The sequence below is a fragment of the Pelecanus crispus genome, chromosome 10, assembly GCF_030463565.1.
Source record: "Pelecanus crispus isolate bPelCri1 chromosome 10, bPelCri1.pri, whole genome shotgun sequence".
Taxonomy (NCBI): domain Eukaryota; kingdom Metazoa; phylum Chordata; class Aves; order Pelecaniformes; family Pelecanidae; genus Pelecanus; species Pelecanus crispus.
The window spans coordinates 43,259,636-43,327,351 of NC_134652.1; positions in this window are offsets into that span (position 1 = coordinate 43,259,636).

Consider the following 67,716-nt stretch of genomic DNA (forward strand, 5'->3'; position numbering starts at 1 on the left):
TGCCTCGTACGTCGGGGCATAGGCAGCACAGGTGAGACCGCAGCCCCAGTATCTGTGGTGCCGTGGAAGCGGCGGCAGTGGGGGCACAGGGCTGGCTATAGTTTTGGGGGGTGGCCTCTTTGGCGTGGGAGAAATCCCCGGACGTTCGCAAGCCCCGTGCCGGGTTCGGGCAAAAAACGCCGCCGAGCGTGCCTCGTACGTCGGGGCATAGGTAGCACAGGTGAGACCGCAGCCCCAGTCTTAGTGGTGCCATGAAAGAGGCGGCAGTGGGTGCACAGGGCTGGCCACAGCTTTGGGGGGTGGCCTCTTTGGCGTGGGAGAAATCCCCAGACGTTCGCAAGCCCCGTGTCCGGTTCGGGCAAAAAACGCCGCCGAGCGTGCCTCATACGTAGGGGCATAGGTAACACAGGTGAGACTGCAGCCCCAGTCTCTGTGGTGCCGTGGAAGCGGCGGCAGTGGGTGCACAGCGCTGGCCACAGCTTCGGGGGTGGCCTCTTTGGTGTGGGAGAAATCCCCGGACGTTCGCAAGCCCCGTGCCGGGTTCGGGCAAAAAACGCCGCCGAGCGTGCCTCGTACGTCGGGGCATAGGTAGCACAGGTGAGACCGCAGCCCCAGTCTTAGTGGTGCCATGAAAGCGGCGGCAGTGGGTGCACAGGGCTGGCCACAGCTTTGGGGGGTGGCCTCTTTGGCGTGGGAGAAATCCCCGGACGTTCGCAAGCCCCGTGCCGGGTTCGGGCAAAAAACGCCGCCGAGCGTGCCTCATACGTCGGGGCATAGGTAGCACAGGTGAGACCGCAGCCCCAGTCTCTGTGGTGCCATGGAAGCGGCGGCAGTGGGGGCCGAGGGCTGGCTATAGTTTTGGGGGCTGGGATCTTTGGCATGGGAGAAATCCCCGGACGTTCGCAAGCCCCGTGCCGGGTTCGGGCAAAAAACGCCGCCGAGCGTGCCTCGTACGTTGGGGCATAGGCAGCACAGGTGCAACCGCAGCCCCAGTCTCTGTGGTGCCGTGGAAGCGGCGGCAGTGGGTGCACAGGGCTGGCTATAGTTTTGGGGGGTGGCCTCTTTGGTGTGGGAGAAATCCCCGGACGTTCGCAAGCCCCGTGCCGGGTTTGGGCAAAAAACGCCGCCGAGCGTGCCTCGTACGTCGGGGCATAGGCAGCACAGGTGCGACCGCAGCCCCAGTCTCTGTGGTGCCGTGGAAGCGGCGGCAGTGGGTGCACAGCGCTGGCCACAGCTTTGGGGGGTGGCCTCTTTGGTGTGGGAGAAATCCCCGGACGTTCGCAAGCCCCGTGCCGGGTTCGGGCAAAAAACGCCGCCGAGTGTGCCTCATACGTCGGGGCATAGGTAGCACAGGTGAGACCGCAGCCCCAGTCTCTGTGGTGCCATGGAAGCGGCGGCAGTGGGGGCCGAGGGCTGGCTATAGTTTTGGGGTCTGGGCTCTTTGCTGTGGGAGAAATCCCCGGACGTTCGCAAGCCCCGTGCCGGGTTCGGGCAAAAAACGCCGCCGAGCGTGCCTCATACGTCGGGGCATAGGTAGCACAGGTGCAACCGCAGCCCCAGTCTCTGTGGTGCCGTGGAAGCGGCGGCAGTGGGGGCCGAGGGCTGGCTATAGTTTTGGGGGGTGGCCTCTTTGGCGTGGGAGAAATCCCCGGACGTTCGCAAGCCCCGTGCCGGGTTTGGGCAAAAAACGCCGCCGAGCGTGCCTCGTACGTCGGGGCATAGGCAGCACAGGTGCGACCGCAGCCCCAGTCTCTGTGGTGCCGTGGAAGCGGCGGCAGTGGGTGCACAGCGCTGGCCACCGCTTTGGGGGGTGGCCTCTTTGGTGTGGGAGAAATCCCTGGACGTTCGCAAGCCCCGTGCCGGGTTCGGGCAAAAAACGCCGCCGAGTGTGCCTCATACGTCGGGGCATAGGTAGCACAGGTGAGACCGCAGCCCCAGTCTCTTTGGTGGCATGGAAGCGGCGGCAGTGGGGGCCGAGGGCTGGCCACAGCTTTGGGGGGTGGCCTCTTTGGTGTGGGAGAAATCCCCGGACGTTCGCAAGCCCCGTGCCGGGTTCGGGCAAAAAACGCCGCCGAGCGTGCCTCGTACGTCGGGGCATAGGCAGCACAGGTGTGACCGCAGCCCCAGTCTCTGTGGTGCCGTGGAAGCGGCGGCAGTGGGTGCACAGGGCTGGCCACAGCTTTGGGGGCTGGGCTCTTTGGTGTGGGAGAAATCCCCGGACGTTCGCAAGCCCCGTGCCGGGTTCGGGCAAAAAACGCCGCCGAGCGTGCCTCGTACGTCGGGGCATAGGCAGCACAGGTGCGACCGCAGCCCCAGTCTCTGTGGTGCCGTGGAAGCGGCGGCAGTGTGGGCACAGGGCTGGCTATAGTTTTGGGGGCTGGGCTCTTTGGCGTGGGAGAAATACCCGGACGTTCGCAAGCCCCGTGCCGGGTTCGGGCAAAAAACGCCGCCGAGCGTGCCTCATACGTCGGGGCATAGGTAGCACAGGTGAGACCGCAGCCCCAGTCTCTGTGGTGCCGTGGAAGCGGCGGCAGTGGGGGCCGAGGGCTGGCTATAGTTTTGGGGGGTGGCCTCTTTGGCGTGGGAGAAATCCCCGGACGTTCGCAAGCCCCGTGCCGGGTTCGGGCAAAAAACGCCGCCGAGCGTGCCTCGTACGTCGGGGCATAGGCAGCACAGGTGCGACCGCAGCCCCAGGCTCTGTGGTGCCGTGGAAGCGGCGGCAGTGGGGGCCGAGGGCTGGCTATAGTTTTGGGGGGTGGCCTCTTTGGCGTGGGAGAAATCCCCGGACGTTCGCAAGCCCCGTGCCGGGTTCGGGCAAAAAACGCCGCCGAGCGTGCCTCATATGTCGGGGCATAGGTAGCACAGGTGAGACCGCAGCCCCAGTCTCTGTGGTGCCGTGGAAGCGGCGGCAGTGGGTGCACAGGGCTGGCTATAGTTTTGGGGGCTGGGCTCTTTGGTGTGGGAGAAATCCCCGGACGTTCGCAAGCCCCGTGCCGGGTTCGGGCAAAAAACGCCGCCGAGTGTGCCTCATACGTCGGGGCATAGGTAGCACAGGTGAGACCGCAGCCCCAGTCTCTGTGGTGCCGTGGAAGCGGCGGCAGTGGGGGCCGAGGGTGGCTGTAGTTTTGGGGGGTGGCCTCTTTGGCGTGGGAGAAATCCCCGGACGTTCGCAAGCCCCGTGCCGGGTTCGGGCAAAAAACGCCGCCGAGCGTGCCTCGTACGTCGGGGCATAGGTAGCACAGGTGAGACCGCAGCCCCAGTCTTAGTGGTGCCGTGGAAGCGGCGGCAGTGGGTGCACAGGGCTGGCCACAGCTTTGGGGGCTGGGCTCTTTGGTGTGGGAGAAATCCCCGGACGTTCGCAAGCCCCGTGCCCGGTTCGGGCAAAAAACGCTGCCGAGCGTGCCTCGTACGTCGGGGCATAGGCAGCACAGGTGAGACCGCAGCCCCAGTCTCTGTGGTGCCGTGGAAGCGGCGGCAGTGGGTGCACAGGGCTGGCCACAGCTTTGGGGGCTGGGCTCTTTGGTGTGGGAGAAATCCCCGGACGTTCGCAAGCCCCGTGCCGGGTTCGGGCAAAAAACGCCACCGAGCGTGCCTCGTACGTCGGGGCATAGGTAGCACAGGTGAGACCGCAGCCCCAGTCTCTGTGGTGCCATGGAAGCAGCGGCAGTGGGTGCACAGGGATGGCCACAGCTTTGGGGGCTGGGGTCTTTGGTGTGGGAGAAATCCCCGGACGTTCGCAAGCCCCGTGCTGGGTTCGGGCAAAAAACGCCGCCGAGCGTGCCTCGTACGTCGGGGCATAGGCAGCACAGGTGCGACCGCAGCCCCAGTCTCTGTGGTGCCGTGGAAGCGGCGGCAGTGGGTGCACAGGGCTGGCCACAGCTTTGGGGGCTGGGCTCTTTGGTGTGGGAGAAATCCCCGGACGTTCGCAAGCCCCGTGCCGGTTTCGGGCAAAAAACGCCGCCGAGCGTGCCTCGTACGTCGGGGCATAGGTAGCACAGGTGAGACCGCAGCCCCAGTCTTAGTGGTGCCATGAAAGCGGCGGCAGTGGGTGCACAGGGCTGGCCACAGCTTTGGGGGGTGGCCTCTTTGGCGTGGGAGAAATCCCCAGACGTTCGCAAGCCCCGTGTCCGGTTCGGGCAAAAAACGCCGCCGAGCGTGCCTCATACGTCGGGGCATAGGTAACACAGGTGAGACCGCAGCCCCAGTCTCTGTGGTGCCGTGGAAGCGGCGGCAGTGGGTGCACAGCGCTGGCCACAGCTTCGGGGGTGGCCTCTTTGGTGTGGGAGAAATCCCCGGACGTTCGCAAGCCCCGTGCCGGGTTCGGGCAAAAAACGCCGCCGAGCGTGCCTCGTACGTCGGGGCATAGGTAGCACAGGTGAGACCGCAGCCCCAGTCTTAGTGGTGCCATGAAAGCGGCGGCAGTGGGTGCACAGGGCTGGCCACAGCTTTGGGGGGTGGCCTCTTTGGCGTGGGAGAAATCCCCGGACGTTCGCAAGCCCCGTGCCGGGTTCGGGCAAAAAACGCCGCCGAGCGTGCCTCGTACGTCGGGGCATAGGTAGCACAGGTGAGACCGCAGCCCCAGTCTCTGTGGTGGCATGGAAGCGGCGGCAGTGGGGGCCGAGGGCTGGCTATAGTTTTGGGGGCTGGGATCTTTGGCGTGGGAGAAATCCCCGGACGTTCGCAAGCCCCGTGCCGGGTTCGGGCAAAAAACGCCACCGAGCGTGCCTCGTACGTCGGGGCATAGGCAGCACAGGTGCAACCGCAGCCCCAGTCTCTGTGGTGCCGTGGAAGCGGCGGCAGTGGGTGCACAGGGCTGCCTATAGTTTTGGGGGCTGGGCTCTTTGGTGTGGGAGAAATCCCCGGACGTTCGCAAGCCCCGTGCCGGGTTCGGGCAAAAAACGCCGCCGAGCGTGCCTCATACGTCGGGGCATAGGTAGCACAGGTGAGACCGCAGCCCCAGTCTCTGTGGTGGCATGGAAGCGGCGGCAGTGGGGGCCGAGGGCTGGCCACAGCTTTGGGGGGTGGCCTCTTTGGTGTGGGAGAAATCCCCGGACGTTCGCAAGCCCCGTGCCGGGTTCGGGCAAAAAACGCCGCCGAGCGTGCCTCGTACGTCGGGGCATAGGCAGCACAGGTGTGACCGCAGCCCCAGTCTCTGTGGTGCCGTGGAAGCGGCGGCAGTGGGTGCACAGGGCTGGCCACAGCTTTGGGGGGTGGCCTCTTTGGTGTGGGAGAAATCCCCGGACGTTCGCAAGCCCCGTGCCGGGTTCGGGCAAAAAACGCCGCCGAGTGTGCGTCATACGTCGGGGCATAGGTAGCACAGGTGAGACCGCAGCCCCAGTCTCTGTGGTGGCATGGAAGCGGCGGCAGTGGGGGCCGAGGGCTGGCCACAGCTTTGGGGGGTGGCCTCTTTGGTGTGGGAGAAATCCCCGGACGTTCGCAAGCCCCGTGCCGGGTTCGGGCAAAAAACGCCGCCAAGCGTGCCTCGTACGTCGGGGCATAGGCAGCACAGGTGTGACCGCAGCCCCAGTCTCTGTGGTGCCGTGGAAGCGGCGGCAGTGGGTGCACAGGGCTGGCAACAGCTTTGGGGGGTGGCCTCTTTGGCGTGGGAGAAATCCCCGGATGTTCGCAAGCCCCGTGCCGGGTTCGGGCAAAAAACGCCGCCGAGCGTGCCTCGTACGTCGGGGCATAGGCAGCACAGGTGAGACCGCAGCCCCAGTCTATGTGGTGGCATGGAAGCGGCGGCAGTGGGGGCCGAGGGCTGGCTATAGTTTTGGGGGCTGGGATCTTTGGCGTGGGAGAAATCCCCGGACGTTCGCAAGCCCCGTGCCGGGTTCGGGCAAAAAACGCCACCGAGCGTGCCTCGTACGTCGGGGCATAGGCAGCACAGGTGCAACCGCAGCCCCAGTCTCTGTGGTGCCGTGGAAGCGGCGGCAGTGGGTGCACAGGGCTGCCTATAGTTTTGGGGGCTGGGCTCTTTGGTGTGGGAGAAATCCCCGGACGTTCGCAAGCCCCGTGCCGGGTTCGGGCAAAAAACGCCGCCGAGCGTGCCTCATACGTCGGGGCATAGGTAGCACAGGTGAGACCGCAGCCCCAGTCTCTGTGGTGGCATGGAAGCGGCGGCAGTGGGGGCCGAGGGCTTGCCACAGCTTTGGGGGGTGGGCTCTTTGGTGTGGGAGAAATCCCCGGACGTTCGCAAGCCCCGTGCCGGGTTCGGGCAAAAAACGCCGCCGAGCGTGCCTCGTACGTCGGGGCATAGGCAGCACAGGTGTGACCGCAGCCCCAGTCTCTGTGGTGCCGTGGAAGCGGCGGCAGTGGGTGCACAGGGCTGGCCACAGCTTTGGGGGCTGGCCTCTTTGGTGTGGGAGAAATCCCCGGACGTTCGCAAGCCCCGTGCCGGGTTCGGGCAAAAAACGCCGCCGAGCGTGCCTCGTACGTCGGGGCATAGGTAGCACAGGTGAGACCGCAGCCCCAGTCTCTGTGGTGCCATGGAAGCAGCGGCAGTGGGTGCACAGGGATGGCCACAGCTTTGGGGGCTGGGCTCTTTGGTGTGGGAGAAATCCCCGGACGTTCGCAAGCCCCGTGCTGGGTTCGGGCAAAAAACGCCGCCGAGCGTGCCTCGTACGTCGGGGCATAGGCAGCACAGGTGCGACCGCAGCCCCAGTCTCTGTGGTGCCGTGGAAGCGGCGGCAGTGGGTGCACAGGGCTGGCCACAGCTTTGGGGGCTGGGCTCTTTGGTGTGGGAGAAATCCCCGGACGTTCGCAAGCCCCGTGCCGGTTTCGGGCAAAAAACGCCGCCGAGCGTGCCTCGTACGTCGGGGCATAGGTAGCACAGGTGAGACCGCAGCCCCAGTCTTAGTGGTGCCATGAAAGCGGCGGCAGTGGGTGCACAGGGCTGGCCACAGCTTTGGGGGGTGGCCTCTTTGGCGTGGGAGAAATCCCCAGACGTTCGCAAGCCCCGTGTCCGGTTCGGGCAAAAAACGCCGCCGAGCGTGCCTCATACGTCGGGGCATAGGTAACACAGGTGAGACCGCAGCCCCAGTCTCTGTGGTGCCGTGGAAGCGGCGGCAGTGGGTGCACAGCGCTGGCCACAGCTTCGGGGGTGGCCTCTTTGGTGTGGGAGAAATCCCCGGACGTTCGCAAGCCCCGTGCCGGGTTCGGGCAAAAAACGCCGCCGAGCGTGCCTCGTACGTCGGGGCATAGGTAGCACAGGTGAGACCGCAGCCCCAGTCTTAGTGGTGCCATGAAAGCGGCGGTAGTGGGTGCACAGGGCTGGCCACAGCTTTGGGGGGTGGCCTCTTTGGCGTGGGAGAAATCCCCGGACGTTCGCAAGCCCCGTGCCGGGTTCGGGCAAAAAACGCCGCCGAGCGTGCCTCATACGTCGGGGCATAGGTAGCACAGGTGAGACCGCAGCCCCAGTCTCTGTGGTGGCATGGAAGCGGCGGCAGTGGGGGCCGAGGGCTGGCTATAGTTTTGGGGGCTGGGATCTTTGGCGTGGGAGAAATCCCCGGACGTTCGCAAGCCCCGTGCCGGGTTCGGGCAAAAAACGCCACCGAGCGTGCCTCGTACGTCGGGGCATAGGCAGCACAGGTGCAACCGCAGCCCCAGTCTCTGTGGTGCCGTGGAAGCGGCGGCAGTGGGTGCACAGGGCTGCCTATAGTTTTGGGGGCTGGGCTCTTTGGTGTGGGAGAAATCCCCGGACGTTCGCAAGCCCCGTGCCGGGTTCGGGCAAAAAACGCCGCCGAGCGTGCCTCATACGTCGGGGCATAGGTAGCACAGGTGAGACCGCAGCCCCAGTCTCTGTGGTGGCATGGAAGCGGCGGCAGTGGGGGCCGAGGGCTGGCCACAGCTTTGGGGGGTGGCCTCTTTGGTGTGGGAGAAATCCCCGGACGTTCGCAAGCCCCGTGCCGGGTTCGGGCAAAAAACGCCGCCGAGCGTGCCTCGTACGTCGGGGCATAGGCAGCACAGGTGTGACCGCAGCCCCAGTCTCTGTGGTGCCGTGGAAGCGGCGGCAGTGGGTGCACAGGGCTGGCCACAGCTTTGGGGGGTGGCCTCTTTGGTGTGGGAGAAATCCCCGGACGTTCGCAAGCCCCGTGCCGGGTTCGGGCAAAAAACGCCGCCGAGTGTGCCTCATACGTCGGGGCATAGGTAGCACAGGTGAGACCGCAGCCCCAGTCTCTGTGGTGGCATGGAAGCGGCGGCAGTGGGGGCCGAGGGCTGGCCACAGCTTTGGGGGGTGGCCTCTTTGGTGTGGGAGAAATCCCCGGACGTTCGCAAGCCCCGTGCCGGGTTCGGGCAAAAAACGCCGCCGAGCGTGCCTCGTACGTCGGGGCATAGGCAGCACAGGTGTGACCGCAGCCCCAGTCTCTGTGGTGCCGTGGAAGCGGCGGCAGTGGGTGCACAGGGCTGGCCACAGCTTTGGGGGGTGGCCTCTTTGGCGTGGGAGAAATCCCCGGACGTTCACAAGCCCCGTGCCGGGTTCGGGCAAAAAACGCCGCCGAGCGTGCCTCGTACGTCGGGGCATAGGCAGCACAGGTGAGACCGCAGCCCCAGTCTATGTGGTGGCATGGAAGCGGCGGCAGTGGGGGCCGAGGGCTGGCTATAGTTTTGGGGGCTGGGATCTTTGGCGTGGGAGAAATCCCCGGACGTTCGCAAGCCCCGTGCCGGGTTCGGGCAAAAAACGCCACCGAGCGTGCCTCGTACGTCGGGGCATAGGCAGCACAGGTGCAACCGCAGCCCCAGTCTCTGTGGTGCCGTGGAAGCGGCGGCAGTGGGTGCACAGGGCTGCCTATAGTTTTGGGGGCTGGGCTCTTTGGTGTGGGAGAAATCCCCGGACGTTCGCAAGCCCCGTGCCGGGTTCGGGCAAAAAACGCCGCCGAGCGTGCCTCATACGTCGGGGCATAGGTAGCACAGGTGAGACCGCAGCCCCAGTCTCTGTGGTGGCATGGAAGCGGCGGCAGTGGGGGCCGAGGGCTTGCCACAGCTTTGGGGGGTGGGCTCTTTGGTGTGGGAGAAATCCCCGGACGTTCGCAAGCCCCGTGCCGGGTTCGGGCAAAAAACGCCGCCGAGCGTGCCTCGTACGTCGGGGCATAGGCAGCACAGGTGTGACCGCAGCCCCAGTCTCTGTGGTGCCGTGGAAGCGGCGGCAGTGGTTGCACAGGGCTGGCCACAGCTTTGGGGGCTGGCCTCTTTGGTGTGGGAGAAATCCCCGGACGTTCGCAAGCCCCGTGCCGGGTTCGGGCAAAAAACGCCGCCGAGTGTGCCTCATACGTCGGGGCATAGGTAGCACAGGTGAGACCGCAGCCCCAGTCTCTGTGGTGGCATGGAAGCGGCGGCAGTGGGGACCGAGGGCTGGCCACAGCTTTGGGGGGTGGCCTCTTTGGTGTGGGAGAAATCCCCGGACGTTCGCAAGCCCCGTGCCGGGTTCGGGCAAAAAACGCCGCCGAGCGTGCCTCGTACGTCGGGGCATAGGCAGCACAGGTGTGACCGCAGCCCCAGTCTCTGTGGTGCCGTGGAAGCGGCGGCAGTGGGTGCACAGGGCTGGCCACAGCTTTGGGGGGTGGCCTCTTTGGCGTGGGAGAAATCCCCGGATGTTCGCAAGCCCCGTGCCGGGTTCGGGCAAAAAACGCCGCCGAGCGTGCCTCGTACGTCGGGGCATAGGCAGCACAGGTGAGACCGCAGCCCCAGTCTATGTGGTGCCGTGGAAGCGGCGGCAGTGGGTGCACAGGGCTGGCCACAGCTTTGGGGGCTGGGCTCTTTGGTGTGGGAGAAATCCCCGGACGTTCGCAAGCCCCGTGCCGGGTTCGGGCAAAAAACGCCGCCGAGCGTGCCTCGTACGTCGGGGCATAGGCAGCACAGGTGCGACCGCAGCCCCAGTCTCTGTGGTGCCGTGGAAGCGGCGGCAGTGGGGGCACAGGGCTGGCTATAGTTTTGGGGGGTGGCCTCTTTGGCGTGGGAGAAATCCCCGGACGTTCGCAAGCCCCGTGCCCGGTTCGGGCAAAAAACGCCGCCGAGCGTGCCTCATACGTCGGGGCATAGGTAGCACAGGTGAGACCGCAGCCCCAGTCTCTGTGGTGCCGTGGAAGCGGCGGCAGTGGGGGCCGAGGGCTGGCTATAGTTTTGGGGGGTGGCCTCTTTGGCGTGGGAGAAATCCCCGGATGTTCGCAAGCCCCGTGCCGGGTTCGGGCAAAAAACGCCGCCGAGCGTTCCTCGTACGTCGGGGCATAGGCAGCACAGGTGCGACCGCAGCCCCAGCCTCTGTGGTGCCGTGGAAGCGGCGGCAGTGGGGGCCGAGGGCTGGCTATAGTTTTGGGGGGTGGCCTCTTTGGCGTGGGAGAAATCCCCGGACGTTCGCAAGCCCCGTGCCGGGTTCGGGCAAAAAACTCCGCCGAGCGTGCCTCATATGTCGGGGCATAGGTAGCACAGGTGAGACCGCAGCCCCAGCCTCTGTGGTGCCGTGGAAGCGGCGGCAGTGGGGGCACAGGGCTGGCTATAGTTTTGGGGGGTGGCCTCTTTGGCGTGGGAGAAATCCCCGGACGTTCGCAAGCCCCGTGCTGGGTTCGGGCAAAAAATGCGGCCGAGCGTGCCTCGTACGTCGGGGCATAGGCAGCACAGGTGCAACCGCAGCCCCAGTCTCTGTGGTGCAGTGGAAGCGGCGGCAGTGGGTGCACAGGGCTGCCTATATTTTTGGGGGCTGGGCTCTTTGGTGTGGGAGAAATCCCCGGACGTTCGCAAGCCCCGTGCCGGGTTCGGGCAAAAAACGCCGCCGAGCGTGCCTCATACGTCGGGGCATAGGTAGCACAGGTGAGACCGCAGCCCCAGTCTCTGTGGTGCCGTGGAAGCCGCGGCAGTGGGGGCCGAGGGTGGCTGTAGTTTTGGGGGGTGGCCTCTTTGGCGTGGGAGAAATCCCCGGACGTTCGCAAGCCCCGTGCCGGGTTCGGGCAAAAAACGCCGCCGAGCGTGCCTCGTACGTCGGGGCATAGGTAGCACAGGTGAGACCGCAGCCCCAGCCTCTGTGGTGCCGTGGAAGCGGCGGCAGTGGGTGCACAGGGCTGGCCACAGCTTTGGGGGCTGGGCTCTTTGGTGTGGGAGAAATCCCCGGACGTTCGCAAGCCCCGTGCCGGGTTCGGGCAAAAAACGCTGCCGAGCTTGCCTCGTACGTCGGGGCATAGGCAGCACAGGTGAGACCGCAGCCCCAGTCTCTGTGGTGCCGTGGAAGCGGCGGCAGTGGGTGCACAGGGCTGGCCACAGCTTTGGGGGCTGGGCTCTTTGGTGTGGGAGAAATCCCCGGACGTTCGCAAGCCCCGTGCCGGGTTCGGGCAAAAAACGCCGCCGAGCGTGCCTCGTACGTCGGGGCATAGGCAGCACAGGTGAGACCGCAGCCCCAGTATCTGTGGTGCCGTGGAAGCGGCGGCAGTGGGGGCACAGGGCTGGCTATAGTTTTGGGGGGTGGCCTCTTTGGCGTGGGAGAAATCCCCGGACGTTCGCAAGCCCCGTGCCGGGTTCGGGCAAAAAACGCCGCCGAGTGTGCCTCATACGTCGGGGCATAGGTAGCACAGGTGAGACCGCAGCCCCAGTCTCTGTGGTGCCGTGGAAGCGGCGGCAGTGGGGGCCGAGGGTGGCTGTAGTTTTGGGGGGTGGCCTCTTTGGCGTGGGAGAAATCCCCGGACGTTCGCAAGCCCCGTGCCGGGTTCGGGCAAAAAACGCCGCCGAGCGTGCCTCGTACGTCGGGGCATAGGTAGCACAGGTGAGACCGCAGCCCCAGCCTCTGTGGTGCCGTGGAAGCGGCGGCAGTGGGTGCACAGGGCTGGCCACAGCTTTGGGGGCTGGGCTCTTTGGTGTGGGAGAAATCCCCGGACGTTCGCAAGCCCCGTGCCGGGTTCGGGCAAAAAACGCTGCCGAGCTTGCCTCGTACGTCGGGGCATAGGCAGCACAGGTGAGACCGCAGCCCCAGTCTCTGTGGTGCCGTGGAAGCGGCGGCAGTGGGTGCACAGGGCTGGCCACAGCTTTGGGGGCTGGGCTCTTTGGTGTGGGAGAAATCCCCGGACGTTCGCAAGCCCCGTGCCGGGTTCGGGCAAAAAACGCCGCCGAGCGTGCCTCGTACGTCGGGGCATAGGCAGCACAGGTGAGACCGCAGCCCCAGTCTCTGTGGTGCCGTGGAAGCGGCGGCAGTGGGGGCCGAGGGCTGGCTATAGTTTTGGGGGGTGGCCTCTTTGGCGTGGGAGAAATCCCCGGACGTTCGCAAGCCCCGTGCCGGGTTCGGGCAAAAAACGCCGCCGAGCGTGCCTCATACGTCGGGGCATAGGTAGCACAGGTGAGACCGCAGCCCCAGTCTCTGTGGTGCCATGGAAGCGGCGGCAGTGGGGGCCGAGGGCTGGCTATAGTTTTGGGGGCTGGGATCTTTGGCGTGGGAGAAATCCCCGGACGTTCGCAAGCCCCGTGCCGGGTTCGGGCAAAAAACGCCACCGAGCGTGCCTCATACGTCGGGGCATAGGCAGCACAGGTGCAACCGCAGCCCCAGTCTCTGTGGTGCCGTGGAAGCGGCGGCAGTGGGTGCACAGGGCTGCCTATAGTTTTGGGGGCTGGGCTCTTTGGTGTGGGAGAAATCCCCGGACGTTCGCAAGCCCCGTGCCGGGTTCGGGCAAAAAACGCCGCCGAGCGTGCCTCATACGTCGGGGCATAGGCAGCACAGGTGAGACCGCAGCCCCAGTCTCTGTGGTGCCGTGGAAGCGGCGGCAGTGGGGGCCGAGGGCTGGCTATAGTTTTGGGGGGTGGCCTCTTTGGCGTGGGAGAAATCCCCGGACGTTCGCAAGCCCCGTGCCGGGTTTGGGCAAAAAACGCCGCCGAGCGTGCCTCGTACGTCGGGGCATAGGCAGCACAGGTGCGACCGCAGCCCCAGTCTCTGTGGTGCCGTGGAAGCGGCGGCAGTGGGTGCACAGGGCTGGCCACAGCTTTGGGGGGTGGCCTCTTTGGTGTGGGAGAAATCCCCGGACGTTCGCAAGCCCCGTGCCGGGTTCGGGCAAAAAACGCCGCCGAGCGTGCCTCGTACGTCGGGGCATAGGTATCACAGGTGAGACCGCAGCCCCAGTCTCTGTGGTGGCATGGAAGCGGCGGCAGTGGGGGCCGAGGGGTGGCCACAGCTTTGGGGGGTGGCCTCTTTGGTGTGGGAGAAATCCCCGGACGTTCGCAAGCCCCGTGCCGGGTTCGGGCAAAAAACGCCGCCGAGCGTGCCTCGTACGTCGGGGCATAGGCAGCACAGGTGTGACCGCAGCCCCAGTCTCTGTGGTGCCGTGGAAGCGGCGGCAGTGGGTGCACAGGGCTGGCCACAGCTTTGGGGGGTGGCCTCTTTGGTGTGGGAGAAATCCCCGGACGTTCGCAAGCCCCGTGCCGGGTTCGGGCAAAAAACGCCGCCGAGCGTTCCTCGTACGTCGGGGCATAGGCAGCACAGGTGAGACCGCAGCCCCAGTCTCTGTGGTGCCGTGGAAGCGGCGGCAGTGGGTGCACAGGGCTGGCCACAGCTTTGGGGGCTGGGCTCTTTGGTGTGGGAGAAATCCCCGGACGTTCGCAAGCCCCGTGCCGGGTTCGGGCAAAAAACGCCGCCGAGCGTGCCTCGTACGTCGGGGCATAGGCAGCACAGGTGCGACCGCAGCCCCAGTCTCTGTGGTGCCGTGGAAGCGGCGGCAGTGGGGGCACAGGGCTGGCTATAGTTTTGGGGGGTGGCCTCTTTGGCGTGGGAGAAATCCCCGGACGTTCGCAAGCCCCGTGCCCGGTTCGGGCAAAAAACGCCGCCGAGCGTGCCTCGTACGTCGGGGCATAGGCAGCACAGGTGAGACCGCAGCCCCAGTCTATGTGGTGCCGTGGAAGCGGGGGCAGTGGGTGCACAGGGCTGGCCACAGCTTTGGGGGCTGGGCTCTTTGGTGTGGGAGAAATCCCCGGACGTTCGCAAGCCCCGTGCCGGGTTCGGGCAGAAAACGCCGCCGAGCGTGCCTCATACGTCGGGGCATAGGTAGCACAGGTGAGACCGCAGCCCCAGTCTCTGTGGTGCCGTGGAAGCGGCGGCAGTGGGGGCCGAGGGCTGGCTGTAGTTTTGGGGGGTGGCCTCTTTGGCGTGGGAGAAATCCCCGGACGTTCGCAAGCCCCGTGCCGGGTTCGGGCAAAAAACGCCGCCGAGCGTGCCTCGTACGTCGGGGCATAGGTAGCACAGGTGAGACCGCAGCCCCAGTCTCTGTGGTGCCGTGGAAGCGGCGGCAGTGGGTGCACAGGGCTGGCCACAGCTTTGGGGGCTGGGCTCTTTGGTGTGGGAGAAATCCCCGGACGTTCGCAAGCCCCGTGCCGGGTTCGGGCAAAAAACGCCGCCGAGCGTGCCTCGTACGTCGGGGCATAGGCAGCACAGGTGCAACCGCAGCCCCAGTCTCTGTGGTGCCGTGGAAGCGGCGGCAGTGGGGGCCAAGGGCTGGCTATAGTTTTGGGGGCTGGGCTCTTTGGCGTGGGAGAAATCCCCGGACGTTCGCAAGCCCCGTGCCGGGTTCGGGCAAAAAACGCCGCCGAGCGTGCCTCATACGTCGGGGCATAGGCAGCACAGGTGCGACCGCAGCCCCAGTCTCTGTGGTGCCGTGGAAGCGGCGGCAGTGGGGGCACAGGGCTGGCTATAGTTTTGGGGGGTGGCCTCTTTGGCGTGGGAGAAATCCCCGGACGTTCGCAAGCCCCGTGCCGGGTTCGGGCAAAAAACGCCGCCGAGCGTGCCTCGTATGTCGGGGCATAGGCAGCACAGGTGCGACCGCAGCCCCAGTCTCTGTGGTGCCGTGGAAGCGGCGGCAGTGGGTGCACAGCGCTGGCCACAGCTTTGGGGGGTGGCCTCTTTGGTGTGGGAGAAATCCCCGGACGTTCGCAAGCCCCGTGTCCGGTTCGGGCAAAAAACGCCGCCGAGCGTGCCTCATACGTCGGGGCATAGGTAGCACAGGTGAGACCGCAGCCCCAGTCTCTGTGGTGCCGTGGAAGCGGCGGCAGTCGGTGCACAGGGCTGGCTATAGTTTTGGGGGCTGGGCTCTTTGGTGTGGGAGAAATCCCCGGACGTTCGCAAGCCCCGTGCCGGGTTCGGGCAAAAAACGCCGCCGAGCGTGCCTCGTACGTCGGGGCATAGGTAGCACAGGTGAGACCGCAGCCCCAGTCTTAGTGGTGCCATGAAAGAGGCGGCAGTGGGTGCACAGGGCTGGCCACAGCTTTGGGGGGTGGCCTCTTTGGCGTGGGAGAAATCCCCAGACGTTCGCAAGCCCCGTGTCCGGTTCGGGCAAAAAACGCCGCCGAGCGTGCCTCATACGTAGGGGCATAGGTAACACAGGTGAGACCGCAGCCCCAGTCTCTGTGGTGCCGTGGAAGCGGCGGCAGTGGGTGCACAGCGCTGGCCACAGCTTCGGGGGTGGCCTCTTTGGTGTGGGAGAAATCCCCGGACGTTCGCAAGCCCCGTGCCGGGTTCGGGCAAAAAACGCCGCCGAGCGTGCCTCGTACGTCGGGGCATAGGTAGCACAGGTGAGACCGCAGCCCCAGTCTTAGTGGTGCCATGGAAGCGGCGGCAGTGGGTGCACAGGGCTGGCCACAGCTTTGGGGGGTGGCCTCTTTGGCGTGGGAGAAATCCCCGGACGTTCGCAAGCCCCGTGCCGGGTTCAGGCAAAAAACGCCGCCGAGCGTGCCTCATACGTCGGGGCATAGGTAGCACAGGTGAGACCGCAGCCCCAGTCTCTGTGGTGCCATGGAAGCGGCGGCAGTGGGGGCCGAGGGCTGGCTATAGTTTTGGGGGCTGGGATCTTTGGCATGGGAGAAATCCCCGGACGTTCGCAAGCCCCGTGCCGGGTTCGGGCAAAAAACGCCACCGAGCGTGCCTCGTACGTCGGGGCATAGGCAGCACAGGTGCAACCGCAGCCCCAGTCTCTGTGGTGCCGTGGAAGCGGCGGCAGTGGGTGCACAGGGCTGCCTATAGTTTTGGGGGCTGGGCTCTTTGGTGTGGGAGAAATCCCCGGACGTTCGCAAGCCCCGTGCCGGGTTCGGGCAAAAAACGCCGCCGAGCGTGCCTCATACGTCGGGGCATAGGTAGCACAGGTGAGACCGCAGCCCCAGGCTCTGTGGTGCCGTGGAAGCGGCGGCAGTGGGGGCCGAGGGCTGGCTATAGTTTTGGGGGGTGGCCTCTTTGGCGTGGGAGAAATCCCCGGACGTTCGCAAGCCCCGTGCCGGGTTTGGGCAAAAAACGCCGCCGAGCGTGCCTCGTACGTCGGGGCATAGGCAGCACAGGTGCGACCGCAGCCCCAGTCTCTGTGGTGCCGTGGAAGCGGCGGCAGTGGGTGCACAGGGCTGGCCACAGCTTTGGGGGGTGGCCTCTTTGGTGTGGGAGAAATCCCCGGACGTTCGCAAGCCCCGTGCCGGGTTCGGGCAAAAAACGCCGCCGAGCGTTCCTCGTACGTCGGGGCATAGGCAGCACAGGTGAGACCGCAGCCCCAGTCTCTGTGGTGCCGTGGAAGCGGCGGCAGTGGGTGCACAGGGCTGGCCACAGCTTTGGGGGCTGGGCTCTTTGGTGTGGGAGAAATCCCCGGACGTTCGCAAGCCCCGTGCCGGGTTCGGGCAAAAAACGCCGCCGAGCGTTCCTCGTACGTCGGGGCATAGGCAGCACAGGTGAGACCGCAGCCCCAGTCTCTGTGGTGCCGTGGAAGCGGCGGCAGTGGGGGCACAGGGCTGGCTATAGTTTTGGGGGGTGGCCTCTTTGGCGTGGGAGAAATCCCCGGACGTTCGCAAGCCCCGTGCCCGGTTCGGGCAAAAAACGCCGCCGAGCGTGCCTCATACGTCGGGGCATAGGTAGCACAGGTGAGACCGCAGCCCCAGTCTCTGTGGTGCCGTGGAAGCGGCGGCAGTGGGGGCCGAGGGCTGGCTATAGTTTTGGGGGGTGGCCTCTTTGGCGTGGGAGAAATCCCCGGACGTTCGCAAGCCCCGTGCCGGGTTCGGGCAAAAAACGCCGCCGAGCGTGCCTCGTACGTCGGGGCATAGGCAGCACAGGTGAGACCGCAGCCCCAGTCTATGTGGTGCCGTGGAAGCGGGGGCAGTGGGTGCACAGGGCTGGCCACAGCTTTGGGGGCTGGGCTCTTTAGCGTGGGAGAAATCCCCGGACGTTCGCAAGCCCCGTGCCGGGTTCGGGCAAAAAACGCCGCCGAGCGTGCCTCATACGTCGGGGCATAGGTAGCACAGGTGAGACCGCAGCCCCAGTCTCTGTGGTGCCGTGGAAGCGGCGGCAGTGGGGGCCGAGGGCTGGCTGTAGTTTTGGGGGGTGGCCTCTTTGGCGTGGGAGAAATCCCCGGACGTTCGCAAGCCCCGTGCCGGGTTCGGGCAAAAAACGCCGCCGAGCGTGCCTCGTACGTCGGGGCATAGGTAGCACAGGTGAGACCGCAGCCCCAGTCTCTGTGGTGCCGTGGAAGCGGCGGCAGTGGGTGCACAGGGCTGGCCACAGCTTTGGGGGCTGGGCTCTTTGGTGTGGGAGAAATCCCCGGACGTTCGCAAGCTCCGTGCCGGGTTCGGGCAAAAAACGCCGCCGAGCGTGCCTCGTACGTCGGGGCATAGGTAGCACAGGTGAGACCGCAGCCCCAGTCTTAGTGGTGCCATGAAAGCGGCGGCAGTGGGTGCACAGGGCTGGCCACAGCTTTGGGGGGTGGCCTCTTTGGCGTGGGAGAAATCCCCGGACGTTCGCAAGCCCCGTGCCGGGTTCGGGCAAAAAACGCCGCCGAGCGTGCCTCATACGTCGGGGCATAGGTAGCACAGGTGAGACCGCAGCCCCAGTCTCTGTGGTGCCGTGGAAGCGGCGGCAGTGGGGGCCGAGGGCTGGCTATAGTTTTGGGGGGTGGCCTCTTTGGCGTGGGAGAAATCCCCGGACGTTCGCAAGCCCCGTGCCGGGTTCGGGCAAAAAACGCCGCCGAGCGTGCCTCGTACGTCGGGGCATAGGTAGCACAGGTGCAACCGCAGCCCCAGCCTCTGTGGTGCCGTGGAAGCGGCGGCAGTGGGGGCACAGGGTTGGCTATAGTTTTGGGGGGTGGCCTCTTTGGCGTGGGAGAAATCCCCGGACGTTCGCAAGCCCCGTGCCGGGTTCGGGCAAAAAACGCCGCCGAGCGTGCCTCATGCGTCGGGGCATAGGTAGCACAGGTGAGACCGCAGCCCCAGTCTCTGTGGTGCCGTGGAAGCGGCGGCAGTGGGGGCACAGGGCTGGCTATAGTTTTGGGGGGTGGCCTCTTTGGCGTGGGAGAAATCCCCGGACGTTCGCAAGCCCCGTGCTGGGTTTGGGCAAAAAACGCCGCCGAGCGTGCCTCGTACGTCGGGGCATAGGCAGCACAGGTGCAACCGCAGCCCCAGTCTCTGTGGTGCCGTGGAAGCGGCGGCAGTGGGTGCACAGGGCTGCCTATAGTTTTGGGGGGTGGCCTCTTTGGCGTGGGAGAAATCCCCGGACGTTTGCAAGCCCCGTGCCGGGTTCGGGCAAAAAACGCCGCCGAGTGTGCCTCATACGTCGGGGCATAGGTAGCACAGGTGAGACCGCAGCCCCAGTCTCTGTGGTGCCGTGGAAGCGGCGGCAGTGGGGGCCGAGGGCTGGCTGTACTTTTGGGGGGTGGCCTCTTTGGCGTGGGAGAAATCCCCGGACGTTCGCAAGCCCCGTGCCTGGTTCGGGCAAAAAACGCCGCCGAGCGTGCCTCGTACGTCGGGGCATAGGTAGCACAGGTGAGACCGCAGCCCCAGTCTCTGTGGTGCCGTGGAAGCGGCGGCAGTGGGTGCACAGGGCTGGCCACAGCTTTGGGGGCTGAGCTCTTTGGTGTGGGAGAAATCCCCGGACGTTCGCAAGGCCCGTGCCGGGTTCGGGCAAAAAACGCTGCCGAGCTTGCCTCGTACGTCGGGGCATAGGCAGCACAGGTGAGACCGCAGCCCCAGTCTCTGTGGTGCCGTGGAAGCGGCGGCAGTGGGTGCACAGGGCTGGCCACAGCTTTGGGGGCTGGGCTCTTTGGTGTGGGAGAAATCCCCGGACGTTCGCAAGCCCCGTGCCGGGTTTGGGCAAAAAGCGCCGCCGAGCGTGCCTCGTACGTCGGGGCATAGGCAGCACAGGTGAGACTGCAGCCCCAGTCTCTGTGGTGCCGTGGAAGCGGCGGCAGTGGGGGCCAAGGGCTGGCTATAGTTTTGGGGGGTGGGCTCTTTGGCGTGGGAGAAATCCCCGGACGTTCGCAAGCCCCGTGCCCGGTTCGGGCAAAAAACGCCGCCGAGCGTGCCTCATACGTCGGGGCATAGGTAACACAGGTGAGACCGCAGCCCCAGTCTCTGTGGTGCCGTGGAAGCGGCGGCAGTGGGGGCACAGGGCTGGCTATAGTTTTGGGGGGTGGCCTCTTTGGCGTGGGAGAAATCCCCGGACGTTCGCAAGCCCCGTGCCGGGTTCGGGCAAAAAACGCCGCCGAGCGTGCCTCATACGTCGGGGCATAGGTAGCACAGGTGAGACCGCAGCCCCAGTCTCTGTGGTGCCGTGGAAGCGGCGGCAGTGGGTGCACAGGGCTGGCCACAGCTTTGGGGGGTGGCCTCTTTGGCGTGGGAGAAATCCCCGGACGTTCGCAAGCCCCGTGCCGGGTTCGGGCAAAAAACGCCGCCGAGCGTGCCTCGTACGTCGGGGCATAGGCAGCACAGGTGCGACCGCAGCCCCAGTCTCTGTGGTGCCGTGGAAGCGGCGGCAGTGGGTGCACAGCGCTGGCCACAGCTTTGGGGGGTGGCCTCTTTGGTGTGGGAGAAATCCCCGGACGTTCGCAAGCCCCGTGTCCGGTTCGGGCAAAAAATGCCGCCGAGCGTGCCTCATACGTCGGGGCATAGGTAGCACAGGTGAGACCGCAGCCCCAGTCTCTGTGGTGCCGTGGAAGCGGCGGCAGTGGGTGCACAGCGCTGGCCACAGCTTCGGGGGTGGCCTCTTTGGTGTGGGAGAAATCCCCGGACGTTCGCAAGCCCCGTGCCGGGTTCGGGCAAAAAACGCCGCCGAGCGTGCCTCGTACGTCGGGGCATAGGTAGCACAGGTGAGACCGCAGCCCCAGTCTTAGTGGTGCCATGAAAGCGGCGGCAGTGGGTGCACAGGGCTGGCCACAGCTTTGGGGGGTGGCCTCTTTGGCGTGGGAGAAATCCCCGGACGTTCGCAAGCCCCGTGCCGGGTTCGGGCAAAAAACGCCGCCGAGCGTGCCTCATACGTCGGGGCATAGGTAGCACAGGTGAGACCGCAGCCCCAGTCTCTGTGGTGCCGTGGAAGCGGCGGCAGTGGGGGCCGAGGGCTGGCTATAGTTTTGGGGGGTGGCCTCTTTGGCGTGGGAGAAATCCCCGGACGTTCGCAAGCCCCGTGCCGGGTTCGGGCAAAAAACGCCGCCGAGCGTGCCTCGTACGTCGGGGCATAGGCAGCACAGGTGCGACCGCAGCCCCAGTCTCTGTGGTGCCGTGGAAGCGGCGGCAGTGGGTGCACAGCGCTGGCCACAGCTTTGGGGGCTGGCCTCTTTGGTGTGGGAGAAATCCCCGGACGTTCGCAAGCCCCGTGCCAGGTTCGGGCAAAAAACGCCGCCGAGTGCGCCTCATATACGTCGGGGCATAGGTAGCACAGGTGAGACCGCAGCCCCAGTCTCTGTGGTGGCATGGAAGCGGCGGCAGTGGGGGCCGAGGGCTGGCCACAGCTTTGGGGGGTGGCCTCTTTGGTGTGGGAGAAATCCCCGGACGTTCGCAAGCCCCGTGCCGGGTTCGGGCAAAAAACGCCGCCGAGCGTGCCTCGTACGTCGGGGCATAGGCAGCACAGGTGTGACCGCAGCCCCAGTCTCTGTGGTGCCGTGGAAGCGGCGGCAGTGGGTGCACAGGGCTGGCCACAGCTTTGGGGGGTGGCCTCTTTGGTGTGGGAGAAATCCCCGGACGTTCGCAAGCCCCGTGCCGGGTTCGGGCAAAAAAACGCCGCCGAGCGTGCCTCGTACGTCGGGGCATAGGCAGCACAGGTGCGACCGCAGCCCCAGTCTCTGTGGTGCCGTGGAAGCGGCGGCAGTGGGGGGCACAGGGCTGGCTATAGTTTTGGGGGCTGGGATCTTTGGCGTGGGAGAAATCCCCGGACGTTCGCAAGCCCCGTGCCGGGTTCGGGCAAAAAACGCCGCCGAGCGTGCCTCGTACGTCGGGGCATAGGCAGCACAGGTGAGACCGCAGCCCCAGTCTCTGTGGTGCCGTGGAAGCGGCGGCAGTGGGTGCACAGGGCTGGCCACAGCTTTGGGGGGTGGCCTCTTTGGTGTGGGAGAAATCCCCGGACGTTCGCAAGCCCCGTGCCGGGTTCGGGCAAAAAACGCCGCCGAGCGTGCCTTATACGTCGGGGCATAGGCAGCACAGGTGAGACCGCAGCCCCAGTCTATGTGGTGCCGTGGAAGCGGCGGCAGTGGGTGCACAGGGCTGGCCACAGCTTTGGGGGCTGGGCTCTTTGGTGTGGGAGAAATCCCCGGACGTTCGCAAGCCCCGTGCCGGGTTCAGGCAAAAAACGCCGCCGAGCGTGCCTCGTACGTCGGGGCATAGGCAGCACAGGTGCGACCGCAGCCCCAGCCTCTGTGGTGCCGTGGAAGCGGCGGCAGTGGGGGCACAGGGTTGGCTATAGTTTTGGGGGGTGGCCTCTTTGGCGTGGGAGAAATCCCCGGACGTTCGCAAGCCCCGTGCCGGGTTCGGGCAAAAAACGCCGCCGAGCGTGCCTCATGCGTCGGGGCATAGGTAGCACAGGTGAGACCGCAGCCCCAGTCTCTGTGGTGCCGTGGAAGCGGCGGCAGTGGGGGCCGAGGGCTGGCTATAGTTTTGGGGGGTGGCCTCTTTGGCGTGGGAGAAATCCCCGGACGTTCGCAAGCCCCCGTGCTGGGTTTGGGCAAAAAACGCCGCCGAGCGTGCCTCGTACGTCGGGGCATAGGCAGCACAGGTGAGACCGCAGCCCCAGCCTCTGTGGTGCCGTGGAAGCGGCGGCAGTGGGTGCACAGGGCTGCCTATAGTTTTGGGGGGTGGCCTCTTTGGCGTGGGAGAAATCCCCGGACGTTCGCAAGCCCCGTGCTGGGTTCGGGCAAAAAACGCCGCCGAGCGTGCCTCGTACGTCGGGGCATAGGCAGCACAGGTGCAAACCGCAGCCCCAGTCTCTGTGGTGCCGTGGAAGCGGCGGCAGTGGGTGCACAGGGCTGCCTATAGTTTTGGGGGCTGGGCTCTTTGGTGTGTGAGAAATCCCCGGACGTTCGCAAGCCCCCGTGCCGGGTTCGGGCAAAAAACGCCGCCGAGTGTGCCTCATACGTCGGGGCATAGGTAGCACAGGTGAGACCGCAGCCCCAGTCTCTGTGGTGCCGTGGAAGCGGCGGCAGTGGGGGCCGAGGGCTGGCTGTACTTTTGGGGGGTGGCCTCTTTGGCGTGGGAGAAATCCCCGGACGTTCGCAAGCCCCGTGCCTGGTTCGGGCAAAAAACGCCGCCGAGCGTGCCTCGTACGTCGGGGCATAGGTAGCACAGGTGAGACCGCAGCCCCAGTCTCTGTGGTGCCGTGGAAGCGGCGGCAGTGGGTGCACAGGGCTGGCCACAGCTTTGGGGGCTGGGCTCTTTGGTGTGGGAGAAATCCCCGGACGTTCGCAAGCCCCGTGCCGGGTTCGGGCAAAAAACGCTGCCGAGCGTGCCTCGTACGTCGGGGCATAGGCAGCACAGGTGAGACCGCAGCCCCAGTCTCTGTGGTGCCGTGGAAGCGGCGGCAGTGGGGGCCAAGGGCTGGCTGTACTTTTGGGGGGTGGCCTCTTTGGCGTGGGAGAAATCCCCGGACGTTCGCAAGCCCCCGTGACTGGTTCGGGCAAAAAACGCCGCCGAGCGTGCCTCGTACGTCGGGGCATAGGTAGCACAGGTGAGACCGCAGCCCCAGTCTCTGTGGTGCCGTGGAAGCGGCGGCAGTGGGTGCACAGGGCTGGCCACAGCTTTGGGGGCTGGGCTCTTTGGTGTGGGAGAAATCCCCAGACGTTCGCAAGCCCCGTGCCTGGTTCGGGCAAAAAACGCCGCCGAGTGTGCCTCATACGTCGGGGCATAGGTAGCACAGGTGAGACCGCAGCCCCAGTCTCTGTGGTGCCGTGGAAGCGGCGGCAGTGGGGGCCGAGGGCTGGCTGTAGTTTTGGGGGGGTGGCCTCTTTGGCGTGGGAGAAATCCCCGGACGTTCGCAAGCCCCGTGCCGGGTTCGGGCAAAAAACGCCGCCGAGCGTGCCTCGTACGTCGGGGCATAGGTAGCACAGGTGAGACCGCAGCCCCAGTCTCTGTGGTGCCGTGGAAGCGGCGGCAGTGGGTGCACAGGGCTGGCCACAGCTTTGGGGACTGGGCTCTTTGGCGTGGGAGAAATCCCCGGACGTTCGCAAGCCCCGTGCCGGGTTTGGGCAAAAAACGCCGCCGAGCGTGCCTCGTACGTCGGGGCATAGGCAGCACAGGTGAGACCGCAGCCCCAGTCTCTGTGGTGCCGTGGAAGCGGCGGCAGTGGGGGCCAAGGGCTGGCTATAGTTTTGGGGGCTGGGCTCTTTGGCGTGGGAGAAATCCCCGGACGTTCGCAAGCCCCGTGCCCGGTTCGGGCAAAAAACGCCGCCGAGCGTGCCTCATACGTCGGGGCATAGGTAACACAGGTGAGACCGCAGCCCCAGTCTCTGTGGTGCCGTGGAAGCGGCGGCAGTGGGGGGCACAGGGCTGGCTATAGTTTTGGGGGGTGGCCTCTTTGGCGTGGGAGAAATCCCCGGACGTTCGCAAGCCCCGTGCCGGGTTCGGGCAAAAAACGCCGCCGAGCGTGCCTCATACGTCGGGGCATAGGTAGCACAGGTGAGACCGCAGCCCCAGTCTCTGTGGTGCCGTGGAAGCGGCGGCAGTGGGGGCCGAGGGCTGGCTATAGTTTTGGGGGGTGGCCTCTTTGGCGTGGGAGAAATCCCCGGACGTTCGCAAGCCCCGTGCCGGGTTTGGGCAAAAAACGCCGCCGAGCGTGCCTCGTACGTCGGGGCATAGGCAGCACAGGTGCAACCGCAGCCCCAGTCTCTGTGGTGCCGTGGAAGCGTCGGCAGTGGGTGCACAGCGCTGGCCACAGCTTTGGGGGGTGGCCTCTTTGGTGTGGGAGAAATCCCCGGACGTTCGCAAGCCCCGTGTCCGGTTCGGGCAAAAAAACGCCGCCGAGCGTGCCTCATACGTCGGGGCATAGGTAGCACAGGTGAGACCGCAGCCCCAGTCTCTGTGGTGCCGTGGAAGCGGCGGCAGTGGGTGCACAGCGCTGGCCACAGCTTCGGGGGTGGCCTCTTTGGTGTGGGAGAAATCCCCGGACGTTCGCAAGCCCCGTGCCGGGTTCGGGCAAAAAACGCCGCCGAGCGTGCCTCGTACGTCGGGGCATAGGTAGCACAGGTGAGACCGCAGCCCCAGTCTATGTGGTGCCATGAAAGCGGCGGCAGTGGGTGCACAGGGCTGGCCACAGCTTTGGGGGGTGGCCTCTTTGGCGTGGGAGAAATCCCCGGACGTTCGCAAGCCCCGTGCCGGGTTCGGGCAAAAAACGCCGCCGAGCGTGCCTCATACGTCGGGGCATAGGTAGCACAGGTGAGACCGCAGCCCCAGTCTCTGTGGTGCCGTGGAAGCGGCGGCAGTGGGGGCCGAGGGCTGGCTATAGTTTTGGGGGGTGGCCTCTTTGGCGTGGGAGAAATCCCCGGACGTTCGCAAGCCCCGTGCCGGGTTCGGGCAAAAAACGCCGCCGAGCGTGCCTCGTACGTCGGGGCATAGGCAGCACAGGTGCGACCGCAGCCCCAGTCTCTGTGGTGCCGTGGAAGCGGCGGCAGTGGGTGCACAGCGCTGGCCACAGCTTTGGGGGGTGGCCTCTTTGGTGTGGGAGAAATCCCCGGACGTTCGCAAGCCCCGTGCCAGGTTCGGGCAAAAAACGCCGCCGAGTGCGCCTCATACGTCGGGGCATAGGTAGCACAGGTGAGACCGCAGCCCCAGTCTCTGTGGTGGCATGGAAGCGGCGGCAGTGGGGGCCGAGGGCTGGCCACAGCTTTGGGGGGTGGCCTCTTTGGTGTGGGAGAAATCCCCGGACGTTCGCAAGCCCCCGTGCCGGGTTCGGGCAAAAAACGCCGCCGAGCGTGCCTCGTACGTCGGGGCATAGGCAGCACAGGTGTGACCGCAGCCCCAGTCTCTGTGGTGCCGTGGAAGCGGCGGCAGTGGGGGGCACAGGGCTGGCTATAGTTTTGGGGGGTGGCCTCTTTGGCGTGGGAGAAATCCCCGGACGTTAGCAAGCCCCGTGCCGGGTTCGGGCAAAAAACGCCGCCGAGCGTGCCTCGTACGTCGGGGCATAGGCAGCACAGGTGCGACCGCAGACCCAGGCTCTGTGGTGCCGTGGAAGCGGCGGCAGTGGGGGCACAGGGCTGGCTATAGTTTTGGGGGCTGGGATCTTTGGCGTGGGAGAAATCCCCGGACGTTCGCAAGCCCCGTGCCGGGTTCGGGCAAAAAACGCCGCCGAGCGTGCCTCGTACGTCGGGGCATAGGCAGCACAGGTGAGACCGCAGCCCCAGTCTTAGTGGTGCCGTGGAAGCGGCGGCAGTGGGTGCACAGGGCTGGCCACAGCTTTGGGGGGTGGCCTCTTTGGTGTGGGAGAAATCCCCGGACGTTCGCAAGCCCCGTGCCGGGTTCGGGCAAAAAACGCCGCCGAGCGTGCCTCGTACGTCGGGGCATAGGCAGCACAGGTGCAACCGCAGCCCCAGTCTCTGTGGTGCCGTGGAAGCGGCGGCAGTGGGTGCACAGGGCTGGCCACAGCTTTGGGGGGTGGCCTCTTTGGTGTGGGAGAAATCCCCGGACGTTCGCAAGCCCCGTGCCGGGTTCGGGCAAAAAACGCCGCCGAGCGTGCCTCATGCGTCGGGGCATAGGTAGCACAGGTGAGACCGCAGCCCCAGTCTCTGTGGTGCCGTGGAAGCGGCGGCAGTGGGGGCACAGGGCTGGCTATAGTTTTGGGGGGTGGCCTCTTTGGCGTGGGAGAAATCCCCAGACGTTCGCAAGCCCCGTGTCCGGTTCGGGCAAAAAACGCCGCCGAGCGTGCCTCATACGTCGGGGCATAGGTAACACAGGTGAGACCGCAGCCCCAGTCTCTGTGGTGCCGTGGAAGCGGCGGCAGTGGGGGCCGAGGGCTGGCTATAGTTTTGGGGGGTGGCCTCTTTGGTGTGGGAGAAATCCCCGGACGTTCGCAAGCCCCGTGCTGGGTTCGGGCAAAAAACGCCGCCGAGTGTGCCTCATACGTCGGGGCATAGGTAGCACAGGTGAGACCGCAGCCCCAGTCTCTGTGGTGGCATGGAAGCGGCGGCAGTGGGGGCCGAGGGCTGGCCACAGCTTTGGGGGGTGGCCTCTTTGGCGTGGGAGAAATCCCCGGACGTTCGCAAGCCCCGTGCCGGGTTCGGGCAAAAAACGCCGCCGAGCGTGCCTCGTACATCGGGGCATAGGCAGCACAGGTGAGACCGCAGCCCCAGTCTCTGTGGTGCCGTGGAAGCGGCGGCAGTGGGTGCACAGGGCTGGCTATAGTTTTGGGGGGTGGCCTCTTTGGCGTGGGAGAAATCCCCGGACGTTCGCAAGCCCCGTGCCGGGTTCGGGCAAAAAACGCCGCCGAGCGTGCCTCGTACGTCGGGGCATAGGTAGCACAGGTGAGACCGCAGCCCCAGTCTATGTGGTGCCATGGAAGCAGCGGCAGTTGGTGCACAGGGCTGGCCACAGCTTTGGGGGCTGGGCTCTTTGGTGTGGGAGAAATCCCCGGACGTTCGCAAGCCCCGTGCCGGGTTCGGGCAAAAAACGCCGCCGAGCGTGCCTCGTACGTCGGGGAATAGGCAGCACAGGTGCGACCGCAGCCCCAGTCTTAGTGGTGCCGTGGAAGCGGCGGCAGTGGGGGCCGAGGGCTGGCTATAGTTTTGGGGGGTGGCCTCTTTGGCGTGGGAGAAATCCCCGGACGTTCGCAAGCCCCGTGCCGTGTTCGGGCAAAAAACGCCGCCGAGCGTGCCTCGTACGTCGGGGCATAGGCAGCACAGGTGCAACCGCAGCCCCAGTCTCTGTGGTGCCGTGGAAGCGGCGGCAGTGGGTGCACAGGGCTGGCCACAGCTTTGGGGGGTGGCCTCTTTGGCGTGGGAGAAATCCCCGGACGTTCGCAAGCCCCGTGCCGGGTTCGGGCAAAAAACGCCACCGAGCGTGCCTCGTACGTCGGGGCATAGGTAGCACAGGTGAGACCGCAGCCCCAGTCTCTGTGGTGCCGTGGAAGCGGCGGCAGTGTGGGCCGAGGGCTGGCTATAGTTTTGGGGGTGGCCTCTTTGGCGTGGGAGAAATCCCCGGACGTTCGCAAGCCCCGTGCCGGGTTCGGGCAAAAAACGCCGCCGAGCGTGCCTCATACGTCGGGGCATAGGTAGCACAGGTGAGACCGCAGCCCCAGTCTCTGTGGTGCCGTGGAAGCGGCGGCAGTGGGGGCCGAGGGCTGGCTATAGTTTTGGGGGCTGGGCTCTTTGGTGTGGGAGAAATCCCCGGACGTTCGCAAGCCCCGTGCCGGGTTCGGGCAAAAAAACGCCGCCGAGTGTGCCTCATACGTCGGGGCATAGGTAGCACAGGTGAGACCGCAGCCCCAGTCTCTGTGGTGCCGTGGAAGCGGCGGCAGTGGGGGCCGAGGGCTGGCTGTAGTTTTGGGGGGTGGCCTCTTTGGCGTGGGAGAAATCCCCGGACGTTCGCAAGCCCCGTGCCGGGTTCGGGCAAAAAACGCCGCCGAGCGTGCCTCGTACGTCGGGGCATAGGTAGCACAGGTGAGACCGCAGCCCCAGTCTCTGTGGTGCCGTGGAAGCGGCGGCAGTGGGTGCACAGGGCTGGCCACAGCTTTGGGGGCTGGGCTCTTTGGTGTGGGAGAAATCCCCGGACGTTCGCAAGCCCCGTGCCGGGTTCGGGCAAAAAACGCCGCCGAGCGTGCCTTATACGTCGGGGCATAGGCAGCACAGGTGAGACCGCAGCCCCAGTCTATGTGGTGCCGTGGAAGCGGCGGCAGTGGGTGCACAGGGCTGGCCACAGCTTTGGGGGCTGGGCTCTTTGGTGTGGGAGAAATCCCCGGACGTTCGCAAGCCCCGTGCCGGGTTCAGGCAAAAAACGCCGCCGAGCGTGCCTCGTACGTCGGGGCATAGGCAGCACAGGTGCGACCGCAGCCCCAGCCTCTGTGGTGCCGTGGAAGCGGCGGCAGTGGGGGCACAGGGTTGGCTATAGTTTTGGGGGGTGGCCTCTTTGGCGTGGGAGAAATCCCCGGACGTTCGCAAGCCCCGTGCCGGGTTCGGGCAAAAAACGCCGCCGAGCGTGCCTCATGCGTCGGGGCATAGGTAGCACAGGTGAGACCGCAGCCCCAGTCTCTGTGGTGCCGTGGAAGCGGCGGCAGTGGGTGCACAGCGCTGGCCACAGCTTCGGGGGTGGCCTCTTTGGTGTGGGAGAAATCCCCGGACGTTCGCAAGCCCCGTGCCGGGTTCGGGCAAAAAACGCCGCCGAGCGTGCCTCGTACGTCGGGGCATAGGTAGCACAGGTGAGACCGCAGCCCCAGTCTATGTGGTGCCATGAAAGCGGCGGCAGTGGGTGCACAGGGCTGGCCACAGCTTTGGGGGGTGGCCTCTTTGGCGTGGGAGAAATCCCCGGACGTTCGCAAGCCCCGTGCCGGGTTCGGGCAAAAAACGCCGCCGAGCGTGCCTCATACGTCGGGGCATAGGTAGCACAGGTGAGACCGCAGCCCCAGTCTCTGTGGTGCCGTGGAAGCGGCGGCAGTGGGGGCCGAGGGCTGGCTATAGTTTTGGGGGGTGGCCTCTTTGGCGTGGGAGAAATCCCCGGACGTTCGCAAGCCCCGTGCCGGGTTCGGGCAAAAAACGCCGCCGAGCGTGCCTCGTACGTCGGGGCATAGGCAGCACAGGTGCGACCGCAGCCCCAGTCTCTGTGGTGCCGTGGAAGCGGCGGCAGTGGGTGCACAGCGCTGGCCACAGCTTTGGGGGGTGGCCTCTTTGGTGTGGGAGAAATCCCCGGACGTTCGCAAGCCCCGTGCCAGGTTCGGGCAAAAAACGCCGCCGAGTGCGCCTCATACGTCGGGGCATAGGTAGCACAGGTGAGACCGCAGCCCCAGTCTCTGTGGTGGCATGGAAGCGGCGGCAGTGGGGGCCGAGGGCTGGCCACAGCTTTGGGGGGTGGCCTCTTTGGTGTGGGAGAAATCCCCGGACGTTCGCAAGCCCCGTGCCGGGTTCGGGCAAAAAACGCCGCCGAGCGTGCCTCGTACGTCGGGGCATAGGCAGCACAGGTGTGACCGCAGCCCCAGTCTCTGTGGTGCCGTGGAAGCGGCGGCAGTGGGGGCACAGGGCTGGCTATAGTTTTGGGGGGTGGCCTCTTTGGCGTGGGAGAAATCCCCGGACGTTAGCAAGCCCCGTGCCGGGTTCGGGCAAAAAACGCCGCCGAGCGTGCCTCGTACGTCGGGGCATAGGCAGCACAGGTGCGACCGCAGACCCAGGCTCTGTGGTGCCGTGGAAGCGGCGGCAGTGGGGGCACAGGGCTGGCTATAGTTTTGGGGGCTGGGATCTTTGGCGTGGGAGAAATCCCCGGACGTTCGCAAGCCCCGTGCCGGGTTCGGGCAAAAAACGCCGCCGAGCGTGCCTCGTACGTCGGGGCATAGGCAGCACAGGTGAGACCGCAGCCCCAGTCTTAGTGGTGCCGTGGAAGCGGCGGCAGTGGGTGCACAGGGCTGGCCACAGCTTTGGGGGGTGGCCTCTTTGGTGTGGGAGAAATCCCCGGACGTTCGCAAGCCCCGTGCCGGGTTCGGGCAAAAAACGCCGCCGAGCGTGCCTCGTACGTCGGGGCATAGGCAGCACAGGTGCAACCGCAGCCCCAGTCTCTGTGGTGCCGTGGAAGCGGCGGCAGTGGGTGCACAGGGCTGGCCACAGCTTTGGGGGCTGGGCTCTTTGGTGTGGGAGAAATCCCCGGACGTTCGCAAGCCCCGTGCCGGGTTCGGGCAAAAAACGCCGCCGAGCGTGCCTCATGCGTCGGGGCATAGGTAGCACAGGTGAGACCGCAGCCCCAGTCTCTGTGGTGCCGTGGAAGCGGCGGCAGTGGGGGCACAGGGCTGGCTATAGTTTTGGGGGGTGGCCTCTTTGGCGTGGGAGAAATCCCCAGACGTTCGCAAGCCCCGTGTCCGGTTCGGGCAAAAAACGCCGCCGAGCGTGCCTCATACGTCGGGGCATAGGTAACACAGGTGAGACCGCAGCCCCAGTCTCTGTGGTGCCGTGGAAGCGGCGGCAGTGGGGGCCGAGGGCTGGCTATAGTTTTGGGGGGTGGCCTCTTTGGTGTGGGAGAAATCCCCGGACGTTCGCAAGCCCCGTGCTGGGTTCGGGCAAAAAACGCCGCCGAGTGTGCCTCATACGTCGGGGCATAGGTAGCACAGGTGAGACCGCAGCCCCAGTCTCTGTGGTGGCATGGAAGCGGCGGCAGTGGGGGCCGAGGGCTGGCCACAGCTTTGGGGGGTGGCCTCTTTGGCGTGGGAGAAATCCCCGGACGTTCGCAAGCCCCGTGCCGGGTTCGGGCAAAAAACGCCGCCGAGCGTGCCTCGTACATCGGGGCATAGGCAGCACAGGTGAGACCGCAGCCCCAGTCTCTGTGGTGCCGTGGAAGCGGCGGCAGTGGGTGCACAGGGCTGGCTATAGTTTTGGGGGGTGGCCTCTTTGGCGTGGGAGAAATCCCCGGACGTTCGCAAGCCCCGTGCCGGGTTCGGGCAAAAAACGCCGCCGAGCGTGCCTCGTACGTCGGGGCATAGGTAGCACAGGTGAGACCGCAGCCCCAGTCTATGTGGTGCCATGGAAGCAGCGGCAGTTGGTGCACAGGGCTGGCCACAGCTTTGGGGGCTGGGCTCTTTGGTGTGGGAGAAATCCCCGGACGTTCGCAAGCCCCGTGCCGGGTTCGGGCAAAAAACGCCGCCGAGCGTGCCTCGTACGTCGGGGAATAGGCAGCACAGGTGCGACCGCAGCCCCAGTCTTAGTGGTGCCGTGGAAGCGGCGGCAGTGGGGGCCGAGGGCTGGCTATAGTTTTGGGGGGTGGCCTCTTTGGCGTGGGAGAAATCCCCGGACGTTCGCAAGCCCCGTGCCGTGTTCGGGCAAAAAACGCCGCCGAGCGTGCCTCGTACGTCGGGGCATAGGCAGCACAGGTGCAACCGCAGCCCCAGTCTCTGTGGTGCCGTGGAAGCGGCGGCAGTGGGTGCACAGGGCTGGCCACAGCTTTGGGGGGTGGCCTCTTTGGCGTGGGAGAAATCCCCGGACGTTCGCAAGCCCCGTGCCGGGTTCGGGCAAAAAACGCCACCGAGCGTGCCTCGTACGTCGGGGCATAGGTAGCACAGGTGAGACCGCAGCCCCAGTCTCTGTGGTGCCGTGGAAGCGGCGGCAGTGTGGGCCGAGGGCTGGCTATAGTTTTGGGGGTGGCCTCTTTGGCGTGGGAGAAATCCCCGGACGTTCGCAAGCCCCGTGCCGGGTTCGGGCAAAAAACGCCGCCGAGCGTGCCTCATACGTCGGGGCATAGGTAGCACAGGTGAGACCGCAGCCCCAGTCTCTGTGGTGCCGTGGAAGCGGCGGCAGTGGGGGCCGAGGGCTGGCTATAGTTTTGGGGGCTGGGCTCTTTGGTGTGGGAGAAATCCCCGGACGTTCGCAAGCCCCGTGCCGGGTTCGGGCAAAAAACGCCGCCGAGTGTGCCTCATACGTCGGGGCATAGGTAGCACAGGTGAGACCGCAGCCCCAGTCTCTGTGGTGCCGTGGAAGCGGCGGCAGTGGGGGCCGAGGGCTGGCTGTAGTTTTGGGGGGTGGCCTCTTTGGCGTGGGAGAAATCCCCGGACGTTCGCAAGCCCCGTGCCGGGTTCGGGCAAAAAACGCCGCCGAGCGTGCCTCGTACGTCGGGGCATAGGTAGCACAGGTGAGACCGCAGCCCCAGTCTCTGTGGTGCCGTGGAAGCGGCGGCAGTGGGTGCACAGGGCTGGCCACAGCTTTGGGGGCTGGGCTCTTTGGTGTGGGAGAAATCCCCGGACGTTCGCAAGCCCCGTGCCGGGTTCGGGCAAAAAACGCCGCCGAGCGTGCCTTATACGTCGGGGCATAGGCAGCACAGGTGAGACCGCAGCCCCAGTCTATGTGGTGCCGTGGAAGCGGCGGCAGTGGGTGCACAGGGCTGGCCACAGCTTTGGGGGCTGGGCTCTTTGGTGTGGGAGAAATCCCCGGACGTTCGCAAGCCCCGTGCCGGGTTCAGGCAAAAAACGCCGCCGAGCGTGCCTCGTACGTCGGGGCATAGGCAGCACAGGTGCGACCGCAGCCCCAGCCTCTGTGGTGCCGTGGAAGCGGCGGCAGTGGGGGCACAGGGTTGGCTATAGTTTTGGGGGGTGGCCTCTTTGGCGTGGGAGAAATCCCCGGACGTTCGCAAGCCCCGTGCCGGGTTCGGGCAAAAAACGCCGCCGAGCGTGCCTCATGCGTCGGGGCATAGGTAGCACAGGTGAGACCGCAGCCCCAGTCTCTGTGGTGCCGTGGAAGCGGCGGCAGTGGGGGCCGAGGGCTGGCTATAGTTTTGGGGGGTGGCCTCTTTGGCGTGGGAGAAATCCCCGGACGTTCGCAAGCACCGTGCTGGGTTTGGGCAAAAAACGCCGCCGAGCGTGCCTCGTACGTCGGGGCATAGGCAGCACAGGTGAGACCGCAGCCCCAGCCTCTGTGGTGCCGTGGAAGCGGCGGCAGTGGGTGCACAGGGCTGCCTATAGTTTTGGGGGGTGGCCTCTTTGGCGTGGGAGAAATCCCCGGACGTTCGCAAGCCCCGTGCTGGGTTCGGGCAAAAAACGCCGCCGAGCGTGCCTCGTACGTCGGGGCATAGGCAGCACAGGTGCAACCGCAGCCCCAGTCTCTGTGGTGCCGTGGAAGCGGCGGCAGTGGGTGCACAGGGCTGCCTATAGTTTTGGGGGCTGGGCTCTTTGGTGTGTGAGAAATCCCCGGACGTTCGCAAGCCCCGTGCCGGGTTCGGGCAAAAAACGCCGCCGAGTGTGCCTCATACGTCGGGGCATAGGTAGCACAGGTGAGACCGCAGCCCCAGTCTCTGTGGTGCCGTGGAAGCGGCGGCAGTGGGGGCCGAGGGCTGGCTGTACTTTTGGGGGGTGGCCTCTTTGGCGTGGGAGAAATCCCCGGACGTTCGCAAGCCCCGTGCCTGGTTCGGGCAAAAAACGCCGCCGAGCGTGCCTCGTACGTCGGGGCATAGGTAGCACAGGTGAGACCGCAGCCCCAGTCTCTGTGGTGCCGTGGAAGCGGCGGCAGTGGGTGCACAGGGCTGGCCACAGCTTTGGGGGCTGGGCTCTTTGGTGTGGGAGAAATCCCCGGACGTTCGCAAGCCCCGTGCCGGGTTCGGGCAAAAAACGCTGCCGAGCGTGCCTCGTACGTCGGGGCATAGGCAGCACAGGTGAGACCGCAGCCCCAGTCTCTGTGGTGCCGTGGAAGCGGCGGCAGTGGGGGCCAAGGGCTGGCTGTACTTTTGGGGGGTGGCCTCTTTGGCGTGGGAGAAATCCCCGGACGTTCGCAAGCCCCGTGCCTGGTTCGGGCAAAAAACGCCGCCGAGCGTGCCTCGTACGTCGGGGCATAGGTAGCACAGGTGAGACCGCAGCCCCAGTCTCTGTGGTGCCGTGGAAGCGGCGGCAGTGGGTGCACAGGGCTGGCCACAGCTTTGGGGGCTGGGCTCTTTGGTGTGGGAGAAATCCCCGGACGTTCGCAAGCCCCGTGCCTGGTTCGGGCAAAAAACTCTGCCGAGTGTGCCTCATACGTCGGGGCATAGGTAGCACAGGTGAGACCGCAGCCCCAGTCTCTGTGGTGCCGTGGAAGCGGCGGCAGTGGGGGCCGAGGGCTGGCTGTAGTTTTGGGGGGTGGCCTCTTTGGCGTGGGAGAAATCCCCGGACGTTCGCAAGCCCCGTGCCGGGTTCGGGCAAAAAACGCCGCCGAGCGTGCCTCGTACGTCGGGGCATAGGTAGCACAGGTGAGACCGCAGCCCCAGTCTCTGTGGTGCCGTGGAAGCGGCGGCAGTGGGTGCACAGGGCTGGCCACAGCTTTGGGGACTGGGCTCTTTGGCGTGGGAGAAATCCCCGGACGTTCGCAAGCCCCGTGCCGGGTTTGGGCAAAAAACGCCGCCGAGCGTGCCTCGTACGTCGGGGCATAGGCAGCACAGGTGAGACCGCAGCCCCAGTCTCTGTGGTGCCGTGGAAGCGGCGGCAGTGGGGGCCAAGGGCTGGCTATAGTTTTGGGGGCTGGGCTCTTTGGCGTGGGAGAAATCCCCGGACGTTCGCAAGCCCCGTGCCCGGTTCGGGCAAAAAACGCCGCCGAGCGTGCCTCATACGTCGGGGCATAGGTAACACAGGTGAGACCGCAGCCCCAGTCTCTGTGGTGCCGTGGAAGCGGCGGCAGTGGGGGCACAGGGCTGGCTATAGTTTTGGGGGGTGGCCTCTTTGGCGTGGGAGAAATCCCCGGACGTTCGCAAGCCCCGTGCCGGGTTCGGGCAAAAAACGCCGCCGAGCGTGCCTCATACGTCGGGGCATAGGTAGCACAGGTGAGACCGCAGCCCCAGTCTCTGTGGTGCCGTGGAAGCGGCGGCAGTGGGGGCCGAGGGCTGGCTATAGTTTTGGGGGGTGGCCTCTTTGGCGTGGGAGAAATCCCCGGACGTTCGCAAGCCCCGTGCCGGGTTTGGGCAAAAAACGCCGCCGAGCGTGCCTCGTACGTCGGGGCATAGGCAGCACAGGTGCAACCGCAGCCCCAGTCTTAGTGGTGCCGTGGAAGCGTCGGCAGTGGGTGCACAGCGCTGGCCACAGCTTTGGGGGGTGGCCTCTTTGGTGTGGGAGAAATCCCCGGACGTTCGCAAGCCCCGTGTCCGGTTCGGGCAAAAAACGCCGCCGAGCGTGCCTCATACGTCGGGGCATAGGTAGCACAGGTGAGACCGCAGCCCCAGTCTATGTGGTGCCATGAAAGCGGCGGCAGTGGGTGCACAGGGCTGGCCACAGCTTTGGGGGGTGGCCTCTTTGGCGTGGGAGAAATCCCCGGACGTTCGCAAGCCCCGTGCCGGGTTCGGGCAAAAAACGCCGCCGAGCGTGCCTCATACGTCGGGGCATAGGTAGCACAGGTGAGACCGCAGCCCCAGTCTCTGTGGTGCCGTGGAAGCGGCGGCAGTGGGGGCCGAGGGCTGGCTATAGTTTTGGGGGGTGGCCTCTTTGGCGTGGGAGAAATCCCCGGACGTTCGCAAGCCCCGTGCCGGGTTCGGGCAAAAAACGCCGCCGAGCGTGCCTCGTACGTCGGGGCATAGGCAGCACAGGTGCGACCGCAGCCCCAGTCTCTGTGGTGCCGTGGAAGCGGCGGCAGTGGGTGCACAGCGCTGGCCACAGCTTTGGGGGGTGGCCTCTTTGGTGTGGGAGAAATCCCCGGACGTTCGCAAGCCCCGTGCCAGGTTCGGGCAAAAAACGCCGCCGAGTGCGCCTCATACGTCGGGGCATAGGTAGCACAGGTGAGACCGCAGCCCCAGTCTCTGTGGTGGCATGGAAGCGGCGGCAGTGGGGGCCGAGGGCTGGCCACAGCTTTGGGGGGTGGCCTCTTTGGTGTGGGAGAAATCCCCGGACGTTCGCAAGCCCCGTGCCGGGTTCGGGCAAAAAACGCCGCCGAGCGTGCCTCGTACGTCGGGGCATAGGCAGCACAGGTGTGACCGCAGCCCCAGTCTCTGTGGTGCCGTGGAAGCGGCGGCAGTGGGTGCACAGGGCTGGCCACAGCTTTGGGGGGTGGCCTCTTTGGTGTGGGAGAAATCCCCGGACGTTCGCAAGCCCCGTGCCGGGTTCGGGCAAAAAACGCCGCCGAGCGTGCCTCGTACGTCGGGGCATAGGCAGCACAGGTGCGACCGCAGCCCCAGTCTCTGTGGTGCCGTGGAAGCGGCGGCAGTGGGGGCACAGGGCTGGCTATAGTTTTGGGGGCTGGGATCTTTGGCGTGGGAGAAATCCCCGGACGTTCGCAAGCCCCGTGCCGGGTTCGGGCAAAAAACGCCGCCGAGCGTGCCTCGTACGTCGGGGCATAGGCAGCACAGGTGAGACCGCAGCCCCAGTCTTAGTGGTGCCGTGGAAGCGGCGGCAGTGGGTGCACAGGGCTGGCCACAGCTTTGGGGGGTGGCCTCTTTGGTGTGGGAGAAATCCCCGGACGTTCGCAAGCCCCGTGCCGGGTTCGGGCAAAAAACGCCGCCGAGCGTGCCTCGTACGTCGGGGCATAGGCAGCACAGGTGCAACCGCAGCCCCAGTCTCTGTGGTGCCGTGGAAGCGGCGGCAGTGGGTGCACAGGGCTGGCCACAGCTTTGGGGGGTGGCCTCTTTGGTGTGGGAGAAATCCCCGGACGTTCGCAAGCCCCGTGCCGGGTTCGGGCAAAAAACGCCGCCGAGCGTGCCTCGTACGTCGGGGCATAGGCAGCACAGGTGAGACCGCAGCCCCAGTCTCTGTGGTGCCGTGGAAGCGGCGGCAGTGGGTGCACAGGGCTGGCCACAGCTTTGGGGGGTGGCCTCTTTGGTGTGGGAGAAATCCCCGGACGTTCGCAAGCCCCGTGCCGGGTTCAGGCAAAAAACGCCGCCGAGCGTGCCTCGTACGTCGGGGCATAGGCAGCACAGGTGCGACCGCAGCCCCAGCCTCTGTGGTGCCGTGGAAGCGGCGGCAGTGGGGGCACAGGGTTGGCTATAGTTTTGGGGGGTGGCCTCTTTGGCGTGGGAGAAATCCCCGGACGTTCGCAAGCCCCGTGCCGGGTTCGGGCAAAAAACGCCGCCGAGCGTGCCTCATGCGTCGGGGCATAGGTAGCACAGGTGAGACCGCAGCCCCAGTCTCTGTGGTGCCGTGGAAGCGGCGGCAGTGGGGGCACAGGGCTGGCTATAGTTTTGGGGGGTGGCCTCTTTGGTGTGGGAGAAATCCCCGGACGTTCGCAAGCCCCGTGCTGGGTTCGGGCAAAAAACGCCGCCGAGTGTGCCTCATACGTCGGGGCATAGGTAGCACAGGTGAGACCGCAGCCCCAGTCTCTGTGGTGGCATGGAAGCGGCGGCAGTGGGGGCCGAGGGCTGGCCACAGCTTTGGGGGGTGGCCTCTTTGGCGTGGGAGAAATCCCCGGACGTTCGCAAGCCCCGTGCCGGGTTCGGGCAAAAAACGCCGCCGAGCGTGCCTCGTACATCGGGGCATAGGCAGCACAGGTGAGACCGCAGCCCCAGTCTCTGTGGTGCCGTGGAAGCGGCGGCAGTGGGTGCACAGGGCTGGCTATAGTTTTGGGGGGTGGCCTCTTTGGCGTGGGAGAAATCCCCGGACGTTCGCAAGCCCCGTGCCGGGTTCGGGCAAAAAACGCCGCCGAGCGTGCCTCGTACGTCGGGGCATAGGTAGCACAGGTGAGACCGCAGCCCCAGTCTATGTGGTGCCATGGAAGCAGCGGCAGTTGGTGCACAGGGCTGGCCACAGCTTTGGGGGCTGGGCTCTTTGGTGTGGGAGAAATCCCCGGACGTTCGCAAGCCCCGTGCCGGGTTCGGGCAAAAAACGCCGCCGAGCGTGCCTCGTACGTCGGGGAATAGGCAGCACAGGTGCGACCGCAGCCCCAGTCTTAGTGGTGCCGTGGAAGCGGCGGCAGTGGGGGCACAGGGCTGGCTATAGTTTTGGGGGGTGGCCTCTTTGGCGTGGGAGAAATCCCCGGACGTTCGCAAGCCCCGTGCCGTGTTCGGGCAAAAAACGCCGCCGAGCGTGCCTCGTACGTCGGGGCATAGGCAGCACAGGTGCAACCGCAGCCCCAGTCTCTGTGGTGCCGTGGAAGCGGCGGCAGTGGGTGCACAGGGCTGGCCACAGCTTTGGGGGGTGGCCTCTTTGGCGTGGGAGAAATCCCCGGACGTTCGCAAGCCCCGTGCCGGGTTCGGGCAAAAAACGCCACCGAGCGTGCCTCGTACGTCGGGGCATAGGCAGCACAGGTGAGACCGCAGCCCCAGTCTCTGTGGTGCCGTGGAAGTGGCGGCAGTGGGGGCACAGGGCTGGCTATAGTTTTGGGGGGTGGCCTCTTTGGCGTGGGAGAAATCCCCGGACGTTCGCAAGCCCCGTGCCGGGTTCGGGCAAAAAACGCCGCCGAGCGCGCCTCATACGTCGGGGCATAGGTAGCACAGGTGAGACCGCAGCCCCAGTCTCTGTGGTGCCGTGGAAGCGGCGGCAGTGGGGGCCGAGGGCTGGCTATAGTTTTGGGGGCTGGGCTCTTTGGTGTGGGAGAAATCCCCGGACGTTCGCAAGCCCCGTGCCGGGTTCGGGCAAAAAACGCCGCCGAGTGTGCCTCATACGTCGGGGCATAGGTAGCACAGGTGAGACCGCAGCCCCAGTCTCTGTGGTGCCGTGGAAGCGGCGGCAGTGGGGGCCGAGGGCTGGCTGTAGTTTTGGGGGGTGGCCTCTTTGGCGTGGGAGAAATCCCCGGACGTTCGCAAGCCCCGTGCCGGGTTCGGGCAAAAAACGCCGCCGAGCGTGCCTCGTACGTCGGGGCATAGGTAGCACAGGTGAGACCGCAGCCCCAGTCTCTGTGGTGCCGTGGAAGCGGCGGCAGTGGGTGCACAGGGCTGGCCACAGCTTTGGGGGCTGGGCTCTTTGGCGTGGGAGAAATCCCCGGACGTTCGCAAGCCCCGTGCCGGGTTCGGGCAAAAAACGCTGCCGAGCTTGCCTCGTACGTCGGGGCATAGGCAGCACAGGTGAGACCGCAGCCCCAGTCTCTGTGGTGCCGTGGAAGCGGCGGCAGTGGGTGCACAGGGCTGGCCACAGCTTTGGGGGCTGGGCTCTTTGGTGTGGGAGAAATCCCCGGACGTTCGCAAGCCCCGTGCCGGGTTCGGGCAAAAAACGCCGCCGAGCGTGCCTCGTACGTCGGGGCATAGGCAGCACAGGTGCAACCGCAGCCCCAGTCTCTGTGGTGCCGTGGAAGCGGCGGCAGTGGGGGCCAAGGGCTGGCTATAGTTTTGGGGGCTGGGCTCTTTGGCGTGGGAGAAATCCCCGGACGTTCGCAAGCCCCGTGCCGGGTTCGGGCAAAAAACGCCGCCGAGCGTGCCTCGTACGTCGGGGCATAGGTAGCACAGGTGAGACCGCAGCCCCAGTCTCTGTGGTGCCGTGGAAGCGGCGGCAGTGGGTGCACAGGGCTGGCCACAGCTTTGGGGGCTGGGCTCTTTGGCGTGGGAGAAATCCCCGGACGTTCGCAAGCCCCGTGCCGGGTTCGGGCAAAAAACGCTGCCGAGCTTGCCTCGTACGTCGGGGCATAGGCAGCACAGGTGAGACCGCAGCCCCAGTCTCTGTGGTGCCGTGGAAGCGGCGGCAGTGGGTGCACAGGGCTGGCCACAGCTTTGGGGGCTGGGCTCTTTGGTGTGGGAGAAATCCCCGGACGTTCGCAAGCCCCGTGCCGGGTTCGGGCAAAAAACGCCGCCGAGCGTGCCTCGTACGTCGGGGCATAGGCAGCACAGGTGCAACCGCAGCCCCAGTCTCTGTGGTGCCGTGGAAGCGGCGGCAGTGGGTGCACAGGGCTGGCCACAGCTTTGGGGGGTGGCCTCTTTGGTGTGGGAGAAATCCCCGGACGTTCGCAAGCCCCGTGCCGGGTTCGGGCAAAAAACGCCGCCGAGCGTGCCTCGTACGTCGGGGCATAGGCAGCACAGGTGAGACCGCAGCCCCAGTCTCTGTGGTGCCGTGGAAGCGGCGGCAGTGGGTGCACAGGGCTGGCCACAGCTTTGGGGGGTGGCCTCTTTGGTGTGGGAGAAATCCCCGGACGTTCGCAAGCCCCGTGCCGGGTTCAGGCAAAAAACGCCGCCGAGCGTGCCTCGTACGTCGGGGCATAGGCAGCACAGGTGCGACCGCAGCCCCAGCCTCTGTGGTGCCGTGGAAGCGGCGGCAGTGGGGGCACAGGGTTGGCTATAGTTTTGGGGGGTGGCCTCTTTGGCGTGGGAGAAATCCCCGGACGTTCGCAAGCCCCGTGCCGGGTTCGGGCAAAAAACGCCGCCGAGCGTGCCTCATGCGTCGGGGCATAGGTAGCACAGGTGAGACCGCAGCCCCAGTCTCTGTGGTGCCGTGGAAGCGGCGGCAGTGGGGGCACAGGGCTGGCTATAGTTTTGGGGGGTGGCCTCTTTGGTGTGGGAGAAATCCCCGGACGTTCGCAAGCCCCGTGCTGGGTTCGGGCAAAAAACGCCGCCGAGTGTGCCTCATACGTCGGGGCATAGGTAGCACAGGTGAGACCGCAGCCCCAGTCTCTGTGGTGGCATGGAAGCGGCGGCAGTGGGGGCCGAGGGCTGGCCACAGCTTTGGGGGGTGGCCTCTTTGGCGTGGGAGAAATCCCCGGACGTTCGCAAGCCCCGTGCCGGGTTCGGGCAAAAAACGCCGCCGAGCGTGCCTCGTACATCGGGGCATAGGCAGCACAGGTGAGACCGCAGCCCCAGTCTCTGTGGTGCCGTGGAAGCGGCGGCAGTGGGTGCACAGGGCTGGCTATAGTTTTGGGGGGTGGCCTCTTTGGCGTGGGAGAAATCCCCGGACGTTCGCAAGCCCCGTGCCGGGTTCGGGCAAAAAACGCCGCCGAGCGTGCCTCGTACGTCGGGGCATAGGTAGCACAGGTGAGACCGCAGCCCCAGTCTATGTGGTGCCATGGAAGCAGCGGCAGTTGGTGCACAGGGCTGGCCACAGCTTTGGGGGCTGGGCTCTTTGGTGTGGGAGAAATCCCCGGACGTTCGCAAGCCCCGTGCCGGGTTCGGGCAAAAAACGCCGCCGAGCGTGCCTCGTACGTCGGGGAATAGGCAGCACAGGTGCGACCGCAGCCCCAGTCTTAGTGGTGCCGTGGAAGCGGCGGCAGTGGGGGCACAGGGCTGGCTATAGTTTTGGGGGGTGGCCTCTTTGGCGTGGGAGAAATCCCCGGACGTTCGCAAGCCCCGTGCCGTGTTCGGGCAAAAAACGCCGCCGAGCGTGCCTCGTACGTCGGGGCATAGGCAGCACAGGTGCAACCGCAGCCCCAGTCTCTGTGGTGCCGTGGAAGCGGCGGCAGTGGGTGCACAGGGCTGGCCACAGCTTTGGGGGGTGGCCTCTTTGGCGTGGGAGAAATCCCCGGACGTTCGCAAGCCCCGTGCCGGGTTCGGGCAAAAAACGCCACCGAGCGTGCCTCGTACGTCGGGGCATAGGCAGCACAGGTGAGACCGCAGCCCCAGTCTCTGTGGTGCCGTGGAAGTGGCGGCAGTGGGGGCACAGGGCTGGCTATAGTTTTGGGGGGTGGCCTCTTTGGCGTGGGAGAAATCCCCGGACGTTCGCAAGCCCCGTGCCGGGTTCGGGCAAAAAACGCCGCCGAGCGCGCCTCATACGTCGGGGCATAGGTAGCACAGGTGAGACCGCAGCCCCAGTCTCTGTGGTGCCGTGGAAGCGGCGGCAGTGGGGGCCGAGGGCTGGCTATAGTTTTGGGGGCTGGGCTCTTTGGTGTGGGAGAAATCCCCGGACGTTCGCAAGCCCCGTGCCGGGTTCGGGCAAAAAACGCCGCCGAGTGTGCCTCATACGTCGGGGCATAGGTAGCACAGGTGAGACCGCAGCCCCAGTCTCTGTGGTGCCGTGGAAGCGGCGGCAGTGGGGGCCGAGGGCTGGCTGTAGTTTTGGGGGGTGGCCTCTTTGGCGTGGGAGAAATCCCCGGACGTTCGCAAGCCCCGTGCCGGGTTCGGGCAAAAAACGCCGCCGAGCGTGCCTCGTACGTCGGGGCATAGGTAGCACAGGTGAGACCGCAGCCCCAGTCTCTGTGGTGCCGTGGAAGCGGCGGCAGTGGGTGCACAGGGCTGGCCACAGCTTTGGGGGCTGGGCTCTTTGGCGTGGGAGAAATCCCCGGACGTTCGCAAGCCCCGTGCCGGGTTCGGGCAAAAAACGCTGCCGAGCTTGCCTCGTACGTCGGGGCATAGGCAGCACAGGTGAGACCGCAGCCCCAGTCTCTGTGGTGCCGTGGAAGCGGCGGCAGTGGGTGCACAGGGCTGGCCACAGCTTTGGGGGCTGGGCTCTTTGGTGTGGGAGAAATCCCCGGACGTTCGCAAGCCCCGTGCCGGGTTCGGGCAAAAAACGCCGCCGAGCGTGCCTCGTACGTCGGGGCATAGGCAGCACAGGTGCAACCGCAGCCCCAGTCTCTGTGGTGCCGTGGAAGCGGCGGCAGTGGGGGCCAAGGGCTGGCTATAGTTTTGGGGGCTGGGCTCTTTGGCGTGGGAGAAATCCCCGGACGTTCGCAAGCCCCGTGCCGGGTTCGGGCAAAAAACGCCGCCGAGCGTGCCTCATACGTCGGGGCATAGGTAACACAGGTGAGACCGCAGCCCCAGTCTCTGTGGTGCCGTGGGAAGCGGCGGCAGTGGGGGCCAAGGGCTGGCTATAGTTTTGGGGGCTGGGCTCTTTGGCGTGGGAGAAATCCCCGGACGTTCGCAAGCCCCGTGCCGGGTTCGGGCAAAAAACGCCGCCGAGCGTGCCTCATACGTCGGGGCATAGGTAACACAGGTGAGACCGCAGCCCCAGTCTCTGTGGTGCCGTGGAAGCGGCGGCAGTGGGGGCCGAGGGCTGGCTATAGTTTTGGGGGGTGGCCTCTTTGGCGTGGGAGAAATCCCCGGACGTTCGCAAGCCCCGTGCCGGGTTCGGGCAAAAAACGCCGCCGAGCGTGCCTCGTACGTCGGGGCATAGGCAGCACAGGTGCGACCGCAGCCCCAGTCTCTGTGGTGCCGTGGAAGCGGCGGCAGTGGGTGCACAGGGCTGGCCACAGCTTTGGGGGGTGGCCTCTTTGGTGTGGGAGAAATCCCCGGACGTTCGCAAGCCCCGTGCCAGGTTCGGGCAAAAAACGCCGCCGAGTGTGCCTCATACGTCGGGGCATAGGTAGCACAGGTGAGACCGCAGCCCCAGTCTCTGTGGTGGCATGGAAGCGGCGGCAGTGGGGGCCGAGGGCTGGCCACAGCTTTGGGGGGTGGCCTCTTTGGTGTGGGAGAAATCCCCGGACGTTCGCAAGCCCCGTGCCGGGTTCGGGCAAAAAACGCCGCCGAGCGTGCCTCGTACGTCGGGGCATAGGCAGCACAGGTGCGACCGCAGCCCCAGTCTCTGTGGTGCCGTGGAAGCGGCGGCAGTGGGTGCACAGGGCTGGCCACAGCTTTGGGGGGTGGGCTCTTTGGTGTGGGAGAAATCCCCGGACGTTCGCAAGCCCCGTGCCGGGTTCGGGCAAAAAACGCCGCCGAGCGTGCCTCGTACGTCGGGGCATAGGCAGCACAGGTGAGACCGCAGCCCCAGTCTCTGTGGTGCCGTGGAAGCGGCGGCAGTGGGGGCACAGGGCTGGCTATAGTTTTGGGGGGGTGGCCTCTTTGGCGTGGGAGAAATCCCCGGACGTTCGCAAGCCCCGTGCCCGGTTCGGGCAAAAAACGCCGCCGAGCGTGCCTCATACGTCGGGGCATAGGTAACACAGGTGAGACCGCAGCCCCAGTCTCTGTGGTGCCGTGGAAGTGGCGGCAGTGGGGGCCGAGGGCTGGCTATAGTTTTGGGGGGTGGCCTCTTTGGCGTGGGAGAAATCCCCGGACGTTCGCAAGCCCCGTGCCGGGTTCGGGCAAAAAAACGCCGCCGAGCGTGCCTCATACGTCGGGGCATAGGTAGCACAGGTGAGACCGCAGCCCCAGTCTCTGTGGTGCCGTGGAAGCGGCGGCAGTGGGGGCCGAGGGCTGGCTATAGTTTTGGGGGCTGGGATCCTTGGCGTGGGAGAAATCCCCGGACGTTCGCAAGCCCCGTGCCGTGTTCGGGCAAAAAACGCCGCCGAGCGTGCCTCGTACGTCGGGGCATAGGCAGCACAGGTGCAACCGCAGCCCCAGTCTCTGTGGTGCCGTGGAAGCGGCGGCAGTGGGTGCACAGGGCTGGCCACAGCTTTGGGGGGTAGCCTCTTTGGCGTGGGAGAAATCCCCGGACGTTCGCAAGCCCCGTGCCGGGTTCGGGCAAAAAACGCCGCCGAGCGTGCCTCGTACGTCGGGGCATAGGCAGCACAGGTGCGACCGCAGCCCCAGTCTTAGTGGTGCCGTGGAAGTGGCGGCAGTGGGTGCACAGGGCTGGCCACAGCTTTGGGGGGTGGCCTCTTTGGTGTGGGAGAAATCCCCGGACGTTCGCAAGCCCCGTGCCGGGTTCGGGCAAAAAACGCCGCCGAGCGTGCCTTATACGTCGGGGTATAGGCAGCACAGGTGCGACCGCAGCCCCAGTCTCTGTGGTGCCGTGGAAGCGGCGGCAGTGGGTGCACAGGGCTGGCCACAGCTTTGGGGGCTGGGCTCTTTGGTGTGGGAGAAATCCCCGGACGTTCGCAAGCCCCGTGCCGGGTTCAGGCAAAAAACGCCGCCGAGCGTTCCTCGTACGTCGGGGCATAGGCAGCACAGGTGCGACCGCAGCCCTAGTCTCTGTGGTGCCGTGGAAGCGGCGGCAGTGGGGGCACAGGGTTGGCTATAGTTTTGGGGGGTGGCCTCTTTGGCGTGGGAGAAATCCCCGGACGTTCGCAAGCCCCGTGCCGGGTTCGGGCAAAAAACGCCGCCGAGCGTGCCTCATGCGTCGGGGCATAGGTAGCACAGGTGAGACCGCAGCCCCAGTCTCTGTGGTGCCGTGGAAGCGGCGGCAGTGGGGGCACAGGGCTGGCTATAGTTTTGGGGGGTGGCCTCTTTGGTGTGGGAGAAATCCCCGGACGTTCGCAAGCCCCGTGCCGGGTTCGGGCAAAAAACGCCGCCGAGCGTGCCTCGTACGTCGGGGCATAGGCAGCACAGGTGAGACCGCAGCCCCAGTCTCTGTGGTGCCGTGGAAGCGGCGGCAGTGGGTGCACAGGGCTGCCTATAGTTTTGGGGGGTGGCCTCTTTGGCGTGGGAGAAATCCCCGGACGTTCGCAAGCCCCGTGCTGGGTTCGGGCAAAAAACGCCGCCGAGCGTGCCTCGTACGTCGGGGCATAGGCAGCACAGGTGCAACCGCAGCCCCAGTCTCTGTGGTGCCGTGGAAGCGGCGGCAGTGGGGGCACAGGGCTGCCTATAGTTTTGGGGGCTGGGCTCTTTGGTGTGGGAGAAATCCCCGGACGTTCGCAAGCCCCGTGCCGGGTTCGGGCAAAAAAACGCCGCCGAGTGTGCCTCATACGTCGGGGCATAGGTAGCACAGGTGAGACCGCAGCCCCAGTCTCTGTGGTGCCGTGGAAGTGGCGGCAGTGGGGGCCGAGGGCTGGCTGTACTTTTGGGGGGTGGCCTCTTTGGCGTGGGAGAAATCCCCGGACGTTCGCAAGCCCCGTGCCGGGTTCGGGCAAAAAACGCCGCCGAGCGTGCCTCGTACGTCGGGGCATAGGTAGCACAGGTGAGACCGCAGCCCCAGTCTCTGTGGTGCCGTGGAAGCGGCGGCAGTGGGTGCACAGGGCTGGCCACAGCTTTGGGGGCTGGGCTCTTTGGTGTGGGAGAAATCCCCGGACGTTCGCAAGCCCCGTGCCGGGTTCGGGCAAAAAACGCTGCCGAGCTTGCCTCGTACGTCGGGGCATAGGTAGCACAGGTGAGACCGCAGCCCCAGTCTCTGTGGTGCCGTGGAAGCGGCGGCAGTGGGTGCACAGGGCTGGCCACAGCTTTGGGGGCTGGGCTCTTTGGTGTGGGAGAAATCCCCGGACGTTCGCAAGCCCCGTGCCGGGTTCGGGCAAAAAACGCCGCCGAGCGTGCCTCGTACGTCGGGGCATAGGCAGCACAGGTGCAACCGCAGCCCCAGTCTCTGTGGTGCCGTGGAAGCGGCGGCAGTGGGGGCCAAGGGCTGGCTATAGTTTTGGGGGCTGGGCTCTTTGGCGTGGGAGAAATCCCCGGACGTTCGCAAGCCCCGTGCCGGGTTCGGGCAAAAAAACGCCGCCGAGCGTGCCTCATACGTCGGGGCATAGGTAACACAGGTGAGACCGCAGCCCCAGTCTCTGTGGTGCCGTGGAAGCGGCGGCAGTGGGGGGCACAGGGCTGGCTATAGTTTTGGGGGGTGGCCTCTTTGGCGTGGGAGAAATCCCCGGACGTTCGCAAGCCCCGTGCCGGGTTCGGGCAAAAAAACGCCGCCGAGCGTGCCTCGTACGTCGGGGCATAGGTAGCACAGGTGAGACCGCAGCCCCAGTCTTAGTGGTGCCATGAAAGCGGCGGCAGTGGGTGCACAGGGCTGGCCACAGCTTTGGGGGGTGGCCTCTTTGGCGTGGGAGAAATCCCCAGACGTTCGCAAGCCCCGTGTCCGGTTCGGGCAAAAAACGCCGCCGAGCGTGCCTCATACGTCGGGGCATAGGTAACACAGGTGAGACCGCAGCCCCAGTCTCTGTGGTGCCGTGGAAGCGGCGGCAGTGGGTGCACAGCGCTGGCCACAGCTTCGGGGGTGGCCTCTTTGGTGTGGGAGAAATCCCCGGACGTTCGCAAGCCCCGTGCCGGGTTCGGGCAAAAAACGCCGCCGAGCGTGCCTCGTACGTCGGGGCATAGGTAGCACAGGTGAGACCGCAGCCCCAGTCTTAGTGGTGCCATGAAAGCGGCGGCAGTGGGTGCACAGGGCTGGCCACAGCTTTGGGGGGTGGCCTCTTTGGCGTGGGAGAAATCCCCGGACGTTCGCAAGCCCCGTGCCGGGTTCGGGCAAAACACGCCGCCGAGCGTGCCTCATACGTCGGGGCATAGGTAGCACAGGTGAGACCGCAGCCCCAGTCTCTGTGGTGCCGTGGAAGCGGCGGCAGTGGGGGCCGAGGGCTGGCTATAGTTTTGGGGGGTGGCCTCTTTGGCGTGGGAGAAATCCCCGGACGTTCGCAAGCCCCGTGCCGGGTTCGGGCAAAAAACGCCGCCGAGCGTGCCTCGTACGTCGGGGCATAGGCAGCACAGGTGCGACCGCAGCCCCAGTCTCTGTGGTGCCGTGGAAGCGGCGGCAGTGGGTGCACAGCGCTGGCCACAGCTTTGGGGGGTGGCCTCTTTGGTGTGGGAGAAATCCCCGGACGTTCGCAAGCCCCGTGCCAGGTTCGGGCAAAAAAACGCCGCCGAGTGTGCCTCATACGTCGGGGCATAGGTAGCACAGGTGAGACCGCAGCCCCAGTCTCTGTGGTGGCATGGAAGCGGCGGCAGTGGGGGCCGAGGGCTGGCCACAGCTTTGGGGGGTGGCCTCTTTGGTGTGGGAGAAATCCCCGGACGTTCACAAGCCCCGTGCCGGGTTCGGGCAAAAAACGCCGCCGAGCGTGCCTCGTACGTCGGGGCATAGGCAGCACAGGTGTGACCGCAGCCCCAGTCTCTGTGGTGCCGTGGAAGCGGCGGCAGTGGGTGCACAGGGCTGGCCACAGCTTTGGGGGGTGGCCTCTTTGGTGTGGGAGAAATCCCCGGACGTTCGCAAGCCCCGTGCCGGGTTCGGGCAAAAAACGCCGCCGAGCGTGCCTCGTACGTCGGGGCATAGGCAGCACAGGTGAGACCGCAGCCCCAGTCTATGTGGTGCCGTGGAAGCGGCGGCAGTGGGTGCACAGGGCTGGCCACAGCTTTGGGGGCTGGGCTCTTTGGTGTGGGAGAAATCCCCGGACGTTCGCAAGCCCCGTGCCGGGTTCGGGCAAAAAACGCCGCCGAGCGTGCCTCGTACGTCGGGGCATAGGCAGCACAGGTGCGACCGCAGCCCCAGTCTCTGTGGTGCCGTGGAAGCGGCGGCAGTGGGGGCACAGGGCTGGCTATAGTTTTGGGGGGTGGCCTCTTTGGCGTGGGAGAAATCCCCGGACGTTCGCAAGCCCCGTGCCCGGTTCGGGCAAAAAACGCCGCCGAGCGTGCCTCATACGTCGGGGCATAGGTAGCACAGGTGAGACCGCAGCCCCAGTCTCTGTGGTGCCGTGGAAGTGGCGGCAGTGGGGGCCGAGGGCTGGCTATAGTTTTGGGGGGTGGCCTCTTTGGCGTGGGAGAAATCCCCGGACGTTCGCAAGCCCCGTGCCGGGTTCGGGCAAAAAACGCCGCCGAGCGTGCCTCATACGTCGGGGCATAGGTAGCACAGGTGAGACCGCAGCCCCAGTCTCTGTGGTGCCGTGGAAGCGGCGGCAGTGGGTGCACAGGGCTGCCTATAGTTTTGGGGGGTGGCCTCTTTGGCGTGGGAGAAATCCCCGGACGTTCGCAAGCCCCGTGCTGGGTTCGGGCAAAAAACGCCGCCGAGCGTGCCTCGTACGTCGGGGCATAGGCAGCACAGGTGCAACCGCAGCCCCAGTCTCTGTGGTGCCGTGGAAGCGGCGGCAGTGGGTGCACAGGGCTGCCTATAGTTTTGGGGGCTGGGCTCTTTGGTGTGGGAGAAATCCCCGGACGTTCGCAAGCCCCGTGCCGGGTTCGGGCAAAAAACGCCGCCGAGTGTGCCTCATACGTCGGGGCATAGGTAGCACAGGTGAGACCGCAGCCCCAGTCTCTGTGGTGCCGTGGAAGCGGCGGCAGTGGGGGCCGAGGGCTGGCTGTACTTTTGGGGGGTGGCCTCTTTGGCGTGGGAGAAATCCCCGGACGTTCGCAAGCCCCGTGCCGGGTTCGGGCAAAAAACGCCGCTGAGCGTGCCTCGTACGTCGGGGCATAGGTAGCACAGGTGAGACCGCAGCCCCAGTCTCTGTGGTGCCGTGGAAGCGGCGGCAGTGGGTGCACAGGGCTGGCCACAGCTTTGGGGGCTGGGCTCTTTGGTGTGGGAGAAATCCCCGGACGTTCGCAAGCCCCGTGCCGGGTTTGGGCAAAAAACGCTGCCGAGCTTGCCTCGTACGTCGGGGCATAGGCAGCACAGGTGAGACCGCAGCCCCAGTCTCTGTGGTGCCGTGGAAGCGGCGGCAGTGGGTGCACAGGGCTGGACACAGCTTTGGGGGCTGGGCTCTTTGGTGTGGGAGAAATCCCCGGACGTTCGCAAGCCCCGTGCCGGGTTCGGGCAAAAAACGCCGCCGAGCGTGCCTCATACGTCGGGGCATAGGTAACACAGGTGAGACCGCAGCCCCAGTCTCTGTGGTGCCGTGGAAGCGGCGGCAGTGGGGGCACAGGGCTGGCCACAGCTTTGGGGGCTGGGCTCTTTGGTGTGGGAGAAATCCCCGGACGTTCGCAAGCCCCGTGCCGGGTTCGGGCAAAAAACGCCGCCGAGCGTGCCTCGTACGTCGGGGCATAGGCAGCACAGGTGCGACCGCAGCCCCAGTCTATGTGGTGCCGTGGAAGCGGCGGCAGTGGGTGCACAGCGCTGGCCACAGCTTACTGGTTGGCCTCTTTGGTGTGGGAGAAATCCCCGGACGTTCGCAAGCCCCGTGCCGGGTTCGGGCAAAAAACGCCGCCGAGCGTGCCTCGTACGTCGGGGCATAGGTAGCACAGGTGAGACCGCAGCCCCAGTCTTAGTGGTGCCATGAAAGCGGCGGCAGTGGGTGCACAGGGCTGGCCACAGCTTTGGGGGGTGGCCTCTTTGGCGTGGGAGAAATCCCCAGACGTTCGCAAGCCCCGTGTCCGGTTCGGGCAAAAAACGCCGCCGAGCGTGCCTCATACGTCGGGGCATAGGTAACACAGGTGAGACCGCAGCCCCAGTCTCTGTGGTGCCGTGGAAGCGGCGGCAGTGGGGGCACAGGGCTGGCTATAGTTTTGGGGGGTGGCCTCTTTGGTGTGGGAGAAATCCCCGGACGTTCGCAAGCCCCGTGCCGGGTTCGGGCAAAAAACGCCGCCGAGTGTGCCTCATACGTCGGGGCATAGGTAGCACAGGTGAGACCGCAGCCCCAGTCTCCGTGGTGGCATGGAAGCGGCGGCAGTGGGGGCCGAGGGCTGGCCACAGCTTTGGGGGGTGGCCTCTTTGGCGTGGGAGAAATCCCCGGACGTTCGCAAGCCCCGTGCCGGGTTCGGGCAAAAAACGCCGCCGAGCGTGCCTCGTACATCGGGGCATAGGCAGCACAGGTGAGACCGCAGCCCCAGCCTCTGTGGTGCCGTGGAAGCGGCGGCAGTGGGTGCACAGGGCTGGCCACAGCTTTGGGGGGTGGCCTCTTTGGCGTGGGAGAAATCCCCGGACGTTCGCAAGCCCCGTGCCGGGTTCGGGCAAAAAACGCCGCCGAGCGTGCCTCGTACGTCGGGGCATAGGTAGCACAGGTGAGACCGCAGCCCCAGTCTCTGTGGTGCCGTGGAAGCGGCGGCAGTGGGGGCCGAGGGCTGGCTATAGTTTTGGGGGCTGGGCTCTTTGGCGTGGGAGAAATCCCCGGACGTTCGCAAGCCCCGTGCCGGGTTCGGGCAAAAAACGCCGCCGAGCGTGCCTCGTACGTCGGGGCATAGGTAGCACAGGTGAGACCGCAGCCCCAGTCTATGTGGTGCCATGGAAGCAGCGGCAGTGGGTGCACAGGGCTGGCCACAGCTTTGGGGGCTGGGCTCTTTGGTGTGGGAGAAATCCCCGGACGTTCGCAAGCCCCGTGCCGGGTTCGGGCAATAAACGCCGCCGAGCGTGCCTCGTACGTCGGGGAATAGGCAGCACAGGTGCGACCGCAGCCCCAGTCTCTGTGGTGCCGTGGAAGCGGCGGCAGTGGGTGTACAGGGCTGGCCACAGCTTTGGGGGGTGGCCTCTTTGGTGTGGGAGAAATCCCCGGACGTTCGCAAGCCCCGTGCCGGGTTCGGGCAAAAAACGCCGCCGAGCGTGCCTCGTACGTCGGGGCATAGGTAGCACAGGTGAGACCGCAGCCCCAGTCTCTGTGGTGCCGTGGAAGCGGCGGCAGTGGGGGCACAGGGCTGCCTATAGTTTTGGGGGGTGGCCTCTTTGGCGTGGGAGAAATCCCCGGACGTTCGCAAGCCCCGTGCCGGCTTCGGGCAAAAAAAGCCGCCGAGCGTGCCTCGTACGTCGGGGCATAGGCAGCACAGGTGAGACCGCAGCCCCAGTCTCTGTGGTGCCGTGGAAGCGGCGGCAGTGGGGGCCGAGGGCTGGCTATAGTTTTGGGGGGTGGCCTCTTTGGCGTGGGAGAAATCCCCGGACGTTCGCAAGCCCCGTGCCGGGTTCGGGCAAAAAACGCCACCGAGCGTGCCTCGTACGTCGGGGCATAGGTAGCACAGGTGAGACCGCAGCCCCAGTCTCTGTGGTGCCGTGGAAGCGGCGGCAGTGGGTGCACAGGGCTGGCCACAGCTTTGGGGGCTGGGCTCTTTGGTGTGGGAGAAATCCCCGGACGTTCGCAAGCCCCGTGCCGGGTTCGGGCAAAAAACGCCGCCGAGCGTTCCTCGTACGTCGGGGCATAGGCAGCACAGGTGCGACCGCAGCCCCAGCCTCTGTGGTGCCGTGGAAGCGGCGGCAGTGGGGGCACAGGGCTGCCTATAGTTTTGGGGGCTGGGCTCTTTGGTGTGGGAGAAATCCCCGGACGTTCGCAAGCCCCGTGCCGGGTTCGGGCAAAAAACGCCGCCGAGTGTGCCTCATACGTCGGGGCATAGGTAGCACAGGTGAGACCGCAGCCCCAGTCTCTGTGGTGCCGTGGAAGCGGCGGCAGTGGGGGCCGAGGGCTGGCTGTACTTTTGGGGGGTGGCCTCTTTGGCGTGGGAGAAATCCCCGGACGTTCGCAAGCCCCGTGCCGGGTTCGGGCAAAAAACGCCGCCGAGCGTGCCTCGTACGTCGGGGCATAGGTAGCACAGGTGAGACCGCAGCCCCAGTCTCTGTGGTGCCGTGGAAGCGGCGGCAGTGGGTGCACAGGGCTGGCCACAGCTTTGGGGGCTGGGCTCTTTGGTGTGGGAGAAATCCCCGGACGTTCGCAAGCCCCGTGCCGGGTTCGGGCAAAAAACGCTGCCGAGCGTGCCTCATACGTCGGGGCATAGGCAGCACAGGTGAGACCGCAGCCCCAGTCTCTGTGGTGCCGTGGAAGCGGCGGCAGTGGGTGCACAGGGCTGGCCACAGCTTTGGGGGCTGGGCTCTTTGGTGTGGGAGAAATCCCCGGACGTTCGCAAGCCCCGTGCCGGGTTCGGGCAAAAAACGCCACCGAGCGTGCCTCATACGTCGGGGCATAGGCAGCACAGGTGCAACCGCAGCCCCAGTCTCTGTGGTGCCGTGGAAGCGGCGGCAGTGGGTGCACAGGGCTGGCCACAGCTTTGGGGGGTGGCCTCTTTGGCGTGGGAGAAATCCCCAGACGTTCGCAAGCCCCGTGTCCGGTTCGGGCAAAAAACGCCGCCGAGCGTGCCTCATACGTCGGGGCATAGGTAACACAGGTGAGACCGCAGCCCCAGTCTCTGTGGTGCCGTGGAAGTGGCGGCAGTGGGTGCACAGCGCTGGCCACAGCTTTGGGGACTGGGCTCTTTGGTGTGGGAGAAATCCCCGGACGTTCGCAAGCCCCGTGCCGGGTTCGGGCAAAAAACGCCACCGAGCGTGCCTCGTACGTCGGGGCATAGGCAGCACAGGTGCAACCGCAGCCCCAGTCTCTGTGGTGCCGTGGAAGCGGCGGCAATGGGTGCACAGGGCTGGCTATAGTTTTGGGGGCTGGGCTCTTTGGTGTGGGAGAAATCCCCGGATGTTCGCAAGCCCCGTGCCGGGTTCGGGCAAAAAACGCCGCCGAGCGTGCCTCATACGTCGGGGCATAGGTAGCACAGGTGAGACCGCAGCCCCAGTCTCTGTGGTGCCGTGGAAGCGGCGGCAGTTGGGGCCGAGGGCTGGCTATAGTTTTGGGGGCTGGGCTCTTTGGTGTGGGAGAAATCCCCGGACGTTCGCAAGCCCCGTGCCGGGTTCGGGCAAAAAACGCCGCCGAGCGTGCCTCGTACGTCGGGGCATAGGCAGCACAGGTGCGACCGCAGCCCCAGGCTCTGTGGTGCCGTGGAAGCGGCGGCAGTTGGGGCACAGGGCTGGCTATAGTTTTGGGGGGTGGCCTCTTTGGCGTGGGAGAAATCCCCGGACGTTCGCAAGCCCCGTGCCGGGTTCGGGCAAAAAACGCCGCCGAGCGTGCCTCGTACGTTGGGGCATAGGTAGCACAGGTGAGACCGCAGCCCCAGTCTCTGTGGTGCCGTGGAAGCGGCGGCAGTGGGGGCCGAGGGCTGGCTATACTTTTGGGGGGTGGCCTCTTTGGCGTGGGAGAAATCCCCGAACGTTCGCAAGCCCCGTTCCGGGTTCGGGCAAAAAACGCCGCCGAGCGTGCCTCGTACGTCGGGGCATAGGCAGCACAGGTGAGACCGCAGCCCCAGCCTCTGTGGTGCCGTGGAAGCGGCGGCAGTGGGTGCACAGGGCTGGCCACAGCTTTGGGGGGTGGCCTCTTTGGCGTGGGAGAAATCCCCGGACGTTCGCAAGCCCTGTGCCCGGTTCGGGTAAAAAACGCCGCCGAGCGTGCCTCGTACGTCGGGGCATAGGTAGCACAGGTGAGACCGCAGCCCCAGTCTCTGTGGTGCCGTGGGAGCGGCGGCAGTGGGGGCCGAGGGCTGGCTATAGTTTTGGGGGGTGGCCTCTTTGGCGTGGGAGAAATCCCCGGACGTTCGCAAGCCCCGTGCCGGGTTCGGGCAAAAAACGCCGCCGAGCGTGCCTCGTACGTCGGGGCATAGGTAGCACAGGTGAGACCGCAGCCCCAGTCTATGTGGTGCCATGGAAGCAGCGGCAGTGGGTGCACAGGGCTGGCCACAGCTTTGGGGGCTGGGCTCTTTGGTGTGGGAGAAATCCCCGGACGTTCGCAAGCCCCGTGCCGGGTTCGGGCAATAAACGCCGCCGAGCGTGCCTCGTACGTCGGGGAATAGGCAGCACAGGTGCGACCGCAGCCCCAGTCTCTGTGGTGCCGTGGAAGCGGCGGCAGTGGGTGTACAGGGCTGGCCACAGCTTTGGGGGGTGGCCTCTTTGGTGTGGGAGAAATCCCCGGACGTTCGCAAGCCCCGTGCCGGGTTCGGGCAAAAAACGCCGCCGAGCGTGCCTCGTACGTCGGGGCATAGGTAGCACAGGTGAGACCGCAGCCCCAGTCTCTGTGGTGCCGTGGAAGCGGCGGCAGTGGGGGCACAGGGCTGCCTATAGTTTTGGGGGGTGGCCTCTTTGGCGTGGGAGAAATCCCCGGACGTTCGCAAGCCCCGTGCCGGGTTCGGGCAAAAAAAGCCGCCGAGCGTGCCTCGTACGTCGGGGCATAGGCAGCACAGGTGAGACCGCAGCCCCAGTCTCTGTGGTGCCGTGGAAGCGGCGGCAGTGGGGGCCGAGGGCTGGCTATAGTTTTGGGGGGTGGCCTCTTTGGCGTGGGAGAAATCCCCGGACGTTCGCAAGCCCCGTGCCGGGTTCGGGCAAAAAACGCCACCGAGCGTGCCTCGTACGTCGGGGCATAGGTAGCACAGGTGAGACCGCAGCCCCAGTCTCTGTGGTGCCGTGGAAGCGGCGGCAGTGGGTGCACAGGGCTGGCCACAGCTTTGGGGGCTGGGCTCTTTGGTGTGGGAGAAATCCCCGGACGTTCGCAAGCCCCGTGCCGGGTTCGGGCAAAAAACGCCGCCGAGCGTTCCTCGTACGTCGGGGCATAGGCAGCACAGGTGCGACCGCAGCCCCAGCCTCTGTGGTGCCGTGGAAGCGGCGGCAGTGGGGGCACAGGGCTGCCTATAGTTTTGGGGGCTGGGCTCTTTGGTGTGGGAGAAATCCCCGGATGTTCGCAAGCCCCGTGCCGGGTTCGGGCAAAAAACGCCGCCGAGCGTGCCTCATACGTCGGGGCATAGGTAGCACAGGTGAGACCGCAGCCCCAGTCTCTGTGGTGCCGTGGAAGCGGCGGCAGTTGGGGCCGAGGGCTGGCTATAGTTTTGGGGGCTGGGCTCTTTGGTGTGGGAGAAATCCCCGGACGTTCGCAAGCCCCGTGCCGGGTTCGGGCAAAAAACGCCGCCGAGCGTGCCTCGTACGTCGGGGCATAGGCAGCACAGGTGCGACCGCAGCCCCAGGCTCTGTGGTGCCGTGGAAGCGGCGGCAGTGGGTGCACAGGGCTGGCCACAGCTTTGGGGGCTGGGCTCTTTGGTGTGGGAGAAATCCCCGGACGTTCGCAAGCCCCGTGCCGGGTTCAGGCAAAAAACGCCGCCGAGCGTTCCTCGTACGTCGGGGCATAGGCAGCACAGGTGCGACCGCAGCCCCAGCCTCTGTGGTGCCGTGGAAGCGGCGGCAGTGGGGGCACAGGGCTGCCTATAGTTTTGGGGGCTGGGCTCTTTGGTGTGGGAGAAATCCCCGGACGTTCGCAAGCCCCGTGCCGGGTTCGGGCAAAAAACGCCGCCGAGTGTGCCTCATACGTCGGGGCATAGGTAGCACAGGTGAGACCGCAGCCCCAGTCTCTGTGGTGCCGTGGAAGCGGCGGCAGTGGGGGCCGAGGGCTGGCTGTACTTTTGGGGGGTGGCCTCTTTGGCGTGGGAGAAATCCCCGGACGTTCGCAAGCCCCGTGCCGGGTTCGGGCAAAAAACGCCGCCGAGCGTGCCTCGTACGTCGGGGCATAGGTAGCACAGGTGAGACCGCAGCCCCAGTCTCTGTGGTGCCGTGGAAGCGGCGGCAGTGGGTGCACAGGGCTGGCCACAGCTTTGGGGGCTGGGCTCTTTGGTGTGGGAGAAATCCCCGGACGTTCGCAAGCCCCGTGCCGGGTTCGGGCAAAAAACGCCGCCGAGCGTGCCTCGTACGTCGGGGCATAGGCAGCACAGGTGAGACCGCAGCCCCAGTCTCTGTGGTGCCGTGGAAGCGGCGGCAGTGGGTGCACAGGGCTGGCCACAGCTTTGGGGGCTGGGCTCTTTGGTGTGGGAGAAATCCCCGGACGTTCGCAAGCCCCGTGCCGGGTTCGGGCAAAAAACGCCACCGAGCGTGCCTCATACGTCGGGGCATAGGCAGCACAGGTGCAACCGCAGCCCCAGTCTCTGTGGTGCCGTGGAAGCGGCGGCAGTGGGTGCACAGGGCTGGCCACAGCTTTGGGGGGTGGCCTCTTTGGCGTGGGAGAAATCCCCGGACGTTCGCAAGCCCCGTGTCCGGTTCGGGCAAAAAACGCCGCCGAGCGTGCCTCATACGTCGGGGCATAGGTAACACAGGTGAGACCGCAGCCCCAGTCTCTGTGGTGCCGTGGAAGTGGCGGCAGTGGGTGCACAGCGCTGGCCACAGCTTCGGGGGTGGCCTCTTTGGTGTGGGAGAAATCCCCGGACGTTCGCAAGCCCCGTGCCGGGTTCGGGCAAAAAACGCCACCGAGCGTGCCTCGTACGTCGGGGCATAGGCAGCACAGGTGCAACCGCAGCCCCAGTCTCTGTGGTGCCGTGGAAGCGGCGGCAATGGGTGCACAGGGCTGGCTATAGTTTTGGGGGCTGGGCTCTTTGGTGTGGGAGAAATCCCCGGATGTTCGCAAGCCCCGTGCCGGGTTCGGGCAAAAAACGCCGCCGAGCGTGCCTCATACGTCGGGGCATAGGTAGCACAGGTGAGACCGCAGCCCCAGTCTCTGTGGTGCCGTGGAAGCGGCGGCAGTTGGGGCCGAGGGCTGGCTATAGTTTTGGGGGCTGGGCTCTTTGGTGTGGGAGAAATCCCCGGACGTTCGCAAGCCCCGTGCCGGGTTCGGGCAAAAAACGCCGCCGAGCGTGCCTCGTACGTCGGGGCATAGGCAGCACAGGTGCGACCGCAGCCCCAGTCTCTGTGGTGCCGTGGAAGCGGCGGCAGTTGGGGCACAGGGCTGGCTATAGTTTTGGGGGGTGGCCTCTTTGGCGTGGGAGAAATCCCCGGACGTTCGCAAGCCCCGTGCCGGGTTCGGGCAAAAAACGCCGCCGAGCGTGCCTCGTACGTTGGGGCATAGGTAGCACAGGTGAGACCGCAGCCCCAGTCTCTGTGGTGCCGTGGAAGCGGCGGCAGTGGGGGCCGAGGGCTGGCTATAGTTTTGGGGGGTGGCCTCTTTGGCGTGGGAGAAATCCCCGAACGTTCGCAAGCCCCGTGCCGGGTTCGGGCAAAAAACGCCGCCGAGCGTGCCTCGTACGTCGGGGCATAGGCAGCACAGGTGAGACCGCAGCCCCAGCCTCTGTGGTGCCGTGGAAGCGGCGGCAGTGGGTGCACAGGGCTGGCCACAGCTTTGGGGGGTGGCCTCTTTGGCGTGGGAGAAATCCCCGGACGTTCGCAAGCCCTGTGCCCGGTTCGGGCAAAAAACGCCGCCGAGCGTGCCTCGTACGTCGGGGCATAGGTAGCACAGGTGAGACCGCAGCCCCAGTCTCTGTGGTGCCGTGGGAGCGGCGGCAGTGGGGGCCGAGGGCTGGCTATAGTTTTGGGGGGTGGCCTCTTTGGCGTGGGAGAAATCCCCGGACGTTCGCAAGCCCCGTGCCGGGTTCGGGCAAAAAACGCCGCCGAGCGTGCCTCGTACGTCGGGGCATAGGTAGCACAGGTGAGACCGCAGCCCCAGTCTATGTGGTGCCATGGAAGCAGCGGCAGTGGGTGCACAGGGCTGGCCACAGCTTTGGGGGCTGGGCTCTTTGGTGTGGGAGAAATCCCCGGACGTTCGCAAGCCCCGTGCCGGGTTCGGGCAATAAACGCCGCCGAGCGTGCCTCGTACGTCGGGGAATAGGCAGCACAGGTGCGACCGCAGCCCCAGTCTCTGTGGTGCCGTGGAAGCGGCGGCAGTGGGTGTACAGGGCTGGCCACAGCTTTGGGGGGTGGCCTCTTTGGTGTGGGAGAAATCCCCGGACGTTCGCAAGCCCCGTGCCGGGTTCGGGCAAAAAACGCCGCCGAGCGTGCCTCGTACGTCGGGGCATAGGTAGCACAGGTGAGACCGCAGCCCCAGTCTCTGTGGTGCCGTGGAAGCGGCGGCAGTGGGGGCACAGGGCTGGCTATAGTTTTGGGGGGTGGCCTCTTTGGCGTGGGAGAAATCCCCGGACGTTCGCAAGCCCCGTGCCGGGTTCGGGCAAAAAACGCCGCCGAGCGCGCCTCATACGTCGGGGCATAGGTAGCACAGGTGAGACCGCAGCCCCAGTCTCTGTGGTGCCGTGGAAGCGGCGGCAGTGGGGGCCGAGGGCTGGCTATAGTTTTGGGGGGTGGCCTCTTTGGCGTGGGAGAAATCCCCGGACGTTCGCAAGCCCCGTGCCGGGTTCGGGCAAAAAACGCCGCCGAGCGTGCCTCATACGTCGGGGCATAGGTAGCACAGGTGAGACCGCAGCCCCAGTCTCTGTGGTGCCGTGGAAGCGGCGGCAGTGGGGGCCGAGGGCTGGCTATAGTTTTGGGGGCTGGGCTCTTTGGTGTGGGAGAAATCCCCGGACGTTCGCAAGCCCCGTGCCGGGTTCGGGCAAAAAACGCCGCCGAGTGTGCCTCATACGTCGGGGCATAGGTAGCACAGGTGAGACCGCAGCCCCAGTCTCTGTGGTGCCGTGGAAGCGGCGGCAGTGGGGGCCGAGGGCTGGCTGTAGTTTTGGGGGGTGGCCTCTTTGGCGTGGGAGAAATCCCCGGACGTTCGCAAGCCCCGTGCCGGTTTCGGGCAAAAAACGCCGCCGAGCGTGCCTCGTACGTCGGGGCATAGGTAGCACAGGTGAGACCGCAGCCCCAGTCTCTGTGGTGCCGTGGAAGCGGCGGCAGTGGGTGCACAGGGCTGGCCACAGCTTTGGGGGCTGGGCTCTTTGGTGTGGGAGAAATCCCCGGACGTTCGCAAGCCCCGTGCCGGGTTCGGGCAAAAAACGCTGCCGAGCTTGCCTCGTACGTCGGGGCATAGGCAGCACAGGTGAGACCGCAGCCCCAGTCTCTGTGGTGCCGTGGAAGCGGCGGCAGTGGGTGCACAGGGCTGGCCACAGCTTTGGGGGCTGGGCTCTTTGGTGTGGGAGAAATCCCCGGACGTTCGCAAGCCCCGTGCCGGGTTCGGGCAAAAAACGCCGCCGAGCGTGCCTCGTACGTCGGGGCATAGGCAGCACAGGTGCAACCGCAGCCCCAGTCTCTGTGGTGCCGTGGAAGCGGCGGCAGTGGGGGCCAAGGGCTGGCTATAGTTTTGGGGGCTGGGCTCTTTGGCGTGGGAGAAATCCCCGGACGTTCGCAAGCCCCGTGCCGGGTTCGGGCAAAAAACGCCGCCGAGCGTGCCTCATACGTCGGGGCATAGGTAACACAGGTGAGACCGCAGCCCCAGTCTCTGTGGTGCCGTGGAAGCGGCGGCAGTGGGGGCCGAGGGCTGGCTATAGTTTTGGGGGGTGGCCTCTTTGGCGTGGGAGAAATCCCCGGACGTTCGCAAGCCCCGTGCCGGGTTCGGGCAAAAAACGCCGCCGAGCGTGCCTCGTACGTCGGGGCATAGGCAGCACAGGTGCGACCGCAGCCCCAGTCTCTGTGGTGCCGTGGAAGCGGCGGCAGTGGGTGCACAGCGCTGGCCACAGCTTTGGGGGGTGGCCTCTTTGGTGTGGGAGAAATCCCCGGACGTTCGCAAGCCCCGTGCCAGGTTCGGGCAAAAAACGCCGCCGAGTGTGCCTCATACGTCGGGGCATAGGTAGCACAGGTGAGACCGCAGCCCCAGTCTCTGTGGTGGCATGGAAGCGGCGGCAGTGGGGGCCGAGGCCTGGCCACAGCTTTGGGGGGTGGCCTCTTTGGTGTGGGAGAAATCCCCGGACGTTCGCAAGCCCCGTGCCGGGTTCGGGCAAAAAACGCCGCCGAGCGTGCCTCGTACGTCGGGGCATAGGCAGCACAGGTGCGACCGCAGCCCCAGTCTCTGTGGTGCCGTGGAAGCGGCGGCAGTGGGTGCACAGGGCTGGCCACAGCTTTGGGGGGTGGCCTCTTTGGTGTGGGAGAAATCCCCGGACGTTCGCAAGCCCCGTGTCCGGTTCGGGCAAAAAACGCCGCCGAGCGTGCCTCATACGTCGGGGCATAGGTAACACAGGTGAGACCGCAGCCCCAGTCTCTGTGGTGCCGTGGAAGTGGCGGCAGTGGGTGCACAGCGCTGGCCACAGCTTCGGGGGTGGCCTCTTTGGTGTGGGAGAAATCCCCGGACGTTCGCAAGCCCCGTGCCCGGTTCGGGCAAAAAACGCCGCCGAGCGCGCCTCATACGTCGGGGCATAGGTAGCACAGGTGAGACCGCAGCCCCAGTCTCTGTGGTGCCGTGGAAGCGGCGGCAGTGGGGGCCGAGGGCTGGCTATAGTTTTGGGGGCTGGGATCCTTGGCGTGGGAGAAATCCCCGGACGTTCGCAAGCCCCGTGCCGTGTTCGGGCAAAAAACGCCGCCGAGCGTGCCTCGTACGTCGGGGCATAGGCAGCACAGGTGCAACCGCAGCCCCAGTCTCTGTGGTGCCGTGGAAGCGGCGGCAGTGGGTGCACAGGGCTGGCCACAGCTTTGGGGGGTGGCCTCTTTGGCGTGGGAGAAATCCCCGGACGTTCGCAAGCCCCGTGCCGGGTTCGGGCAAAAAACGCCGCCGAGCGTGCCTCGTACGTCGGGGCATAGGCAGCACAGGTGAGACCGCAGCCCCAGTCTTAGTGGTGCCGTGGAAGTGGCGGCAGTGGGTGCACAGGGCTGGCCACAGCTTTGGGGGGTGGCCTCTTTGGTGTGGGAGAAATCCCCGGACGTTCGCAAGCCCCGTGCCGGGTTCGGGCAAAAAACGCCGCCGAGCGTGCCTTATACGTCGGGGTATAGGCAGCACAGGTGCGACCGCAGCCCCAGTCTCTGTGGTGCCGTGGAAGCGGCGGCAGTGGGTGCACAGGGCTGGCCACAGCTTTGGGGGCTGGGCTCTTTGGTGTGGGAGAAATCCCCGGACGTTCGCAAGCCCCGTGCCAGGTTCAGGCAAAAAACGCCGCCGAGCGTTCCTCGTACGTCGGGGCATAGGCAGCACAGGTGCGACCGCAGCCCTAGTCTCTGTGGTGCCGTGGAAGCGGCGGCAGTGGGGGCACAGGGTTGGCTATAGTTTTGGGGGGTGGCCTCTTTGGCGTGGGAGAAATCCCCGGACGTTCGCAAGCCCCGTGCCGGGTTCGGGCAAAAAACGCCGCCGAGCGTGCCTCATGCGTCGGGGCATAGGTAGCACAGGTGAGACCGCAGCCCCAGTCTCTGTGGTGCCGTGGAAGCGGCGGCAGTGGGGGCACAGGGCTGGCTATAGTTTTGGGGGGTGGCCTCTTTGGTGTGGGAGAAATCCCCGGACGTTCGCAAGCCCCGTGCTGGGTTCGGGCAAAAAACGCCGCCGAGCGTGCCTCGTACGTCGGGGCATAGGCAGCACAGGTGAGACCGCAGCCCCAGTCTCTGTGGTGCCGTGGAAGCGGCGGCAGTGGGTGCACAGGGCTGCCTATAGTTTTGGGGGGTGGCCTCTTTGGCGTGGGAGAAATCCCCGGACGTTCGCAAGCCCCGTGCTGGGTTCGGGCAAAAAACGCCGCCGAGCGTGCCTCGTACGTCGGGGCATAGGCAGCACAGGTGCAACCGCAGCCCCAGTCTCTGTGGTGCCGTGGAAGCGGCGGCAGTGGGGGCACAGGGCTGCCTATAGTTTTGGGGGCTGGGCTCTTTGGTGTGGGAGAAATCCCCGGACGTTCGCAAGCCCCGTGCCGGGTTCGGGCAAAAAACGCCGCCGAGTGTGCCTCATACGTCGGGGCATAGGTAGCACAGGTGAGACCGCAGCCCCAGTCTCTGTGGTGCCGTGGAAGTGGCGGCAGTGGGGGCCGAGGGCTGGCTGTACTTTTGGGGGGTGGCCTCTTTGGCGTGGGAGAAATCCCCGGACGTTCGCAAGCCCCGTGCCGGGTTCGGGCAAAAAACGCCGCCGAGCGTGCCTCGTACGTCGGGGCATAGGTAGCACAGGTGAGACCGCAGCCCCAGTCTCTGTGGTGCCGTGGAAGCGGCGGCAGTGGGTGCACAGGGCTGGCCACAGCTTTGGGGGCTGGGCTCTTTGGTGTGGGAGAAATCCCCGGACGTTCGCAAGCCCCGTGCCGGGTTCGGGCAAAAAACGCTGCCGAGCTTGCCTCGTACGTCGGGGCATAGGTAGCACAGGTGAGACCGCAGCCCCAGTCTCTGTGGTGCCGTGGAAGCGGCGGCAGTGGGTGCACAGGGCTGGCCACAGCTTTGGGGGGTGGCCTCTTTGGCGTGGGAGAAATCCCCGGACGTTCGCAAGCCCCGTGCCGGGTTCGGGCAAAAAACGCCGCCGAGCGTGCCTCATACGTCGGGGCATAGGTAACACAGGTGAGACCGCAGCCCCAGTCTCTGTGGTGCCGTGGAAGCGGCGGCAGTGGGGGCCGAGGGCTGGCTGTAGTTTTGGGGGGTGGCCTCTTTGGCGTGGGAGAAATCCCCGGACGTTCGCAAGCCCCGTGCCGGTTTCGGGCAAAAAACGCCGCCGAGCGTGCCTCGTACGTCGGGGCATAGGTAGCACAGGTGAGACCGCAGCCCCAGTCTCTGTGGTGCCGTGGAAGCGGCGGCAGTGGGTGCACAGGGCTGGCCACAGCTTTGGGGGCTGGGCTCTTTGGTGTGGGAGAAATCCCCGGACGTTCGCAAGCCCCGTGCCGGGTTCGGGCAAAAAACGCTGCCGAGCTTGCCTCGTACGTCGGGGCATAGGCAGCACAGGTGAGACCGCAGCCCCAGTCTCTGTGGTGCCGTGGAAGCGGCGGCAGTGGGTGCACAGGGCTGGCCACAGCTTTGGGGGCTGGGCTCTTTGGTGTGGGAGAAATCCCCGGACGTTCGCAAGCCCCGTGCCGGGTTCGGGCAAAAAACGCCGCCGAGCGTGCCTCGTACGTCGGGGCATAGGCAGCACAGGTGCAACCGCAGCCCCAGTCTCTGTGGTGCCGTGGAAGCGGCGGCAGTGGGGGCCAAGGGCTGGCTATAGTTTTGGGGGCTGGGCTCTTTGGCGTGGGAGAAATCCCCGGACGTTCGCAAGCCCCGTGCCGGGTTCGGGCAAAAAACGCCGCCGAGCGTGCCTCATACGTCGGGGCATAGGTAACACAGGTGAGACCGCAGCCCCAGTCTCTGTGGTGCCGTGGAAGCGGCGGCAGTGGGGGCCGAGGGCTGGCTATAGTTTTGGGGGGTGGCCTCTTTGGCGTGGGAGAAATCCCCGGACGTTCGCAAGCCCCGTGCCGGGTTCGGGCAAAAAACGCCGCCGAGCGTGCCTCGTACGTCGGGGCATAGGCAGCACAGGTGCGACCGCAGCCCCAGTCTCTGTGGTGCCGTGGAAGCGGCGGCAGTGGGTGCACAGCGCTGGCCACAGCTTTGGGGGGTGGCCTCTTTGGTGTGGGAGAAATCCCCGGACGTTCGCAAGCCCCGTGCCAGGTTCGGGCAAAAAACGCCGCCGAGTGTGCCTCATACGTCGGGGCATAGGTAGCACAGGTGAGACCGCAGCCCCAGTCTCTGTGGTGGCATGGAAGCGGCGGCAGTGGGGGCCGAGGCCTGGCCACAGCTTTGGGGGGTGGCCTCTTTGGTGTGGGAGAAATCCCCGGACGTTCGCAAGCCCCGTGCCGGGTTCGGGCAAAAAACGCCGCCGAGCGTGCCTCGTACGTCGGGGCATAGGCAGCACAGGTGCGACCGCAGCCCCAGTCTCTGTGGTGCCGTGGAAGCGGCGGCAGTGGGTGCACAGGGCTGGCCACAGCTTTGGGGGGTGGCCTCTTTGGTGTGGGAGAAATCCCCGGACGTTCGCAAGCCCCGTGCCGGGTTCGGGCAAAAAACGCCGCCGAGCGTGCCTCGTACGTCGGGGCATAGGCAGCACAGGTGAGACCGCAGCCCCAGTCTCTGTGGTGCCGTGGAAGCGGCGGCAGTGGGGGCCGAGGGCTGGCTATAGTTTTGGGGGGTGGCCTCTTTGGCGTGGGAGAAATCCCCGGACGTTCGCAAGCCCCGTGCCCGGTTCGGGCAAAAAACGCCGCCGAGCGTGCCTCATACGTCGGGGCATAGGTAGCACAGGTGAGACCGCAGCCCCAGTCTCTGTGGTGCCGTGGAAGTGGCGGCAGTGGGGGCCGAGGGCTGGCTATAGTTTTGGGGGGTGGCCTCTTTGGCGTGGGAGAAATCCCCGGACGTTCGCAAGCCCCGTGCCGGGTTCGGGCAAAAAACGCCGCCGAGCGTGCCTCATACGTCGGGGCATAGGTAGCACAGGTGAGACCGCAGCCCCAGTCTCTGTGGTGCCGTGGAAGCGGCGGCAGTGGGGGCCGAGGGCTGGCTATAGTTTTGGGGGCTGGGATCCTTGGCGTGGGAGAAATCCCCGGACGTTCGCAAGCCCCGTGCCGTGTTCGGGCAAAAAACGCCGCCGAGCGTGCCTCGTACGTCGGGGCATAGGCAGCACAGGTGCAACCGCAGCCCCAGTCTCTGTGGTGCCGTGGAAGCGGCGGCAGTGGGTGCACAGGGCTGGCCACAGCTTTGGGGGGTGGCCTCTTTGGCGTGGGAGAAATCCCCGGACGTTCGCAAGCCCCGTGCCGGGTTCGGGCAAAAAACGCCGCCGAGCGTGCCTCGTACGTCGGGGCATAGGCAGCACAGGTGAGACCGCAGCCCCAGTCTTAGTGGTGCCGTGGAAGTGGCGGCAGTGGGTGCACAGGGCTGGCCACAGCTTTGGGGGGTGGCCTCTTTGGTGTGGGAGAAATCCCCGGACGTTCGCAAGCCCCGTGCCGGGTTCGGGCAAAAAACGCCGCCGAGCGTGCCTTATACGTCGGGGTATAGGCAGCACAGGTGCGACCGCAGCCCCAGTCTCTGTGGTGCCGTGGAAGCGGCGGCAGTGGGTGCACAGGGCTGGCCACAGCTTTGGGGGCTGGGCTCTTTGGTGTGGGAGAAATCCCCGGACGTTCGCAAGCCCCGTGCCGGGTTCAGGCAAAAAACGCCGCCGAGCGTTCCTCGTACGTCGGGGCATAGGCAGCACAGGTGCGACCGCAGCCCTAGTCTCTGTGGTGCCGTGGAAGCGGCGGCAGTGGGGGCACAGGGTTGGCTATAGTTTTGGGGGGTGGCCTCTTTGGCGTGGGAGAAATCCCCGGACGTTCGCAAGCCCCGTGCCGGGTTCGGGCAAAAAACGCCGCCGAGCGTGCCTCATGCGTCGGGGCATAGGTAGCACAGGTGAGACCGCAGCCCCAGTCTCTGTGGTGCCGTGGAAGCGGCGGCAGTGGGGGCACAGGGCTGGCTATAGTTTTGGGGGGTGGCCTCTTTGGTGTGGGAGAAATCCCCGGACGTTCGCAAGCCCCGTGCTGGGTTCGGGCAAAAAACGCCGCCGAGCGTGCCTCGTACGTCGGGGCATAGGCAGCACAGGTGAGACCGCAGCCCCAGTCTCTGTGGTGCCGTGGAAGCGGCGGCAGTGGGTGCACAGGGCTGCCTATAGTTTTGGGGGGTGGCCTCTTTGGCGTGGGAGAAATCCCCGGACGTTCGCAAGCCCCGTGCTGGGTTCGGGCAAAAAAACGCCGCCGAGCGTGCCTCGTACGTCGGGGCATAGGCAGCACAGGTGCAACCGCAGCCCCAGTCTCTGTGGTGCCGTGGAAGCGGCGGCAGTGGGGGCACAGGGCTGCCTATAGTTTTGGGGGCTGGGCTCTTTGGTGTGGGAGAAATCCCCGGACGTTCGCAAGCCCCGTGCCGGGTTCGGGCAAAAAACGCCGCCGAGTGTGCCTCATACGTCGGGGCATAGGTAGCACAGGTGAGACCGCAGCCCCAGTCTCTGTGGTGCCGTGGAAGTGGCGGCAGTGGGGGCCGAGGGCTGGCTATAGTTTTGGGGGGTGGCCTCTTTGGCGTGGGAGAAATCCCCGGACGTTCGCAAGCCCCGTGCCGGGTTCGGGCAAAAAACGCCACCGAGCGTGCCTCGTACGTCGGGGCATAGGTAGCACAGGTGAGACCGCAGCCCCAGTCTCTGTGGTGCCGTGGAAGCGGCGGCAGTGGGTGCACAGGGCTGGCCACAGCTTTGGGGGCTGGGCTCTTTGGTGTGGGAGAAATCCCCGGACGTTCGCAAGCCCCGTGCCGGGTTCGGGCAAAAAACGCCGCCGAGCGTTCCTCGTACGTCGGGGCATAGGCAGCACAGGTGCGACCGCAGCCCCAGCCTCTGTGGTGCCGTGGAAGCGGCGGCAGTGGGGGCACAGGGCTGCCTATAGTTTTGGGGGCTGGGCTCTTTGGTGTGGGAGAAATCCCCGGATGTTCGCAAGCCCCGTGCCGGGTTCGGGCAAAAAACGCCGCCGAGCGTGCCTCATACGTCGGGGCATAGGTAGCACAGGTGAGACCGCAGCCCCAGTCTCTGTGGTGCCGTGGAAGCGGCGGCAGTTGGGGCCGAGGGCTGGCTATAGTTTTGGGGGCTGGGCTCTTTGGTGTGGGAGAAATCCCCGGACGTTCGCAAGCCCCGTGCCGGGTTCGGGCAAAAAACGCCGCCGAGCGTGCCTCGTACGTCGGGGCATAGGCAGCACAGGTGCGACCGCAGCCCCAGGCTCTGTGGTGCCGTGGAAGCGGCGGCAGTGGGTGCACAGGGCTGGCCACAGCTTTGGGGGCTGGGCTCTTTGGTGTGGGAGAAATCCCCGGACGTTCGCAAGCCCCGTGCCGGGTTCAGGCAAAAAACGCCGCCGAGCGTTCCTCGTACGTCGGGGCATAGGCAGCACAGGTGCGACCGCAGCCCCAGCCTCTGTGGTGCCGTGGAAGCGGCGGCAGTGGGGGCACAGGGCTGCCTATAGTTTTGGGGGCTGGGCTCTTTGGTGTGGGAGAAATCCCCGGACGTTCGCAAGCCCCGTGCCGGGTTCGGGCAAAAAACGCCGCCGAGTGTGCCTCATACGTCGGGGCATAGGTAGCACAGGTGAGACCGCAGCCCCAGTCTCTGTGGTGCCGTGGAAGCGGCGGCAGTGGGGGCCGAGGGCTGGCTGTACTTTTGGGGGGTGGCCTCTTTGGCGTGGGAGAAATCCCCGGACGTTCGCAAGCCCCGTGCCGGGTTCGGGCAAAAAAACGCCGCCGAGCGTGCCTCGTACGTCGGGGCATAGGTAGCACAGGTGAGACCGCAGCCCCAGTCTCTGTGGTGCCGTGGAAGCGGCGGCAGTGGGTGCACAGGGCTGGCCACAGCTTTGGGGGCTGGGCTCTTTGGTGTGGGAGAAATCCCCGGACGTTCGCAAGCCCCGTGCCGGGTTCGGGCAAAAAACGCCGCCGAGCGTGCCTCGTACGTCGGGGCATAGGCAGCACAGGTGAGACCGCAGCCCCAGTCTCTGTGGTGCCGTGGAAGCGGCGGCAGTGGGTGCACAGGGCTGGCCACAGCTTTGGGGGCTGGGCTCTTTGGTGTGGGAGAAATCCCCGGACGTTCGCAAGCCCCGTGCCGGGTTCGGGCAAAAAACGCCACCGAGCGTGCCTCATACGTCGGGGCATAGGCAGCACAGGTGCAACCGCAGCCCCAGTCTCTGTGGTGCCGTGGAAGCGGCGGCAGTGGGTGCACAGGGCTGGCCACAGCTTTGGGGGGTGGCCTCTTTGGCGTGGGAGAAATCCCCGGACGTTCGCAAGCCCCGTGTCCGGTTCGGGCAAAAAACGCCGCCGAGCGTGCCTCATACGTCGGGGCATAGGTAACACAGGTGAGACCGCAGCCCCAGTCTCTGTGGTGCCGTGGAAGTGGCGGCAGTGGGTGCACAGCGCTGGCCACAGCTTCGGGGGTGGCCTCTTTGGTGTGGGAGAAATCCCCGGACGTTCGCAAGCCCCGTGCCGGGTTCGGGCAAAAAACGCCACCGAGCGTGCCTCGTACGTCGGGGCATAGGCAGCACAGGTGCAACCGCAGCCCCAGTCTCTGTGGTGCCGTGGAAGCGGCGGCAATGGGTGCACAGGGCTGGCTATAGTTTTGGGGGCTGGGCTCTTTGGTGTGGGAGAAATCCCCGGATGTTCGCAAGCCCCGTGCCGGGTTCGGGCAAAAAACGCCGCCGAGCGTGCCTCATACGTCGGGGCATAGGTAGCACAGGTGAGACCGCAGCCCC